General features: G+C 39.5%; 1 protein-coding gene across 4 annotated transcripts; it reads left to right on the top strand.

Annotated features, from left to right (window-relative positions):
* The first annotated feature begins 29,485 nt into the window (after window positions 1–29,485).
* Window positions 29,486–33,998, top strand: LOC147883298 (uncharacterized). 4 transcript variants are annotated; one of them, XM_087399863.1, is made up of 11 exons: window positions 29,486–29,756; window positions 30,262–30,928; window positions 31,006–31,166; window positions 31,278–31,477; window positions 31,584–31,862; window positions 31,975–32,033; window positions 32,133–32,175; window positions 32,298–32,369; window positions 32,810–32,960; window positions 33,082–33,204; window positions 33,355–33,998. In XM_087399863.1, the coding sequence occupies exons 2-11, from the start codon at window positions 30,715–30,717 to the stop codon at window positions 33,733–33,735; spliced, it is 1,683 nt and encodes a 560-aa protein (XP_087255989.1). In that variant the 5' UTR covers window positions 29,486–29,756; window positions 30,262–30,714; the 3' UTR covers window positions 33,736–33,998. The 4 variants fall into 4 exon arrangements, 3 of the variants coding, with proteins under 3 accessions (XP_087255989.1, XP_087255986.1, XP_087255988.1); XM_087399860.1 differs by having other exon boundaries at window positions 30,251–30,928; XM_087399862.1 differs by lacking the exon at window positions 29,486–29,756 and adding an exon at window positions 30,023–30,137 and having other exon boundaries at window positions 30,251–30,928.
* Window positions 33,999–72,089: the final 38,091 nt, after the last annotated feature.

The raw sequence follows: 72,089 nt of genomic DNA, 5'->3' as shown, positions 1-72,089 counted from the left end.
TGGATGAGTGCTCTTATATGACAATAGCCATCTCTTTTTATCGGATCCTTCAACATCGACATTTTCAAATATTCTCCATTTTAGAGAAACATGGTTGTCTTCCCTCATTTCATTTGGACAAACATGCAATGCCTTCTTCTTTAACTTCAGACTGCTATGCTTGCATGTGCCACGAATGCATTCAATGTAGTGGTACATCTATGTCCAATCTCTCAAGACCAATGAGTATCATAAACTAGTACATACCCTGTGGCAATGAATGGTCAAAGTAGGTTCTCTTTCCACTCATGGATCTCATCTAGATTCATGACTAGTATGCCATCAATTGTGTGACATCTGTGGATAATGCCATGCTAGAGGCAGACTGGTGCTCTGTGGTAGAGGCTTATCCATGTACCGATGGGAGTGTCTACCCATGAGAATACTGTGTGAGAGTTTCCACTGGGGTCTTATGCTCGAGCTGCCGCTAGCTTACACTAAACCTGTAAATTTGAACCAACTCATGTGATGGAAGAACAACTACGTGCTAAGGATCAAGCCTGTAATTAAGTGATGAAAACTACGTGTCGGGAGTAGCCAAGAGGCTATACAAGGCTGATGTATGTGTGCAAGAACCAATGACAAAAATAGTCAATAGATATGATTGCACATGGGTGGAATATGTGTGTGCAAATGTGCAACAATCCTGAATTTAAGAGGGATCATGTTGACAAGTGTCAGTCTAAAGTGCTGAACTGCCAAATACCAAAAGAATTGAACTGGTGTCCGATGTGTGAATGTGTACATCGATGATAGATCCGATGGGATTGATGCCACAGGGAACTAATTGGGTAGTATGGCAATGGCTTAGTTGGCTTGGTGGAGTTGGATCTCCTCTAAGATGGTGCTAGTCTACAGCTATACTACACATCAAAGCATCAAATGTAGCAAATGAATTTTATTTCATTTATTTTTATGTGCTGAATGCACTACAATGGATCAAGAGGTCGTTTTGATGATGAGGATTCAATGATGATAACATGTGGAAAAGTTAGAATATAGATATGAGGTGATCATCATGTAGACCAAGATCTAGCAATCATTTTTGCTTTTTGGATCACCTCGAAATTCCACCTGGATCAAAAGTTGTGGCTCTCGGAGATATGGCCAAACTTTGATCACCAAACTTTGATCCCAAGAGGGTGATAAAAGAGATGAGGTGGATGGAGGGTGAAGTGGCATGAGAGGTCTCATGCTGATTACAAGTGTGCGTGTGTGGCACTATGTGCTAAGGTGGCACATGGTGACATGGCATGCTAACTAAACCATTGATGTGGCATTGTTGAGATGGCATGTTGATGTGGACATGCTAACTTGGCACCGCCATGTGTCATGATGACATGGCAAGCCTATGTAGCTAATGATGTGGCCAATGATGTGGCAAGTGATGTGGGAAATGACCAACGTTGTTGTGTCACAGTAACATGTCATGGTAACGCATTAGGAAAAAAGGGAGCTCATTTTGGGGCCCTGTAAGATTTTCTCTTTTATCTCTCTTCTAAAATGTGGAGAAAGCAATAAAATATGGATATCTATTAGTTTAGGACTACAGGTTTATCACTCCAGGGAGAAATACAAAATTCCTTTCAAATAATTGAGAAGATGCTGCATTACTCCATATAGATTCCACATCTCTTTCGACAGCGTTTCGACGACCTCTCATAAAGAACCCATCACGCCATCACTATTCTTATTTTTTTCAAATATTTGAATGGTTATCGCGAAAGATTAGATGAGTTTTATAAAAAGCAAGCAAGATGAAGAACCAACCCTCACGAAATGGCTACATGCAACCATGCTGCTGAAGAAAAACCTCAAAATAAGCGACTACACAATTTGCACATTGATTTAGAAGAACAATATGCACCACTATAGAAAAGAGGAAAGGTTCCGCTTGTAAATGTTGAGCGAAAGGAAAACATAAGAAGAGTAGGCTCCCAACATATCGACTTATGGTGCGACGGACAAATTTACCCAAAATGTCCATTGAGAAATATGAGCCCTCCAATTTCTAATCCGGCAATGCTATTGAGGTTTGTGGGTGACGGGAACAATGGAATGTATGGATACATTTCAACTCAACATTGAACTGCGAAAATGTACAAGACATTGTATGTCCAAGAAAGAATGGAGAAGGTGCAAGAAATGTCGATAAATTCAGACTTGAAAGATCAGTTGCAAAGGGAAATCAAAGAGCATTCAAAGACGAAGAATGAGCTATGAAGAGCAAGAATGAAGAGAACGGTTCTTGGAGACGGACAACGAAGAAAGAGAATTTGAAACATTGTAGAGTTGAAAGCTGGCACTGGAGGATGTAAGCGCAGAGTACAGAAAGCAAGGTAAGAGTACATCTTGTTTAGCCATTGTATTTGTATATGTGTGAGACGTCTTGCAAGAAAATCTGTGATATTGCAAAGTGTACTTGTTGCAGGGAAATTTTGAGACCTCAAAAAGAAAACATTGATCCTAATTTAATTCCTGTCAAACAAATGAAGGGTTTAGTCTCTATTGTTGTTGTAAAGAACATGATGGAGAAAAATAAGTTTAAGAAGGTAAAAGGTGAAGTTTTTGAAGACTTTGTATCGGAAAGTTAAGATAATGTCACAAAAATTCAAGAGGCTCTTGATGTGAGTGGAGTGAGCATAAAGGATATGCTTTAATATTTAGAGTTGTGTCATCAACATTAAAAGATCAACGGATAAAACATGTGTGGTTACCTCGTGGTTACCAACACCAGCACAAGTGTGGAAGGAACGAGGTCATCTCAACCAAGAAATTGATAAGTTCATTGGACAATACTTTCATATTGAAAGTGTATATGAAAGTGAAAAGGGAATCATTACATATAATGCTTGGAATAATATTTTTGTAGATCTTGAACAATTGTAGAGACTAATGGTTGAGTTCTACAGTATCACATTTGAAGAATGTAAAGGAGTTTTGAAGTTTGTTGTGAAGTTCGATGAGTGTGAAATTGTCAAGGAAAAAAAGATAGAGTTTCTATCACTTTGATGAATTGAGCACTTGATCAATCGATCACAAAGTCCAGCTCAAAGTACTTCAGTGTCCAGTCGGAAAAGCACATATGGTGGTTGGGCTCATTTAAGGTATGTAAACTATCGCCTTCCAAATTAGTCTTTGCTCGAAATGTTATAAATTTATATCATATATCTTGCAAACTTATTGTTTTAAATTACAGGTGAAGACTGAGGACCATGCAGTACTTTATTGGGTATTTCATCAAACAAATATACCATCAACTATAAAAAGTCAAGTCCAAGGACAACATCTTTATGTTCCAGGGAAGGGTGATTTTCAAATTGAATGGCATATGGCAAGTGACCTAAAGACATTGAAGTGTATGTTCAATATAAGCAAAGGAGATAACTCAAAGTCTCCTTGCTTGTACTGCAATGAACCAACGCATGTCTTGGATTCTAAATGGTGGAAAAGAGCTCCCAACAGAGATAAAGTACATAAAAATTTCAAAGAAGTTCTTGAGAACCCATTATGCAATGTTCACATTTGTACATTGCACACTCTAATCATTAGAAGCAGTGCTATCAGAAATTGGTCTCCATGGAGGAGATATACATATTACGAAGGATCTCTAAAAATCTACAAATGGAAAAGATGTTCCTATCAAGCCATCTATTGGTGGAGTAAAGGCTAGAAGATTTTTGTCTCATCCAGAGAAAAGAAAAATAAATGGTAGTAAAACAACATACATATCAAGGATAAAGTATAACTTGTGGAGAAAAGTACCCAATGCTATCAAAGATCATCAGGTAGACGGATTGGCAAGAGATGTTAAGGCAGAAGTGTGGAAATGCTTAGATAAGATTTTTTTCTTTTGTGACCAAGCTACCTTTAGCAAAAATGATCAACATGCATTTGAAGAAGCGGTAAAGAGTTTAGGAAAGGCAATGAAAGCAGCTTGGACAACATGTAACATCACTCATTACATGGTAAGAACAACTGAGTGATATCCAAGCTTGCTGCTGTGAGGTTCATTCGTGCTTGGGTTTCCTAGAAGATTGTCTCATCCACCTATTCATACATTTTGGCTTGCTCAAAACAGATGAACAATGCTTCCGAAGGATTGAATTTGTCCTCTAGCTCTAACAAAGGATCATCATCAATGCTTACTTCCTTGTCAACCCTGCAAGATTGTGTAATAAGGGCAATTGCACAATCTTCTCTCAAATTAAACAGGCACTGTGTGTCATACAACAAGACATACTCTTTTCCCTCAGTATTGAACGAGGGAAGAATGGGCATAGTGAGGTCGGAGCTCTCAACCTCAACATCTTCCAGTAGGATAGCATCTCTTAGGATATCATTTTTTAAGGCCACTAGGTCCAATGTTGGAAGTGCAAGCTCCTCCTCTTTCGGGTCGATCTTCTCTTCCGATTCTGGTAGGTCTGACTTATCTTCTGTTTCCTCTTCCTCATCACTATCCTTTGTGTCCTCAATTGATTCATTAGCATCATGTACATACATGGCAAATATAAGTAACTCTTCAAGTATCCTGCAATTGCCCTTGTGTACAGTGCAAATTCCCTTGTGGCAGTCTACAAAACTATCAAATAGTTTGTGCATTTAATACCACATCCCGTCGTTTGCGGCAATCTCCTTGATATGTACAAAAGTCTTACTCTTGACAAATTTTGATCCTTCAACTATCAGCTTGTGGAAGGATTCATACACCTCTCCAAGAAAATCCTTGTGCTGTGTCAGAAGAGACTGCAAATCCATCTCCTTATTGAACATCTCATGGTATTTGTGATAGTACATTTGGCATTCTGACTTTTGTAGAAATTCAAAGAGCTATAGTTGGGGTGACTTCTTTTCCTCCTTCTCCTTTCCCTTAGCAAACTGACTATCCACATTTGTATGGACCCTTGTCATTGGGCTTTCTTCTCTTGACTGCATCATACAAAATTAAAATTGAGTCTTGCATATATAGCTAAAAAGAAACAGAAGCACTCATAAAGAAATTCTTACAAGGAGATTCCTCCTCCCTTACAGCATAAGCCGAAAGGTCAATGGTCTTCCTGACAAGTCTTGCTAGATCACTTGTATCGCCTGGATGGTTACTTCCTCCTCTTTGAAAGTTTGCGAAAAAATGCGATATGACTGTCTTTCTAGTTAAATACACTGAGATCATGTTTTCTAGCAAAAAACTCTATTTATGCAAATAAACTTCTAGCAATAGTAAGAAATTTGCTCATAAACGCGATATGGGGTAACCCAAGCTAAAGAAGGCTCAAATCGGGTTTTCAAGGAAACCCCTTGGCCACACAGTATTAATCTCCAGGCTCCATATAAAAGAATCAGGTCCATACAAATTCAGGTAAATCTTCAAGATAATAGTCTTGATCATTGAAAAGATGAAGCAAATGCCTAATAGCTAATACATAGAATTAGATAAATCAAGAAAACACTTGGAAAGGTAGATCAACATTGTGGTGTATTTAAGTGCCTGTATCCTCTCTCTCCATGGCTTTTGCACAAGTGTAGGTAGGTGAGGATGATGGTGGGAGACAAAGACAAGGTCTAAAGTATTGTCTAGATGAAGATGAGGAAGAAGGTGAGGATTCAAAACTATTGAATGGATGGAGAAAAGTAAAGATAAGAGGAAATGGCACAGATATCTATGCAAGTCACACTTGTCAACCACACATGCCAAAAACGGTCATCAAGGTACTAGTGAGTTAAGCGTCTAGTGATTGAATGCACCTATTTTTAGGCCAAGCCACCAGATTTAATCATCCCCCTTGTCATCTTCATCTCAAGTTTCATCCTCCCTACAGGCTTGTGCTATCCAACCTCAACAGCTCTATCACACTGACCCAATATAGCTCTATCTCAACCCATCACATCAAACTATCACCCAAATCCTCAATAGCTCTATCACACTGACCCACTACAGCTCAAGCTCAATCACCCAAACCCACTACAACTCTAGCTCAACCCATCAAGTTGACACTCATTAAACTGTCACCCACAACCTCACCAGCTCTATCACACTGACCCACTACAGCTCAAGATCCATCAAACTGACAACCATCAAGCTGTCACCCATGAAGCTCTTGTTATCTACATACTAATAAGGTTAGTACCTTTTGTAAATTGGTCTTTCTCAATGCATTCTATAGACTCTAACATAACACGATATTCAAGTTTGTTCAAGAAAACTGCTCCAAATCGCATATTTTATCAAATACTAGCACACATAGCATGTTTTGTGGATAAACACAATATAGGGTGTTTTTATGCAAAGGGGGCCTCAAATCGCGTTTTCTGGGAAATATTCCTGTCCTTTATGGAGCAAGGACTGGGATCTAAGGAAAAGTGAGGTCTAGACAATCACAGATCAATAAAACACTATTGCCCACAAATATAGCAGATTCCAAAGTGGGATATATGAATACCTGGATTTTTTCTATTCATGGCTAGCCATAGTGACTTGTCTGTGGCTCTTACGCAGGTGTAGTAAGGGGGGGGGGGATGATGGGAGTAAGGGGGGGGGGGGGGGGGATGATGGCAATGATGCAGATAAGGATGTGGTGTAGGGATGGAGAAAAGTGTAGATCAAAACTGCTAGAGGGATGGAGAAAAGTATAGATAAGAGGAAAGGGCACCAATACATGTCACATTGGTCTTGTCAGCCACACGTGCAAAAAACGGTCTTCTAGGTATGCGTGCATTTATTAGAGCGACAGACTGTTTCCTAGTGGCACGACCACGAAGACTATCCTTTCGCCATTGCTCCAGCTACCGTCCACATTCACAGTATTGGAAACTTCTACACATGAGATTAGTGAGGAAGGTCTTCGTGGCAAAGAGATACTTTGTACATCCACGTCTTCGCCAAGTAGAGCGACAGACCGTTTCCTAGTGGCACGACCAAAGTTTTTGGTTGCCATCTGAAATCCTCACTCTAATACCTGCGAAGTCAAAGAAACACACACTAAAATAGTAAGACATTAACAAAAATAAACGAAACTGAGAACAAGCAAATAAAAGTTGAAAGGAGCTTATTGTCTTAAAAGTTTGAGAGCATCACAACAATAGTGATGCAACGAGGAATGCTTATCGAAGAGAGAATCGAATGGCTCATGGTGGCGAAAGTAGAGGAATGCTTGTTGAAGAGAGAATGGCACCTGAGAACAAGAGAAAGTGGATGGTTGTTTTGGGTCACCACGTGGGAAGGTTTCAAAATGGAGCTCTGTTTCGATTTTCGGTCCACATCTCTTGATAGGATAGGTGAGCCGTAAAAGAATAAAAAAAAATCTTCTCATTAATGCCACACGCTTGTAACAACATAAAGTACTATTTTCTTTTTCATATTTTTGCCTTTTTTATGGAATTTCTACATTACGTTGGTCTTCTCCTCATTGGTTCACAGACATTTTTTCCAAACCCTAAAAGTCCCCAAAATGAGATCCATTTTTCCCTAATGTGGGCTGACATGGCACTCTGTTGATGTTGATGATGTGGTTGCCTATGTGGTAGATAAGATGATGTGGCACTTGTGGATTGGGTTACCATGTGGCACTATGTAGACCAAGCCTTGTGTGTGGTAACCCCGAGGTAGGGTTGTTGACACATGTCAACCCAACGTGGCTTGACAGAATCTAGTAAATCCCAACGGAATCAATAGATTCCGTTTGACGGATTTGAATTCCGTTGTTCTCCTTGGTGAAACTGGCTATGCATGTGTCGATGCTACGTAGAAGTTTGTAGCTTTTGTTGATGGAGAGTCCAATCATTTACGTTTGGACGGCTTGTTTAGCGTGGAGAGCTGCTTGCTCATTGGAGGTCATGTTTGCCTGGCTGCTCGAGGGCGTCTTCCTTGTTGCAGCTCATTAGTCACCAATTGGGGCTGGCATGAGCGTTAGTCGGTGTAGATGTTGAGAGCCGCTCCACTGGAATAGTGGCTGTTGGAGGGAGCAGCTCATAGCTGTCGTGCATGGAGCCTTGGAGGCTGCTGCATTTTGTTGGCTGTGTGTCGTAGGAGGAGCCATGTAGTCAAAATTGCCATGATGTTGAGTTGAGTCTTGGAGTCAACCTTGCTTCATGAAGCTGTTCGATGGAGGCGCTGTGTAGAGCTGTGAGATGGCAAAGCTTCCTGTGTGCATAGTCGCTAGAGAGTGGGCATGCAAGCACTGGTGTAGTCATGGGGCTGTTGGTCATTGAAGTTTGTGGAGCGTGGTTGCCTCGTCGTTGCTTCTGTAGTCTCATACTCGTCCCATATGCTACTGCTATGGTGCTGTTTGTAAGGCCCGTTGTGCAGAGCCTCTTGTGAGCTCATTGCAAGTGTCGTGAGATTGTGTTGCAGGTGCCAAGGGCATGGGACATCATTGTGCATGAAGGTGCGTAGGCACTTTGCCGTCGGTTAGTGCTGATTGTCACTTTGTTGTGTGTGTGGAGCCTGGCTCAATTGGTGCTAGAGTCACTGGAATGAGCGCAACTGGTTTTCTGAGCTTCTCTAGCCTAGCTGTCAGTGGGAGGCTCTGTTGAGCATCATTGGAGAGATCATGGAGGTCGCCTTGTAGATGAGCGTCATGTAGACGGCTCACTGTTTGCCCATTTGGAGCTCCTACACTGTGAAGGCGAGTGGAGGCTTTGGGATGTAGGCCGTTTGTCGTAGAGTCATTTGTAGTCCATGGAGCTTGGGATGTGCGTTGTTTTGGAGTAGGCAAAGGAGGGAGGAGGCCGTTGTGTGAGCCTTGGCTGGTGCCATTGAAGTTAAGTAGCGGATTACTGGTCTTGCATTGCTTGTTGTGAGTCTTGTGTGTTATCATCGCCAGGAGTCCCCGGTTTGGCTTGCTAGTCTCCAAGTCACTGCAGTGACTTTTTTGGTAAGAACATTGTAGAACATTGTAGATCGCTGCATGTTGAGTCACCTTAGCTTTATGTTATAGAATTGCTAAAGTCTGGTCCTTAGCTTATAGCATGCTTGTTTGTAGACATGATTTGGAATTTCTTTGGGTCTAGCCATGGCAAGGGTGAACATGATGGATGTGATGCTGTTAGTAAGCAAGCTCTATTTAAACACCAATTAACATGCCCTAAAAAAAAACTCAATGATGCCTATGATGCTGTAACATGGCTTACAACCAACCTCTCCAGAGGCATGCATTCAACATACAGTAAACAAAGCCTCAAGAATAGTGTAGTACGCAGAGTGTTCCATGAAGTAAGAGTGGATGAAGTGCAAAGGAGAAGCTGGCACAATTGTGAGAAAATTAAAGGAGTTTGTGGTCTAGACAGCATGTGGAGATTTTCAAACAACCAACTGATCAAAACAAGAAAAATTTCTTATTTCTGTAGTGTGTGCATCATAGGGAATCATGGGAGCGAGTTCAAGTTTTCCATTTATGTTCAGATGGAGTCACAAACAATGGAGAGAAAAATAACAAATCCCCACAGTTTGGGGAGAGTTTCGATGACCTCACTAGCTATTTGGAAGAGGGAGATAACTTTGCAATTGTCACTGCCTCTGGCCCATACTTTCTGTTGCAGTGCACAAAACCTAAACTCAAGGTTGAGGAAGCATTTAACGATAATTAGGGAACAACCTATGAGAAGTGGGATGTTGTAGTCAGAGCTTTTTGGTACAAAAAAACATCCAAGAGGCCCCAATTACGAAGTGCTACATAAGAGTCCTCAAACATTAGTGTACTCTCATCTAGAAAGAGCTATTAAGTTCCAGATGCAACCTGTGCCACAACAAAAGAAGGGCAAGAGCATCTTCAAATTGGATTTAGACACGCATGAGCACATCTTGGGGTGTCTTGGAGAGTGGTGGAGGAGGACGACTGAGACAGTACTAAGAAAATGTAGTCTCATTGCAAGGAAACAATATTTCACTTCTCCAAGAAAATGGAAAATGTATTTGAGGCTATGCTTCTTTTAGTAAATCCCAAACTATCCACCGCACTTGTTTTTGTAGATCCCAAACGATAAATCCCATGCTTGTTTTTAGTATATTCCAAACAACCACCATCCTAGTTTAATTGTTTTTGTAAATCCCAAACAATAAATCCCATGCTTGTTTTTAGTATATCTTAAATAGCCATCGTGCTGGTTTTATTAAATCCCATAGTTACTTGTTTTTAGTATATCCCAAACAACCACCATGTTGGTTTTGTTAAATTACTTTTGTAAATCCCAAATGATAAATCCCATGCTTGTTTTTAGTATATCCCGAACAACCACCCCTCTTGTTTTATTAAATCCCATAACGAATCCACACATCCACAAATCTATTTATTTATAATAATAGAAGCAAACCACCATGCTGGTGGCTGTTAATATCCTAGTGCAACCAACCATTATGCTAGCGACCACTTATCCTGCACTACTGCCGTGCTATCCTAAAAATTGTTGCACAGTGCTATACTAAAATAGTCCCCTTTAGATTGGTTATCTTTAACTGTCAGATTTCAACCATCGGGCTACTTAAAACATTTAAGTACTAACATGGAAGCAGGTCAACACAAAATCAAGTATTACGAGCACCATAGATCATGGGTGATGGCAATCTGAGAAAAGTCCACAACTCCAAGAAATGCCTACAAGATTTTTCCTTTTTCAAACATACGACGACATTTTATGGATCAAGGAAATTCCAAACTCCCAACTATTTTATCAACCTCTCTATAGCAAGTATCTCCCAGCTCTTTAGGCCAGTTTGATGAACTATTGTAGACCTCATTACACACTCAGACCACCAATTGCTTGATTGCCTTTGCCGACTTGTATGCCCATAGTAACTCCTCCTTTCGCTTGGGGTCCTCTTCATCTTGGTATTTGCACTCTAAAAAACTTCTTGCCTCCATCATCTCCTGCCAAAAGAAACCTACATCATGAGCTTGACAAGTACCTTAAAGGAGCAGGAAAAAAAAAGCCAGGGAAATTAATATTCATTGTCTTTGCTAACTCGCGAAGCATGTCCTCCTTGTAGCTATTTTCCTCCCTCTTTCTCGGGTTTTTTTGCGAGGAGGTCATCCAACATCATTCTCAGATAGAACAAAAGCATCCCAAAGGCTTCTTGATTTCTTCCTTCCTCATCTTAAGGTTGTGGATGTTCTCCCTCATCTCCTCCACTCTTTGCTCACTGTGTGCAACAGCTTCATTTGAATCCCTCAGCATCTGTTGAAGCTGCTTAAATTTCTCAAAACCATCAACATGGCCACTCTACTTTGGAAATCTCTCATGACAAAGGACTGCTTTTCAAAACTATCAAAAGCCACAGCAAGCTTATGCACAACCCTATCATAATCTTGTTGCAGGGTATAGCTTACTCTTTGAACTTCCAACAGTGTTTAAAAAAACAACCCCCATCATGGCTACTACAACTTGCTCCATTGTGGCTGCTCTCTACATCCTTCCTAGCCTAGAGAGATGCCTCATTGTCTTCTCCACCCCAGTTGCTCTCTGCCCCATCATTCCTAGCCTTGAAGCTCTCTCACAGTTCCCACATCACCGCTCTGGTTTATGCATTCTCCCTTTTCAGCTCCTCCATCATGTGGTCTTTTGCAATGTTCAATGCGTTTTGTATGTTGCAGAGCCGTTTGTAAAGACCCTCCTTTTTGGCTCTCTAATCTTCAAGCTTCTTTTGCATCATTGCTAGCTCCTTGTTCACGATGTCCCCATCACTTCCAACTTCTTCAAGCCGATCTCCGAGCTCCTTGATGCGCTTCTCTGCTTCTTCTCTTCTATGCTTTCCATGTTGACCATTTTTATAGTGGCCTCAGCTTGCTTTGGTGCCTACAAGGCCCTCGCTTGTGCCTCCTCTACCTTGGCTTCTACACCCTCCTTGAGAATTTTCTCAAGTTGCACTGCCTTTGCTACATCGGTGGCTTTCTCTTGTAGAAAAATTACCTTTTGAGACATCTTCTTATCGTATTGCTAAAAATCCCTTTGAGGGTAGATGTCATCAGGTGCATTGCAACTCCAGTGGATTGAGATGACAATTGGAATTTTCCATCCATGCAATTATTCAGGTTGGTTATCACACTCTTGGAGATCGCCCTTGAGAAAGATACATCATGTCCTTTTAGTTGCTCTACTATTGCTTGAACCTGCCAGAACTTCACAATTTCTCTAGTATTAGGAAAGAAGTGCATTGTCTTCTTCAGCACATCTTGGAGGTTTGTTGGCAAGCTACAAAGCTTGACTCCACCATCTTTATTACTAATTTGAGCATTGGGATATACATCTAGAATATCCGGTCTCTTCCACTGCTTCTCAAAGAAGCGTCTTGCAAATTTCCTCCAAGAATGCCTAGCACATTTTCAATCATGCTTAAATTAGTGATGGTAATCTTCTGACATTGACAGACTATTTGCCCCTCCTTCATGTTCACCTCCTGTATCAACTTGGTGAAGTTGTGGTTGGACTATAATTTCCTTGGTTGAGGAGCATAATAGTGCTAAAATAGCTCCAATGACCCACCGTTGTGGTTGCATGGAGATACATCTAGAAAAAGATAATTAAACTTTTAGAAAATGTGATTGACGATATGGCCCTTGAGGGGTCCCCTCTAGGGGCAAGGGCCATATCGACATGCATTATACAATATCCAAGATGCCACGGGATAGATATGGCATGTCGATATGGCCCTTGCCCCTAGAGGGGACCCCTCAAGGGTCATATCGTCAGTTGCATTTTGCTTGGTTGCAGAAGGAAATACATTTTCCTTGGTACAAAAATATATAACTCCAAGAACTAGTGTGGTGGCTATCATAGATATCCTTTTGTTTGCCAGCATGGCCCACCGTCATAGACCTCCCTTGTAACACATAAAAATAGGTGACAGAGCTATAACTCCAAGAACCATCGTTGTGGTCACTCCAAGCCAACCTATGATCTGCATGGGCGCACTGCCCAGTGGAAGGTGGAAAAGCTATAGCAAAAGGTTGTGCGATGACGTGTGGTCAAGCTAGAGACTGTGTTGCAATGGTGGTGTTCAGAATGATAGATTGCGTCTCATTATTACGCCAAGAGCCAGTGCGATGGTCTCTCTAAGCCAACCTATGATCTGCATGGGCTCAAAAACATTTAGTGTACCACGTGCACTCAAAAGGAGGGGTATTTTAATTCAACTTCTAGGTTTAATTGGCTACACCCAAGCAAATGTTGACCCACAAGCTGCAACATAGAATTCAAAAAATAATTCAGTGCCAGGTATGATAAAAAACTGAGCAAGCAATGACAATTAACAATGTAAGAAATTTCAAAAATGACCTAGGTATAACCTCTTAACTTAAATTCAACTCATGTAACATACTACAATAAATCAAATCACTAAAAATCTAGTTATTGTATGACACTGAGCGTATAATAATGACTAACCATTTCTTCACATCTAACACTAGGCTTCAACTGCAACACACAATTCTCTCAAGAGAGATGAGTGCTAGCCTGAGAATAAAAACAAATCTTTATATAGAAACTAAAACTGCAACACACAACTCTTGCAGGAGAGATGAGTGCCAGTCTCAAACACAAACAAAACAAACATTAATAAATAAAAAAACACTACAACACACAACTCTTGGAAGAGAGTTCAATTCCAGTGTCTAAAACACAAAATAAAATAAATATTAATAAGTAAAAAAAGACTGAAGCACACAACTCTTGCAAGAGAGATGAGTGCCTATCTAAAACACAATACAAAACAAACATTAATCAATAAAAAAAGTATGCAGCACACAACTCTCACAAGAGATGAGTGCCAATCTAAAACACAATGCAAAAAAAACATTAATTAATAAAAAATGTCTGCAACACACAACTCTTGCAAGAGAGATGAGTGCCAATCTAAAACACAAAACAAAATAAACATTAATTAATAAAAAAAGACTGCAACACACAACTCTTACAAGAGAGATGAGTGCCAGTCTCAGACAAAAGAGAGGTTACCTATGAAGGGAGGGTGAGCTAGTAGGTAACGTAAGCAAGTAGGAGGTAGGTAAGGTTAGCAAGCAGGTAGCTGAGGTGGCAAGGAAGGTGGGTGGTAGTATTCATATGAATACAAAAAATGGGTCCTATTTTTATACTACGTTTATTCGTATGAATACACTATTTATGAGTTTAAATTGCAAAAAATGCAAGTTTGAGCGTTTTTTTTAATTTAACAAAAAATGGTCGAATTAATGCAACTTGGATCGTGCATTCCTTCCGCTCTATGTTCAATCGCTGGAGCCATGTTGGTCCTTCTGATTGACAACATCTTTGACATTGTGTGCCCAATCCAAAATCTCCTTTGCTTTAAGGGACATCGACATAACTAATGTCGCCCTCTTTGTAGCTAGTTGATCTAATATGTGTACCCCTTTCACTTTCTATAGGCCATTCCTCAGGTTAGAGAGCATTGCCTCTTGGGTGTGCATCTCCTGAGGTATTGGTAGGGTTGTTACTCTATGAGATTTAGGGTGCAGGCTAAAGCTTGTGAAGACACAAGATTGGTATTCTCCTGAATGGCCTGATGTTGCTTCCTCGAATGCTCCCACCAATTGTGACACTACAGCTCATGTTCTTTGCTCTGATGGTAATGATCAAATGCATGCATCTGCAACTACTTCCTGCTGGCTACCTTGCAAGGAGTCTTATTTATTCTCGTTTCTTCCTTTGCAAACGTTGGAACAATGTCTTCCGTTGCCGTTTCGATGCCTTGCCATTGCTTTCCTCAACTTGCAATCTGTTCCTTATGCCTTGAGCAAGCTTTTTAGTTTTCCTGTTTCGCTGCCTCTGTCTGCTTCTCTTGCAAGCCACGACAAGCTACATGTTTCCATTGATGCCATGGCAATGATTAGTGAACTGCCAGAATAGACCCTCCAAAATAAAGAGAAGCTAGCTTGTGAGGTGAGCAAAGAATAGAAGATAACTTACCAAAAAGATGACAATGCCAAACCAAAGTCTGCGCAAGAACACGTCGAGGTGTGTGCGGGTTGTAAGGAATTTGTAGGGTGAGGGTAGATTGCAGGTACTTAATATTCCAAGATTCGATGGGCGGTGTGTGAAAATGTGAAATTCATGGGAGTAGAAAATTTTTCAGCTGTTGGGTTTCCCCCCATTGGCAATACACGTCAACAGAACCTAAAATTCTTCAAAACACAAATAGGCCAAAGGGCATGTTATCAGGTTTGATGCTATGTATTATGAAATGCAATGAACTTTGGCATGCTTATGAGCCATATAGCAAGCAAGTTCATGGAAAAAGAAACAATTCAAAATTATAAATAGTGTTGGATCTTTGCACATTCACAAATTGCACATTTTCAACTTCTTCCATTTTAGGGCATGAATCTAGATACCAATATCAACAATTATCAATGTTTTAAGACCACTATGCAGTAGTCACACTAGTTTGGATTCCAAATTTTCAATTCGTTTTGGTTTTCAACAAATTAAAAAAAGCTATGGAGCGTGCCCTCAAATGGCTGTGCGTAACTTTAGCACAGCATTGGAAGCCCGTTAACCCATACCTAATTTTCTCATTTAGGTGTGTCGTTGGGTTGAGAAGAAGCTCACATAGTGTGCTTTTGAATGATTACTTTTTTGTATGTATGTACATAGCAAAATTTTGATGTTTTTGAATAAATTTCTGTTTCTGATACTCTTCAGGATGCATGCTTCACATGTAGCATAACACTTGTAATGCTTTAATGATCTTATTCCAAATCATTATTCCATACTTTCTTGGCTCCATGTTTAAGTTGGAATGTGTACTACAACTTGAAGACAAAGTTTGTTGAATTCCATTGATCAATGCATAAGTTATGGGTCATGCAAGATACCTATATAGTACAGAAAATTCCCTGAGCCTCACCAAAAATGGCTACACCCAAGCAAACAATGATGCACTTGACCTCTATAGTGATTGAGCTAGTATGGCCCTACCTTTGACATATATCTAAAGGCAATGTAACGTCTTCCTTTCTAGTTCTAGTAAGCCTAATTTCGGCTACATAGAATTTCCTTTGATGAATTTTCAATGCCTTTGAGGCTCCAAGAAGATTGATTTGAGGTAGGTCGTGCATCCATTAACATCACCATGGTAGACCAGTTGAGAAAAATCTTGTCAAAATATTTTGGTTATTTTGCCATGCTCAAGCTATCCTAAACTTGCACAATTGCATCTTTGGGCTTGAGCTTTATATAAATCCATCTTTTATCTTGCAAATGTCTAAGATGGCAAACAATTAAATAAGTCGTTTATAGGGTAAAAGTATGCATCGTGAATGTCTCTATCAAAAGATATATTTCCACTTTATTAATTAACACAAAATCAATACGGCACTTTGTGCATATCGAAGGGTCCACAAGGTCACAAAGACTAACTAGGCACCCTTTAGCCTTGCATTTGAGGTTAAGTGGTTATGCCTATGTAATTTATAGTCCCAAGCCTCAAAGTTGCCATAAAAGATAGACTATCAAATGAGGCTATTTTAGAATGGCTAATAGAGCTTGAAAAGCCAATGAGATAAGATTGAGGGAGGCATATGGCATCAAGGTCGAGAAACTCTGTCGTGTAAGAAGTGGTTTGATCGTAATCTCTAAGACAAGGACCTCAATGAAAGCGGTTACTCTATGAATCTTTTAGCTTGTATGCACTTGGCAAAGCAACCCCTATTAAAGGAAAAGTGGGTCCTGACAAATCAGAATGACAAATCAGAATACACAATTTTGATAGAATAAATTGGGAGACTGATCCAACTCAAAATCTCGGGGGGTCCACCTTACATAAGCCAGCTATACAACGTGCATTCAAAAGGCATTTAAAAACCCCCTCTGTAACCACATTTTGTCTATTTATATACCCCTACTGTGAATTTTTGGATTAATAATTATATCCCTTCAATAAATTAAAATTTTGAGAGGACTATATTTTTTGCCCTCCTCTTGTACATTTCAGTGTAAGTTGAAACAGATGCTACTTATGAGAAATTGTATTGTATAATTGAATAAAACCCTTTAATTTGTATGTCACGGAGATACATGCTTTACACCCATACTAGTACCTAATAGAACGTATTTTCAACTTTTGATCTTTTCAATTCCCAAAATCTCATGTATTTACTCCACCTTATCCAATTTTGTTTCCCTTGCATGCTCCCAAATTGTCACTACATACTAGAGATTTGCATGAAGTAACTTGAATTGAACTATGAATAAAAAGGCACAAACTTATAAGAAGATGGTCCAAACTTTAACCTTATGTTGATCTAATGGGAGTTTTTATATTAAATATGATGAATGTAGTAGCATTATGTTAATTTAGTGCAAGTGTTTATATTCAATATGATGCATGCACTAGCATCATGTTGCCTATATGCCACTTTCTATATTAGGAAAAGATATTGTTTATCATGTCATCATAAATGCATCCAACTTAATCATGTTAAGTGCACAAAGTTATTAAGCTTATTATCACTCAATTCGTACCTTTTTCTCAATTTATGTCACTTTACTTTTCTTTAAGTTACATGCTTTCATATTTATGTATTTGCATCACTTTTTTCTAAAATTTTGAATATCCTAACTTCCAAACCATATGCTAGATGAATATTATATAAAAGTAAAATTTGTAGAACGATGAAATATTATAGCTTCTTTATTGAATCCAGATCTTAATTATTAATGCATCTGACAATTTTTCAGTCTAGAAAGTACCCTTTATTCCATTTCTACTATGTTTCAATTCAAACTTTTGAAGAACCCATGTTTCCCCTCACAATTTTGAGACCATATGTAAATAAAATGATGAGCTATTTTGGTAGATAGAATTGGAATGTGTGGATCTTTAAGGGAAGCCATACACTACCTGTACATTGGATGCATAGTTTCTTGGATATAGTATATTCTTCCTTTAGTAGTCCTTTAGAGTTTTACAATCCATCTTTTGCTGCACAATATGGAATTTCACACAAAGGTTCAGTTAGAGGTTTGTGATGTTTCAAGGTTCGATGAGATCCATATCACACTTGCATTGATTGCACAATTTGGTAGATAAACTCTATTTTGTAGATGCTCAATTTGATATTTAGACTCTAGCACACACAACTGAGGGTCACAAGCTATAGCCAAATTTCATCAAAAGTACCAAATGAAAAGGTAGAGTTGGATTCAAAGTACAAGCATATTGATATAATATAAAAATAGATACAAGTTACAACCAAGACTTGTCATCAAGAGTATAATCAAAACCTTAGACTTAGACGTGGTAAAAAATCAGCTAGAGATAGCTAGACTAAAGGTTGCTATGCAGACTTCTCCTCCTCATTGATGGGTCCTTGAATGACCTCAGCTCGATAACATGGAGGATATGGAATTGTCTTGTTTATAGTTTAAAGATTATAGCCAAGGGAGGGACCTAAAACAGGCCACTTGGCTTCCAAATTTGACCCTCCATCCAGTATTGCCCTGTTTATTCACCAACAAGAATCAAGAATTTTGCATGATTAATGTAAGTAGATAAAGCTAGAAAACGTTTCACCTCAAGTTTATCTAAATTACTTGACTTACAAAAAATATAGAATTATATCTCAAGAAAAGGTTGTAATCAAGTTTACCGTAAGGTATTTGACTTAACAAAAATGTAGAATTTTGCCTCAAGAACTAGCACAACTCCTTATGCGATACATGTGACATATCATTATCTGAAACCAAATTAGCCAAGGATGATCCTTAGATGATCTAGCTCATTATAAGACATTTTGGAAAGTTTCACCTTGCATGAAAAATGAAAAGTAAACTTACCTAGCACTTTTCAAGAAGTCATTAAAAACTTTGTAGTCATTCTCATCTAGTTGGTACTTGTCTGTTCTTACATTATATGTCAAATTTGCTAATGCAATAATTGTTTCAATGTCCACCATGTTTAAGTCTTTTAGATCATACGTGAACATTTGTGCTCCTTTTTCCCTTTGATACCATCCAAGCTAAACTTCCAAACCTTGGGGCCTATCTACTAAATCAAAGCCACGCTTATAATCCATGTACCTCCATTCGACTTTCTTCCTCATCTTTTTGAACTCTTCCTAAGTTCCATGTACCATGAGTTGCATCCATCTTCCTCGTGATTGTAGCTTTGCCATTTCTTTTCATGTGTTGATTTCCTTGTCCTTTTGTGTCATCATGAAAGTATATAGCATAGTCACAACCTATGTCAAATAAATTTCCATTTGATGATTGTGCTTTTGCTTCATGGTTGAAGTAGACACCTTGCTTTACCCTTGTGAGTCTATCTTTTGACAAGGTTGGACATCCATTGAGTTGGCTCACCAATGTTGACTTGAAAATAAACTTTCCATCCACCGAGTCTACAATGGGGCTAATGTTTTTCTTAGGAGGCATGTTTCTTGTTTCCTTCAAAATGTCATCAATTTCATGTCTAATCTCACTAAGTGCAATAACCTCTTCGCTTTCATTGCTATTCTCGTCCATAGATTCTTCTTCACCACATGGCTCCACAAAGTCATCATTCTCATTAGCTTCTCCCATTTCAACATCTAGCTTAGACCACGTAGACCCTGCATCCAGCCAAGGTTGAAATCACCATTTCAAGTCTTCAGCCTTGCTAGGTTTCACATCCAAAGACTTGCATAGTATGTGAGCTTGTTGTAAGCCCTCCTTCAATGCATCAATTATCTTTTCATCACAAGAAACACTCTCATAGTCACCTAGATTTGCTTCAATCATCCCTTCTTGTTTGTTCAAATGTTTCCATATATGCTCTTGCTTTTTATGAGCCCTAGAGAAAGTTAGACCATTTTGATCACACTCATGCATGGCAATTTTATTCAAGCTACCAATGCTATGTAGAAGATCTCCAAGATCAAATGCTCTTTCTTGCCCAATCATGCCTCCAACTTTACTAAAATAGATTTCAATAGCATCAGAACCGGTAAGATGTACTGGACACTTCAGATTAGGATAAAAATCTCGAAACATCTTTATGAGCAATACAACAAAATCACAAGAAAGTATGCAGTCCATATAAGCCTCCTTACTAATGAAAATTTTCTTCAAGGTGTAGGTTGGATGGTGATGAATCCATAGTCGCCAAATTTTGAAAAAGAAAACTACCTTGGTTGAAGCACCACACGCTCCTTCAAGATCAAATATGGTGACAATAAAATATCAATATAATCAGTAACAATCATCAAATAGGCCTCAGTCCCCTTCATACTTATTTCTTTTTTTGGAAGTTTTCTCAAACATTTCTGTACTTGTGTACTTGCAATCCTTTGAGTTGCTCCCCAATTTTGTCAATCATTCCTTTAAATATCTCCATCTTGTAGCTTGTGCTCCTCAATTGAAAAAGAATTGTAAATAATAGATACATGATTTAGTGTGATCCAAACACATCCAATTGCTAGTTGTCGAGTAGGACTATCAAGTGGGCTTGTAAGTTTCTTTCCACAGTGTACAAAGTCTTGATCATGAAGACCATACACATTTCCTCCTACAATTTTTGCTCTCAAATTCCATCCACACCAATTGATAGTAGCAAAAGGTTGTTCGCTTTTCTCAATATAGTCTTCAAGCATCAACTTTCATGTTCTACTATCTCCATCTAAAGCATGTCCAATTATGGGTTCAACTTTATCTTTCAGGTTTGCATAATTCCACATGATCTCCAAAAGATTCCATTGGTTCCTTACAAAATCACTATCAAAACGATTGCATGTGCAATGCACAATCAAAGCCAGCCATGGGAGAAGATCATGAAGAGGATTAACAATAAAAAGTATAGCATAATGACCTATGATATGATTTTGAAAGGCATCTATAATATTTGAGTATCCTTGTGAGCCTTCACCAACAATAATGGAGTCATTTGATGAGCATTGATGATATTCTCCTTTCTTTCCACAAAACCCATTAAGAGTGCCATCTTTTGCATTCCATCTACACAACACGATTATAGAGTTTAATAACTTTCTCATCTTTTTGAGAGATTTCCAAACATAGAAATTATAAATATCTTGATGATATAGATAAAAGTAGAATGCATAGAGAGCTAAAATTACCTTATTCGATTCTTAATGGTTGTCTCATCTTCCACTATGATAACTGGAACTATAGAAATGACTCCATATCTTTTTTTTGCATCCATATAGATCTTCCCAATAGCATCAAATATGTATTCATGCTCACCACAAATAAATTCAATTGCTTTTCTTCCTTGCCTTCTAGTGGTAGACAAAGATGGACCTCTAAGGTTTATACTCAAGAAGTCATGTAGACATGGACCATCCCATAGCTTAATAACTTCATATATGGTTTTTGTAGACTCACTAAACCTGTGTGCTTGCTTTAACCATAACATGTTTTGTGCCACCTCTTGAAAAAACTCCCACAAGGCTGATTTTCCACCAAGCTTTCCTTGTCTATGGGCTTCCATTATGTTGTTAGAAAAGCTTCAAACATCTTTCCTATTTATACATTCTACTTTTTAGTGTTAAGTTATTTTAAATATTACATATATGTCTTTTACATTTTATCATATATTACTAATTTTCAAAGTCCCTAGGCAATCTTAATCAGTATTCTAAAGGAAACTTTAATTGTAGTCTAGATTTTAAAGCTGAATATTTCAAATACCTTTAAAATACATTTTGCCATAAAATTTAGCCCTTATAAATAACCTCCTTGGCACAACTTATACCGGTTTTTTTCAATTTTAACTAGTGCAAAATACACTAAAGGGAGGTTTTTTTCTAGCACTCACATGAAAGACCTAACATCAACACTCTCAATGGTGTACATCATACAAAGAAAGTTTCAATATTCTCATAAGGCAAGGCTTTTAGGATACGTCTACTGTGTTCTCCAAGAAATAGTTAACAATCCCAGTTCCATAATGTTTTGATGTTGAATACTTGGGTTCTTTCCAATGTAATGGAATTTGATCATCAAAAAATATCATCACGGGATCATCCTTAGACTACTCTAAGATCTAGCATCGAATCTGCATACTCCAAGATATGTCACAAACCATCTCATCCATGTAGCCTCACATCCAATTTCAAAAATCTTGAATACTACACTATCACCTTCAACAACCTCCATCATAAACTTTATAGCATTAAATGCCATTGATTTGAGTATCTAGGTCCTTTAGGATTTTGATCGAGCAATTTGAACATCAAATCTCTTAGCTCTTGGTAGTATAACCCTTTCTCAAAGAGTGAATTTCGTTCAATAACATTATTCCATCCATTTTTCAAAGTATGATTAGTCATATGCTTGATAGCAGTGCACTTGAGATGGAGAAGAACTAGCATGCTCATCAATATTTTGAACCTTAGCATTCACCATAAAAACTTGTCTCCTATATCAAGAGCACTGCTCAATGTATTATGGTGAACTTCATATGCTACATCTTTGCTTGAACTTTGAAGGATCACCAACATCACAATCACTTGAAGCATCACAACAACATCACAAATTTCAAGAGCATCGCTCAACACAGGTGAACTTGATATGTTGCATCTTTGATTCAAGGATCATAAACATGACAATCACTTGATGGAACTAGTGTGATATGTTCCCAACATGAAAGGGGTGCTTTGTTAGAACACATCTTCCATATACCTTGAAAGCATGCATTATAGTAGCATGATCTAAGTGGTGCTAAGTGTTGAGGAGTACCCATTAACAAAATGAAGGGAAAGAGTGTCAATAATGGAATCATAGCTCCATAAGACATCTCTTTTCACATTTTGTTCTTTAACTTCCTAGAAAAAGCATTCAAAATTTTTACCTTTTAGGAGATATAAAGTGTGAGCCTCCATTTTATGCTAGCCTATAGGAATGTCACAACATCACTAACATGTTAAAGCTTTGCACCACCTTGCTTTATATTTTTATGAGTCAGCATTCTATTTACAATGGCCCTTGCACTATTGTGCTCTCCCTTGCCATGTCTAGGTCTAAGAAAGTTCCAAATCATCCACAAGCTAGTGAGACTGATAGACATGGACATGAATAGTGAACTACAAAGGTCTACATGCTTTGAACTGGGAGGCTATGCCATCAAACCAAACTCAATGTTTCTTTACAAGTAATTAGAATCATTCATGGTGTAACATAAAGCAATGTTATATGAACAAATTTTTGTGCTTATTATTTGAAATGTAGAAGGTTATAAATATAGGGAAAGGTTATGTAAAAGGTTATTTATAGGGTAAGGTGGTACTCTTTTTCCACTTTAAAGTGGTCAAGTTTTGTCGTGCCCAAAAGGTACACAAGTGAGAAAACTTTTGGAGATTCAAACTGTACATGCTCGGGACCAATGTAGTAGAAGCTTGCAATAACATCCTATAGTAGAATTGTCCTTAAGCCCATTCCACATTCAAATGTTCTTTCAAACACACTAGGTTACTAAATTTCCACTATCTCAAAACATGGCTTAAAAGATACAATTTGAGTCCTCTCTCTCTATGTGTGTGTGTGTAGAGAGGGAGGGAAAGAAAAAACGTATTTATATATAGAAAGAAAATTTAAAAATTAATAAGGGACATGTAGCCAATTACTTAGCCAATTTTAATGTAAGGAACCAACATTTATAACTAAAAAGAGGGGGGGTATTATAGATAGAGAGGGGAAGGAATAGCTAATCATATAGGGGGGGAAATAGGTAACTACAAAAGAGCGGGGCGAAAAAACCAAAACATAGAGAGTGGGTTTAAACCACAAAAGAACGGGGGGGGGGGGGGGGGGGGGGGGGGAAGTGAAAATTTTGAAAAATAAATGATACAAGACCTGAGAGTCTTGTAGTGTAAAGGCGCCGACGGCGAAGGAAGCTACACATCCTAGGTTGCGCCTTAGAAATGTGCCAATGGGACAGTAGTCGTCAGTATCTTCTATAGAGGCATAGGAGAAGATTGTGCGCAGTCGGATAGCCGACAGCAGCGCAGTAGCAAAGGCCAAGAGCTTGGACCATTGGAGGTAGCAGCATAGTGGCTCAGTTCACTATTGACGGGTCACAGATCATGGGTAGACCTACGAGACACAGCAGCGCAGCATGAGGATGGGACTTTCGGGGCAGTGGAAGCCATTATGGGCAATACTCTCAGCATGTAGTTAAGGTCCGTGGATTTAGAGAAGGGTAGCCTAGTTTATATATATAGGGGTAGCAAGGTTTAGTCGGGAGAGTCGGCTAGTTGGGGGCTATCTAGGGAGGCGGGGCCATCTATACCTCTGTACTAAAGTGCATGAAAATGCAGGATGGGCAGGTGACTTAGTGGTTGTTAAAAAATGCAGCGATGGGGATTTTATTAAGGGTAGGTTTACTAAGTTAGGCCATTAGAATTAGAAGCAAAAAGATCTAGGAGTGAGGAGAACTTAATTTACCAAAGTTTTATATGGGTAGGGAATTAGTTAATTAGGTATAGCTAATAAAAAAAATGGATAATTAGAACATACGACTTAAGAGTAATTTTATATATTAAGAACGTAGAATAGGACATAAACTGACGTAATTAAAAACAACAACATTAGATAGATAATCGTGACTAAGAGAAATAACATTGTTTATTCATAGTGGTTCATTAAGAGTGAATAATAATAAAATTAATTAAGGATAAATTATAGAAATAGAGAATAACTTGAGTAAAAGGATTTAAAAAATTAAGAGAAATAACGAAAAATTAGGGGAAGGTAGCAAGACAAGGAAATAGTAGGGGGGTGGGGGGTTCATAAGAAAAATTAGGGGGAATGGGAAAAATGACAAGAAGAAATTTCATAGGAGGGAAAAACAAGATAAAATAATTTCATAGGAAGGAAAAACAAAATTAATGAGAAATTAAGGACAAACATAAGAAAACCAGAGAGAGAGAGAGAGAGAGAGAGAGAGAGAGAGAGAGAAGTGTGTGTGTATGTGTGTGTGTGTGTGTGTGTGTGTGTGTCTCGCTGAATCCAACACCAATATCTACTTGTCATGACTTTGAGTGCTAGTCAGCACATTAAAACTTTGAGCTACCCATCAACAAATTGTGACTTCTCTTACACATCATCCTAGATCAGACAATATTTTAAAAATAACTTTTAATTTGGATCTGAGAATTAACACACCCTCCCTGTTAATTTAAAAACTGTGTATAAAGTTACCCCTGCTATAATTATATTTCTGTAAGTTGAGAATTAAAATACCCCTCATTTTGAACTCTCGTAGTATACTTACATTTCCCAGATGGACCCCTCGAGCTCAAAATTCATATCCGAGAGAGGCCAAGCAAACAATGTGAGTCCTGAAAAACCAGACAAAGTGAGTGGTGAAGAACTACAATGCACAATTTTGATAGAATGAATTGGGAGACTAATCTAATCTGAGTTCAAAATAGAGAGACATGACGAACCAAAACGAATAGTCCCAATAGAATGAATCAAGATACTAACTCGAGGGATTCACCTCACAAAAGTTTAGTGTACCACATGCATTCAAAAGGAGGGCTTTTTTAATTAAACTTTTTGAAAAGATTTAATAGGATTATTTTTAATTCAAATTAAGAAAAAAATCACTTAGTTCATAAGTAAAGAGGGGTGTTTTTATTGGAGGGAAAATTTTAGCCGAGGAGTTTTTGAAATACCCCTTGAACGCACGTGATACATAGGGTTTCTTAGTAGTGCACCCCCTGAGGAGACTAATCCAACACTTTTTTTTTTTGAGAGAGGGGATTGGTGAGAGATTCTAGATCCAAAGTATAGGCAGAGAGAGAGAGAGAGAGAAAGAGAGAGAGAGAGAGAGATGTTGGTGGCAAAGATAGTTATGATGAGCAAGTAGAAATTGTTTAGGAGAGATTTAGGAGATTGGGAGTTCTTTGATTTTTCAGTTCTTTGATTTTTTAATATAATTTCAAAATTTTCATGGTGTTTACATGACAAACCTTTTTCAAGATTTTACAAGATCAAAATGGAGCTAAAATTTTGGTGCCACCATGCTTCCACCCATGTATAACTGAAGTTCCATTGATTGCAAATGTGTTGATAGACATCCTTCATAAACATCAAAATTTGTTAGACAACAGCATTACCATGGAAAAATATGATTACAGATACTGAATATACTAGCTTGTAGGCCTAATTTACTACCAACCAGATCTTTGAGACATTCAACCAAAGCAACTATACATGTAGCTTTCCATAGATTTGTCATATATATGAGTAAGGCACAAGCTCAAACAAACTCATGCTAAAACATAAAGAAGTCTTGTAATATATGATCAAATTTGTATTGTATTAACAAAGAATCTAGTAATCCATGCCCATACAAAGCATACTAGAATCCAAAATTACTAGTTTTCTCTAATGAAAAACTAAATAAGGCTAAATAGATTTTGGTTGACCTTGTGGTCAGATTTGCTAGAGATTTCACAATTGACAAGTGGATTGCTGCCCCATTTAAGTTGCGAAGCCAAATAATTTTTTAATGAGACTATTGTTGAAAGGCACAATTAGCACAAGAAAATGACTAAGCTTCATTTGCAGGCACATGACTAAGTAGATAATGCATGCATTTATTTTGTGGGAAGTTGAACTTGTGCTAGGAAAGATGAAAACATTTTGCAAGAAGAAAGAAAGGCGAAGCAAGAACCTAGGTATTGAAGGTAATGAAGAAGGAACCACGGTGGTAGTGTGAAAAGAAGGGGGAGATTGGAGGAGGATGGAGGGAGTTGGGAAGTAGGACGGGGAGAAACCATTGCCATATCCAAGATTGGATAGCTTGGAGCTTCTCCAACAACTACTTCCACAATAGCTTGAAACAAAATGAGGAGCAAAAAATGATAGAACTCCTTGGAATTGAAACGGCCATGACATCAAAATGAATGACAATAGTACTCACCACTCGAATAAAAGACACATGCAAGCCAAACACAATTTAAAAAACCCATATATATATATAATAATATTTTTAAAAGATTAAATTATCTTTAACCCTATATGTAAATATAAAAACCATGAATGAATTGTAGTCAAAAAATACCTCACGTGAATGCGCATTGTAAACTTACATACGTAGCAATGACCCAGTCGTGAGGCAATATGCAAGCTCATTTTGACCTAGAATAAGACTTCTCACTTACTTGCCTTGTCATGGAGCATATTATCCCAAGAACAAAGAAACTATAGACTAGAATAGTGGTCGAGAACAATCAATGGTAATCTACATCCTATCACTAAACACTCACTTAACAAGTAGAGTGCAACAAAGGAGTCTATAGAAAAACATAAATATTCATGCCTAAGTTAAAAATGATACTACATAAAAGAAATTAGAGTACAAACTAAAGACTTTATGTACAAAAGGTAGAATGAAACAAAACAATGTAATTTTAGAAAGCATTATATTACTTTTGGGGGTAGGTACAAGGGTAAATTTGCTTTATATAATTTCCAATGGTTTCTTTACTTTTTATAACAAGGGATCAAAATGATTGCTCATGGTACAACGTGACACATGTAAAAAGCCCATGATGAAATTCTAGTGTTGAAAAAACAAACATGTTTTAAAGATGAGTTGATGATGGCTTGGTGGAGAGAAAGGAGATGATATTGACTTATTTTAGCATGGATCAAGGCAATGAAAGACTTTGTGTCATTCATAGAGGTAATTGATGTAGCTTGTTGGACTTCTTATGTGGAAGTTTCAAAAGAGATTTTTTCTGTGGAAGAGTATTGGCAGAGATACTTAAGGTGGAATAGTAAAAGAGCCTAAAGCTCATGTTGGCAGGATGTTGGCCATATGGAGGATGTTGTGATGTTAAAATATGTGGGCTTGCCACCACTAAAACACAAGACTATGTCATAAAGAAAATCTCCTTAGCAATGGTGGGAAGCTATTAGCCTTGCTCTTTCAAGGTCCTATTGTGCAGATGAATTGCTAGTGGCTCTTGAGTGTCCCAAAGGCCGAGAAATTAAACAAGCCAGGTGTTGCTTGTGATCGTGTTCGTTAGTGATGGTTGAGCTTGTAGTATTTGAAGTTGAAAACTAGATGTCGTAAGAACATATGGAGAGGGGGTTCAAAATTAGTGATTTGGGGGCTACGCTACTAGAAAATCTTAGATAACATGTGTGTTCAAGGGTAATATTTAAATTGCTACATTGCTTTGCCTTTATAAAAGTTTGAATTTTTTGACTTTGAGAGCTTAAAGACCTCTCCATATGTATACTCTTGTAGGGGGGGAGAGGGGGGAGGGGGACCTCTCCATATGTATACTTTTGTGAAATTGCTTGATTAAAAATAAGTTTATGGTCCCAGCATGAAAGAGAAAATTTCCATGGAAAACGTTGGCAAATTAGTAGCCATAAGCATTTTTTTGGGGTGGGGGCAGGGGACCATGGGGCTTTTATGAGCATTAAGGGCTTGTGAAAGACTTTGGGATGCTCCAGTTTAGCTTTCCCTCTTGTTATGAGACCAAAGAGCCATTTTCTTGGGTTTGTGAGAGAGTGATGGTGGTGAATTGCAAGAGGGGGAGATGGACCTTCTTTAAAACAACTCTTTTGATTAGACGGCTAGTGTTTGAGTGCGTTGGCCATCTGCAGACCTTAAAGTTCGAAATGCATGTACTATGGTTACATGTTTTTTACGTGCACCATGTAGGAGTGGCCTTGTTTTCATGTAATAAGTCAAAGGGAGGGCTTTGCTGGTGGAAAGGTTCTCCTGGAGAATGCAAGGAAGAAGGGGGGGAGGGGGAAGCAAAGGCGGCTCAAGCAAAGGTTGACTATGAAGGTGTGTTTCTAGAAGAAAAACCGGGGAAGTTTCAAAGGAAGAAGAAGAAGAAGAAGAAGCACCAAGAGTTAGAGTTTAAGAGATTCACAAGTTTTGTTGATTGAGGGCCCAATTAGATATTATATGCTTTCTTGGGTTGCTTGATTGGACCCCTCCATTACCCATGACTTTTCCATTGCATTGCTAAATCAGAGCTTACGTGAATTCACAATTGCCCAATTAGATATTATATGCTTTCATTGGTTGGTTGATTGGACCCCTCCATCACCCATGACTTTCCATTGCATTGCTAAATCAGAGCGTATGTGAATTCACAATTGAAATATAAAGCATGAAGGGATAATATGGTGCCTTGAATTTGAACAAAAAGTGCCACATTTGAAATAGAGAGTGCCTTCATTTTGAAAAAGTGCGTAATTAAATAAATTTGGCAATGGGTCTCCATCTCACCGTCTTATACGCCACTTCAAATATTTTTTTTCAAAGTCTTTGTTGTTACAACAATCTCCGGCTCCCCACGCCATCGCTACTTCGACTTTCTGCATTAATTTCCTGCTTTCGTATAACATCGTACATCAAATCCCAAAAAAACCCATCTGCAACAAAGATTTATTCTCTTTGCCACTGTTTTCCTCTCCCCTCTCAATATATCCAGCTTCCTTCTCTTTTTCATCCTTTCATCACCCATAGATTTGGTGAAGCCGGAGCTGCCAGAGATTTTGTGAAGGAACTGCGGACAGATTTTGTCAAAGAACTGCACAATCTCAATATTATATCCAGCTTCCTTCTGTACTTCATCCTTTGATCACCGATAGATTCGGTGAAGCAACTGCGAGAGATTTTGTGAAGGAACTGCGGACAAATTTCGTCAAAGAACTGCGAGAGATTTTGTGAGGGCAGTACTGCGCGTCAGTCTCGGCGCATAGACTTTTCCCTCACTAGCGTGCGAGTTGCGACTGTAAGTTCTGAAGTTTGCAGTGATTACAATGTGCTGATTTAATTTGCACGTTATTCCACATTGTTATCATCCTCTATTTGTTAAACGCGTCGCCGAATTCGAGCACATACTTACAGTCGGAAGTTTGGCTTTGATTATTCGGTGTTCACTTTCATGCAAATGGGATGCCGCATTTTTTATTTAGCGGTCCGAGGATGGCATTTTGTTACTAGGCTATTGCCGACTCCTTTGTTTGATTTATTTGATTTACGTTAATGTGAGCATCACGATTTTCGTTCACTCGGTTAGCATAAGGCTAACGCGGCGCTTGTCTTAATGGAAACGTATCGAATTCTGCAATGAATAGCTTCTCCCTATTGAAAACGTATCAACTTTTAACAAGTAAATAGCTTCTTCCTCGATTGCAGTATACGCAATTTCTCGCAGCATATGCTTTGCTTGTCTTGTTTTCATCAATTAAACTAGTGCGCCTTTGCCTCAAACAATATATGCAGCTTTTTTGCAGATGCGTGTGAGTGCGTAAGGCGTGTTATGGTCGACGATATTTTGGAAGGGAGAACCGACGTAGTCTAAAGCAATCGGCCAGAATTCATTCAGCTCATGTGCTGCTGCCAAAGCTTCGTCGAGTCACTCAATCTGCACGACGATTGAATGTCCGTGATACGACCGTGAATCAGGCTATGCAAGAGGAAGCAACAGTTGCTGGATGGGATTGAAGGCTGATTGATGCAGGGAAAAAATCTGCAAAACGGAAACAAATTAAGCAGTTGGATACAACATATATGTATTGAACTGTTGAATATAGATTTCAGCTTCGCCTGGTCGCGCTCTGGCCGTTATCCAACGATCCAAGTTCCGCTCCAGCCAAAGATTCTCAAGAGTCTGCCCTTATATATCATCATCATCATCATCATTCGATCGAGCGTACTCAGTTGTTGAATTTGAAAGTACCCAAACGATGCCAGGCATATCAAGCGCCAGGATTAGCGCCTCGCCCAGAAGCTGCATTACGCTCGCTGCTTCTTGTAAAGAGCTCTCCATCTTTGCCCTTTGTTTGGCCTTCACGGTCCTCCATTCATCTCAATCCTCTTTCGCAGAATTGCAAAACTCCCGCAATATTGGGTTGCATCGCCTTCCCTTGGGCCAATTCGCTCATAAATCGATTGATCCAGGTAAGCGTCTTTGGACCAAATTCTCGGAATTGCTCTATACAGGGATGACTTAAATCATTGGCCTTTCCTAATTGCAGACATCCGATTTTCGGAACAAGTTGCTAGAAGTCGCCGTCTGCAGAGCACATCAGGCCAGAACTCAGAGCCGATTGTCGTCAAGAATCATCGTTACGATCCTCTCGACCATTTCCGAAAATACAAAGGAGGGTATGATATCAGAAACAAGCATTACTGGGCGGTAAGGTCTTTCTCAAACTTGTTGCCGCGCTGCGGGAATGATGTATATTTTCACCTGAAAGATGGCAATTCTAAACGGAATTCGATTTATCTGGGTGCATGTCTTATGCAGTCCGCATTGTTCACAGGGGTGTATGGCTATGTCATTGGGGCGGCCTGGCTTCTCGCTGGATTTTTTGCGATATTTGTTGGATGCGGTATATATTGCTGCCGCAAGAAGTTTAGGCCAGTGGGAAGGCAACCTGGCGAGTATTTCCCAAGGCGTAGGCTTGTGTCGTTACTCTCGGCCACACTTGTGACTGCTCTCGCAATGTACGCTCGTATATCTTGACGCTCTGTTGCACCCGAATTGGGGTAATATTAACCACAGGAAGGAATCTCTTGTGTGGAATTGAGACGTCTTATATTCGTTTTGCAGAGTATGCTGCGGAGTAATTCTGGCAGGAAATCAACGATTGCACACGCGGGCGAAGAATGTAGAGAAGACGATTATCGTTCGAGGGGCTCAAAATGCAACGCAAATGATTCACAATGTGACCTCGGTAATGGGGATCATGAAGATCCAGATAGAACCCTATGATGAGACTGTAGCCAACCGATTGGATACCACAACTGTGACTTTAAACAAAGCAGCCATCACGCTATTGGAAACGGTTCAGAGTCATAAAAACACAGTCGACACCGCGTTGAAAGTCCTGTGAGTAGAAACTCAACTGGAAAATTGAACAAGTTTTGTCTGTTCATCGTCAAACATGGAAGTTTTGGCTAAGCTGCATGGTTTAGATCTTAAGAAATTCCATCTTGTTCAGGGACATCTGCGTGGCTGCAATTGTATCGACGAATTTGGTGGTCTTTGTAGTTGGCCTTGGTAAGTATCCTTAAACGTTTGCATCTTCACAGGAAAGATTAGTGCAGTCAGTTACAGTTGCAAATGCTGATTGTGGATTACTTTTGTGCTGATCCGTAGCGTTCGTGTTCGCGTTGCCGAAGATGAAACGATTTTTCTATTTGTAAGTTGGAAACCAAACCTTGGCCGCTTCTGAAAGATTTCAGGAGTCTGTTGTAATCAAAGAACTATCACGCATGAATCCAACAAATTTGTTAAACTATTGCGGACATTCATGGGATACAGGCTCGTTGGCGTTGCGTGGGTTCTTATTGTCCTGAATTGGATACTATTCGGGCTCACATTTGCCGTAAGCAAGTAAGTCTTTCGGAATTCCGCAGTTTGAACTCCACGCATGATTGACGTAGGACGTGAGCAAAGCATTGACATTGTTGTAAATATCTATTTGAGGCCCTACGCTCGCTGCTTAATTATGCGCTAATGGGAGGTTATATAAAGACTAATTTAGTTCATCGTATAAGCATAATCAACTAAAACTCGATAGAAATCTTTGGACACTAATTTTGAATCAATTTTCAACCACGATTCTTATCGAATCAGTCCAAAACTCGACAGTAATCTTTTGACAGTATTGGGACAATTTTCAAACATGACATCTGAATTACAAACTCTTAATAAGGAAAGCAAAAGATTCGCTGTCGGTTTAGTTTCACATTCCGAGATTGCATAACACACTTAGATTTTCTTACTGTATGGGAGATTTCATGACAGATTTAGAACATCTTAGTGTCTTTTAGTTTTGCAGACGATACATGCGAGGCACTTAAGGAATATCAACAGAGTAATCGAAATACCACATTGGACAGTCTCCTGCCTTGCGATGATCTGGCAACAGGAAATAAAACGGTCTTCAAAATCAAAGAGAAAGTTTACAACTACATTGTCCAGGTCAACCAAGTCGATTAGTCTCTTGTTCTTAAAATTGCTGTTCTCTAGCTTAAACTATGTCCCCTAAGATTTTTGCAACCGCTAGTTCAAATCCAATGCTTGTGTTCTCCTCTGCAAACAGGCAAATCACAACGTTTCAAAGCGTGCTGGGGTGACAATATGCAACCCCTTTTCAGGGCCTCCAACTTATCAATCTGTGAGCAATTGCTCGGCCGGAACGATAAATATTACCGAACTCCCAGGGGTACGTTAAATTCTAAATTTTCAGCTTCAACTCATCTAGTCTTAAAGAGGATTGATTTTTTCAAAAATCAACCTCAACTCATGTAGTCTTTGAAAAGGATTGATTTTGAGGTGGAACATTGATACTAAAATTGTGTCGATCCGAGGGCAGTTACTATCTTTTTTCAAGTGTTCAAACGGCAGTGCAACAAACGCTACTGCCCAATGCATTTCCAATATTACCTACAACACTGCTCTGGCATACATAGGTGCCGCCCAGAATCTATTGACTGTGATTCCCGAAATGGAGACCCTCACCAATTGCTCCTTCGTGGTGGACACCTTCTCAATTATCGTCAAACAACAGTGCAAGCCGCTCAAATCCTCCATCAGAATGGTGTGGATACCTCTAGTGACCTTGTCGACACTGATCATCATCGACATGGTCGCCTGGCTTGCGCAAATACATTATATGAGGCAGAAAATGAATCTACGGCATGGCGGAGCCATTACCCCTCACGATCAACCCATCTTCTATCCGGAGAAGTTGTGAATTCTGATTCAAATTTAAGATTCTCCCTTCATTCACAGATAAATTGCCTGCCTCACAAACAATTCGTCAATTCTTTCATTCTGATTTGAGGCACCCAACTCTCAGAAACGGGTGCGACAAGCTCACATTTAGGCTACAAAATGCATTCATCACAATGTTCAAATGTGCTCTCATCGAGCTCTCATCACACTGTGGGTCGGATGGGAGCGCATCGAAATGGCATGCTTTTCCCCCCGCTCCCCTAAAAGGCCTTTGAAGACATTGCCTCCTTTCTATAGTGGAGAGTTAGGATTCTCCTTTTTGGAATTTTCACTTGTAATTAATTATTTTTTGAGTACATGAAAAGTTATGTTACCCTCGATGAAACCATAAGCTCTAAATAAGACTCAAGCGATGCTCTATTTGAAAACAAGAGTGCACAAGCCATTGCCTCCTACTATAGTGGTAAAGAAAGTGCTTTTGGATAAGAAAGAGAGAGAAAATGACTTTATTAAATCGAGTTGGGCTATTAAAAGGCAAGTTTTGTAGGAAAATTCACAAAAGAAATTCTATCCTCCAAGTATGGCACTACCTCTAATGAGGCAATGCTAGAAAGAGAGAGAGAAAGAGAGAGAGAGAGAGAGAGAGAGAGAGAGAGAGAGAGAGAGAGAGAGAGAGAACAAAAGCACATTATATAGAATACCTATAAGATACTCTTTATATAGTATCCAAAAAGAAGTCAAAGTATATAAAAGCAACCAAAGAGTAGGCAAACATCAATATCTTTATTCCAAATTTTTTTTAAAAGGGCACTCAAAAACCACCTTTTGACCTATATAGCTTGTCCATGCAAACTAAAGGATAAAAATAAAGGAAATAGGGGGGCTAGCAAGATTTTAGTCTTTTGACAAAATTACCCTAAGGCCACCTAAGGACAAACAAAGGCATTGTTTCCACCCATGCCATTACTAATGCCAAGCCCCTGTAAGGATATGTGTCGTCTCTAAGCTATTTGTAAAATAAAATGTTGTAATTGCTAATTTTCCTTGTTCACACATAGTAGGATGTAGCAAGCAATTATGCATGGTTTTTACTTATTCTCTAGTGCAATTACTCTTTTCTTAGGGGAAGGGAGGGGGGATAACACGTCCATTCAATCAGGTTTTATTTTCTTGTGGAGCTACATAAAATGTACATACTTAAGGGGTATATAGATAGCCCTTGAGTGCACGCACATACTATATGGGGTTTTTACATAATGAACCAAGCGAGAATTACTCATGATGAAAATTTTCAAATAACTAACTGCTTCAAATTTCTCGAGTAAGAATCTTCATTTCTCTTTGCTATGGCATCGCCTTGCCATTTGCTAGGTGATGCTATCACCTTGATTGCTTGCACCAATCAATATTGTAATATGTACAATCCATGATAGTGAAAGATAAACTATGATAGCCCTTCATAAGTTGCATCCTCTATGTTGTAGAAGTAAGAAGAAAACAATAACAACAATAATTACAATAACCAAGTTCCCACATCCCCTCTTATGGTGCTACATATTTTGACATATCCTAGCACATCACTAAGAATAAAAAGGATTGTCATCGCTAAAATATATTTCCTCTTTCATCACGTGTGGGATGCTAGATCATATTTGCATCCCAAGTCTATAAATTATTTTTAGGGCAAAGATAATAATTTGCCTCAATGTGCTTTGACAATGCACAATAGATTGGATTTAGGTCATAAGGTGTATGATATCCATGTTGTCCACACAAAAGCCTATGGGATTCCTAAAGGACTTTAAGTTTTAATTAAATCATTTGTTAATAGGGTAAAGCTTCCCTCTCACTTCCGTTAACCAAACGTATCAAAAAGTTGGGGGAAGAAGAATCAGAAAGAGACAAGCTTGCATACCGAACATGGGGAGAGGAGCCATGCTCAACTTAATCCTCGTGAACCTTCATTCATTCCTCCATAATCCCCAAAAGATGGGCATACAGTAAAATAAGAAGAGTCCAACATCCATCTCCAACGTGTCTCTTTCTTCTCTGACATCTACTTGCATAACACTTGGGTTACCACCCTATACTAAGGTACCCTCCCCCATGTGAGTGACTAATTCCACCTCTAGCTCTATGCCTAATCAAATGGTGAAGGCATGTTTTGGTGCGATGTCTAGATGCGAGAATATTATCACAGACAGCTCTACCAGAGTTAGGTGGGCCAGACCGATAACATTTGGCACACCTAGGCTCATGGTGTTCACCTCACAAAATTTTAGTGTACCACGTGCATTCAGAAAAGGAGGGGTATTTTAATTTAGCTTTTTGAAAAAAATTAACAAGATTACAATAACATGAGGGGTTTTTCAATTCAACTTTAGAAAAAATTCACTTACTTCATAAGTAAAGAGGGGTGTTTTTATTAGGGGGAAAATTTTAGTTGGGGGGTTTTCAAATACCCCTTGAACGCACATGGTATGTAGGGTTTCTTAGTAGTACACCCCCCGAGCACCCAAGGAATCAGATGCCTCATCCATGAACCATCACAAGGGCTGAGGAGAAGTCAGAGAGGAGCTACTCAGGGCATACATCACTATAGGTAACGACCAAGGCTGAGAACCCATAAGTGAAAAGTGGTAGATAAGGAGACCATCGGTGTGCATGAGAAAGTCCATCATCCAAGTATATATCAATAAAGCTCCCTGCAGATTTACAAAAAAATGACACAACAATGGGGGGTTTTCAGAACAATTGGTCACATGTTGATTTTTTTTTGAAATTAACAACAAAAAATGGGGGTTTCTATAAAAAATCCTATAGAATTTGCTTTTTTCCTAATTTCATGCCATTAAATTGGGGTTTAGTGTTTAGATATTAAACAAAGGAGCTTATTTTACATTTTAGGGTTTAGCTTTTAAGATTTAGGGTTTAGCATTTAGGATTTTGGATTTTGGATTTTGGGTTTAGGATTTAGGTAAGAAAACAAGAAAATATGCATGTCCAACCATGAAAATGATATCCAAAGGATATGATGCTTTGCACAAGCCTTAACCTTACTTAGATTAAGGCTTGATTTAGAGGCATAAGAGAAGATATCTTATGCATCGTTTTGCAAAAAAAGGTGTATATTTACACCACCTCTATGTTGATAACAACAACTCATGGATAATCATGTATAGGTTATCTAATTTATTTGTTATTCAATTAATAAATAATAAGAAATTAATTAGTAAATGATTAAGAAATTATTTGATAAATAATTAAGGAGCTATTTAGCAATTAAAATTATATAAATAGTTTGACGATTATTTAAAAATTCATATATTTTTTTAAAGAAGTTAATTAGTAAATATTGTTAACTAGAAAATTAATTAATAATTAATTACAAAATTAATGAGAAAATAAAATTGATTCAAAATTATGCTTGTCTCTTTGAGCTCATGTACTTTGTGATTTTGGTTATACATTAGTAATAACCCCCAATTTTTCACCTTCCTCTGTCTCCATCATAACTTTTACTAGAAATATGACAATGTAGTCATGCTTGTTGTCAAAATGATTGGAAAAGGGACAATGAGTTCATTTATGACATCAAATGTGCAAAATGCTATATGAAAAATGAATTTTCCTTCCCCTCACATTCTCTTCCCTACCCACTATGCCTCTACTCTTGTTTTGTAGGCCATAGTTGTGTGCATGTGAATATATGTAGTGCTCTAAAAATACCCATTTTTGAGTGCACTAGGTGAATCTGATGTGGAGGTGACTGGTTTGGAAAAAAAGTCCAAAATAAGAGAAAGTCCAATTTTTTTGAATATAATGTTGTAGTTTTTTATTCTCTTGAGGCTTTGAGTGCCAGCCGTTCACAGGTGGGCGATAGGAGGATTCTTTTAGCTTCTTCACACTGGGCTTCAACCCAGTAGAAGATGATAGGCATGGCACCTCCCTCTTCATCAGGTTCCCTGGACCTCCTCAAGTTTATCATCACCTAGTTGCATTGATTGGAGAGCAGTTTGGAATTGTCATAGAGATCCGGTTGTCTTCATTCGGAGTAGAGGCAATCAAATCAGATGGGGTACCTAGAGTTAAGGTCATAATAGATGATCCTAACATATCTGATGACCATATCATGCTCTAGCTCCCGAATGGTTCCTTCTTTTGATAGAGAGTCAAAATTATGGGCAGACACAGTCAATGCAGAATCTATAGGATCTTTGGGCACTTTGCCAAGTATTGCCTTAGAAATAAGAAGAGGGCCCCCAAAAAGTCATCTAGTATAGCTCCTCCTCGACCTCTACAAAGTGCTCCTCCATGACATAGTGGTTGTTCCTCCATGACAGAGTGCTTCTTTAGCACCTCTTTACACCCGATAATGGGCTACATGACAAGCACCTGTGGCACTTTTTGTTCTTTGATGGGATCCAATGGCCTAACCTCCACCCCCTACACATCAAATGGCTGCTATTCAAGATGCTGCTCCCCTCGAGGTCATGGACATTCCTGTTCTAGTGGATGCAGGCCATGGACCCTCATTTTCATGTTGCAACAACCATTGCTTCTTCTTGTGCAATTCAAGAAACTACTACTAAGGAGCCTTCCCCAATTGTAGCCCTCATTCTTAACCCAGTGGAGGCTCCTCACCTTGAGGCCCTTGTTGATGATTCACAAGATAGAGCAACCACTACAGGCATTCGAGGTCATGACACCTTCATGCAGCCCCATGTTTCATTTGCCTCCCCCCTCATAGACAAAGGGAAAGGTTTAGTAACATCCACCTCTCCAACTTTATCTATAGGGATTCTACATAGCCATTGCTAGTCCTGATTCACAAGAACTCCTTTTCATCCCTGGCTAATCTCTCAGAGTTTCTTGAGGAGGAATTCATGCATTCTACCTTTGATGAGGTAGTGATTGGTATTCCTTTTAACAAAGATGTTTCATCCTCAGGTGGACAGTTTCTTTCACCCAATGCTACATCCTCATGGCGATGAGGATTGTTAGCTGGAACATACATGGCATTAACGGTGCACCACATCGCCATCGCAACAAGTAGCTGATTTGGAATAAACTTCATCCCGATGTCACTATTGCTTCCATTGATGTTCTTTTTATTCAAGAGCACATTGAAATGGATGTCAGATTGCACAAGTCAAGTAAATTGTTGTTTGGCCACTTACTTTGGGCACTAGGGGAGGCAATCACATTTCTATTTCAAATTCTATTTTCCCCCTAGTTGTTGGTCATGGAGTCATCTTACCCTCTAGAGCTTAGTGGATATTGCTTTTGATTAGGGGATGTAAGTTTGGAATTCTCAACATTTATGCACCCAACAATAGAAGGGATCGTGTCCTCTTTGGAAGGAGTTGGTCTCTTTGGCTCCTTTGCAAATTTATGGGTCATTGAAGCTAACTTCAACATGAAGGAGTTTCTTTTTGATTGGAAAGGGGGTAGAGAGGGTGGCATCCACTCATTGGAGAGAGCTGGTCAAAGTGGTAGTGATTGATGATGCCTGTCACACTCAATTTGAATCACTCTTATTTATGTGGTCAAACAAGAGGCCATAGATGCCCATCTAGGAATAGATTGACATCTTTTATGTTGATGATTCGGCTCTATATAGAGGTAGATAAGTATACATTTCTCTTGGAGTTTCCACCTTAGATCATTCTCTGGTTGTGCTGATGATTTTTTAGCCTCATTTGAGATGATGTTATTCTAGTATCAAGATTCCAGATGCTTTTTATGCAGAGGAGGAATTGATAGAGACAGCTTTGCATATCTATGTATCCCATGTGCACAATGGAGTGCCCTCACCCTAAAAGTGGTTGTGGCCTTATTTGGCATTAGTGACTTTTATCATTTTTGTGCTAGTACCCTTGCACCCAAACAGTCGTCAACCATCAAGCTCCTAACGAATTCACCTAGAAGGTCACAACAATGAAATAACTAGATAGCAGTGCATCTCACGAGTTCCTAGCCAAAGCAATGATCAACGCTTCTCCTTAGTGGCTCACCAACTAGCTTCGACTAGTTAAGACAAACTAGCTCTCTGGGCTCAGCACACCTCCAACAACAATTCGACGGTGGCTTCAATAATTGCAACACCCAGACGGATCATATCCAACACCACAGAACCGACCACACATGTAATCAATCGACTCAACAATTATTCACAAGCCGTCTGTGCAATCATCATTGTCGTCACATCGCCCTGCAGCTTCAAAGCTCTAAGGTCACCATTGACTGGCACATGGAAAACTTGACCATGGTTATGCATTGGTTCAGTTATCTGACCCTCAGCTTCCACATCATCCATGACACTTGTCAAGATTGGATGTGACCATGGTTAAGTTTGTTTAACCTTGGGTTAACTAGAATTGGTTAAAAGATTGCCATGTGGGACAGTGCCACCTAAGCACATAGTCCCTTTCTAAGCACAATTTTGAATGTTACATGTGAATCTGTGTGCCACATCATCAAGGGCCATTTCTGGATAAAAAATTCAACAAGCCATAACTCGCAATTCAAAAAGAATTTGCACTCGCTCCAAAAAGAAAAAGTGATCACCTTTTCGAGTTCTATGCGCTTATTAAGTTAGTTTTGTTGTATGCAATTAGACACTACCAGATTTGAAAGTTTCTTCAACTGGTATGACCTTTGAAATGGCAATACGCACCCCAACTGTTGAGAAGTTCATTGGGGAAGGATTTCACACCTGGTCTGCACAAATGAGGTATCTCTTCATGCATAAGATTTTGAAAATAGTAAAAGAAGACATACCCAATGCACAAAATGAAGCCTGGAAAGAGAAAGAGGAAGCAACATTATCACTCATTGGCTTAGTCCAAACATAATTCATCATATAGACTCTAAGGATCATGCCAAAGATGCATGGGATGAGTTGAACATAGTGTTTGGTGCAAAAGCAAAGAACCAAGAAATTCTTGGATTCTATGGTTTGCACATGAGCTTCAATGAATCAATGGCACAATTTGTCACCAAGATCAAAAGCATTATGACCCAATAGAAGGCATAAGTGCAAATGTAGGAGAAAAGGATGCACTTGGAATCCTCCTTAAAATCAAGCCTAAAGAGTACAATGCACTGACAACCACCTTGAAGAATCTTCCAGATCCAAAGATTGAGGAATGTGTACCATCTCTTCTTGAGAAAGAAATAGAGTTGAATTCATCTCGACATCAACATCTACATCAACACGTAGTAGCAATAATGAAGAACAAGAATTGTTCAGCAAAGCATCAACGAAGTGTTACCATAGCGAAAGGATGGGTCACTATTAAAGTTACTATAGACTAAAAAACAAACAAAGTGTCACCATTGCAAGAAGCTGGGACACAAAGAAGAAGACTATAGATTGGAGAACCAATAGGTCCACTATGTGGAATCATCATCAAGCCCTGACTAGAATGACAAGAACAACATGTATTGAGAAGAAAAAGCCTTTCCACCTTTAGCCTATATTCTTGTAATCAAACCTGACCACATGCAAGTAGCCATGCAAGCACTCACGGGAGGTATTAACATGTAAAAACCATGCTTGACCATCGTAAGTGGCAAGTTATGCACTAAGGAAAGGAGGTGATGGATTTTTAACTCACATCTTACCACCTTGCGATAGCCAATGGATCATGGCACGAAGGGGAGGTGTTGAGGAATATGCCATATGGTGCCATGAGCACATAATTAGAGACTAAGGTACGGTGTAGGAATGTATTAAAGTAGCCACCCTAGGATGTGGACTACTTGATGTGAAGATGTGGAGCAAGGAAATCCATTAGGAGAGATGTGGATCAAAGGACACCACAAGTGTTGACTATTCTAAAGGTTCTCTCTATATAAGAAGCCTATCTTTGTATTGTTCAAGTACACACATATTGCAATAGACTAAGTGTTTCCCATCTTATGTATCTCTCATGGTGCTTTGATCCCCCCTCTTCATGTATCTAGGATAGACTAGGATTAGATCGATCCCACTTTCTTGATAGCTTGGACTTAATGTGATTGTCCTAAACCAGCCCGATGCTAGCTGTCAAGTCAAATAGCAGGTACTGATTAAAATTGTGGTTGAACAAAAATAAAGAAATGAAAGAAATATATTGGTATTGTCTAATTTTGAAATTCTTATTTTCTAATTGTGAAATTCAAAAATGAAAAGAAATATACTTGTTATTATCTTATATGTGAAGTTGAGACCGTCAGGCTAAACTAGCTTGGTAATTAAAATTGTGACTATCCTAAACCAGCATAGTGGTTGAAATTGTGATCGTGTTCTAAACCAACCCGGTGATTGAAATTGTGACGGTCCTAAACCAACCTGATGGCTGAAATTATGATTGTCCTAAACTAGCACGGCGGTTGAAATTATTTTGTTTTGCTAGTAGCTTGATTAGTTTAATTATTTGATGTAAGCATGTTAACATGCTATGTTATTTATGCTTGTAAGCACATTTTAAGAGATCTTGTAACAAACATACAAGTTGACCCTTTAGTTATCTTACACGTATTTTTATTTTCCAATAACAAGTCATTTGAATGATGATGAGTGGCATGTGAATTATAACAAAAGATGAGTCATGGGTTGTGGAATGAGTACTTCGACTACTGCTTCTGTCAACATTTTCGTGTGAAGAAACCATGAACCGAGTGAGAAATAGAGAACAGCTAGAGCACAAGAGGAAAAGAGTAGACCTGCTATCTTCAAGACTGTTTACATAAAGAGGAGATGAATATGCAAATGAAGTGAGACTCCTCAGGAAGTATCTTTTGGCACTCAGTCTCAGTCTCTCTCTTTAGTTCTCAAGCACTCGCTCTTCTCTCTCTCTCTCTCTCTCTCTCTCTCTCTCTCTCTCTCTCTCTCTCACTCCTTGGATTTGGATCTCTCTCTTTGATGTTTGTATTTCCATGGGTCTCTTTCTTGGTTGTTGTTGATATTATGTTTCTGCACAATAAGGTGGAAGGCACAAAACGTGGATTATCCACAAAAAAGGAATTTTGTCTCACAAAAGAGGATTGTCATGCACAATACGGGATGGACATAGAAGGCCAAGACCCAAAGCTGTTAAAGGGAAGTGATATCTTTGAGCACAAATGGTTCTATGTCTTCGATCACACAAAGGAAAACCAAGCATATTGGATTAAGTGCAATGGTAGTCGGCCAGAACTTTTTGAGCACGTGATGACTTTTTCAACAAGGTATACCAGAAGCATCCTACCAACATGGAAGTTGGAGTTACTTTTGCAAGAGCATACTTGCTCTAGTCTGGTCCTACGGTTTTGAATATAGCCAAGGCCATGCATTTTGCTTGGGTGCTGTTGCTAAGAAGTACAACAACAAAGTGAAAAAAGGGGGTACTTTGAAATCCATTATATGCGTTGGAAGCTGAACAATGGCACCCTAGGCAAGGCCCCAAAGGATGGCATACAGGGGCACCTCCAAATTGAAAAAACTCCTCAGTCAACAACAATACCAAACAATGGCAATTTGAGTGTAGTTTGCATGCCACAAGGTGAGGCCTTGAAGTTTAAAGCATTAATTGAAGACATAGAAATAAGAAAGGACACTACGAAGAATGCAATTGCAATTGTGCAAAATGGAGGAAGAAATGATTAAGAAGATGAGCAATGAGAAAGTTGGTGCAGCCCTTGGTATTTTAAAAGCACAGGCTCTATCAGTAGAAGCCAAGCTGGATTCCTTGCCTCTTGAAAATTCCATTGAGAGATCAACTTGAGGTGTAGATAGCAACAAATCAGTCAATGTTGGAGTTTCTTGGAGGAGCATCAGATGACTTTGATACACTGCCCCTTATTGAGATATTTTTATCAATTTTTGGGTTTATTTATTTCAATTGTAATATGTATGTGTATATAAATTAATTGCCTTTGCATGTTTTTTGTATTACACGCTGGTGTGGAACTATAGTGTCACCTAGTTAAGGACTTGTAAGGGCAACATGCATTGCTTCTGGAGATAATCCACCAACTATTGCACTGCTACAGTAGTGCGATCTCTTCCCCTCCTCCCTGTCACCCACCTCTCTCCTCTTATCTAATTAAATTTGTTTTAAAATTGTAAATACCATATGTATGAATGATAAATACCTTGGTATGGGGTGAGAGTTATATGTGTATGGGATATTATGGGGTTTTTAGAAAATAGGAAGAGTGAGTCATATAAAGAGGCAGGTCTCATGTCCATGTGTTCCAATAATATAAGAGAGATCACATGCCAAGCATGTGGAAGGCATGTGGAGGAGTGTGGAAGAGTGAGGGAGTCAAGATGAATCCTTGGACATATGGAAAAGAGAGGGTCCCTACGGGCTCCATGTGGGGAGACTCTTGCATTTCTCAATATTTTAAGAGTCTTGAGCATCTTTTGATAGAACACATGGCAAGAGTAGACAAAAAGGACATGGATGGTGATTGTGATTGATGGGGAAAGGAATCTAGAGGTAGCAATTGTAAATAGGTGAAGGAGGGTGACAAAATCTCTATAAAAGGAGCCCTCGTCTCCCTTGTTCAACATATCTTCCTCCATTAGGCCTCATGCCGCTGTGGGTCTAGTCTTCTCAAGCCTCTTCTATGAGCCTTCTCTTCCCTCTTGTAGGTGTTCTCTTATGTAGACTCTTGAGTCCATCTCTCTCTAGTTCATTCTCTCTCTATGAGTAGTCTTGGAGCTCGTGCTCCCTCTTGTATATATGAAACCTCTTTTTCTACCTTGTGTGTATAGCATATGGAGTTGCATTTGAGTAGAGTCTCACTCTATTGAAAATGAAGGTCACTTCAGATTACCTCCCTTGAGTCTTGTCTGCTTTCATTGTTCTCTTCTTCCTTTCAAAGTCTTCAAAGTGCTTCTTACTCGGCTGCTCATTGTACGCACATGGTCCACCCATTTCCTGATCCATGAAGGGAATTATTTCCTCTCTCTTAGGAGTGCTCTATGGGTTTTGGATCATTAATATACTATAAGCATGGAGGGAGTACTCTATCAAGTCGGCACCAGTAGAACGAGTGTGTGTTTTCCATGATTGTTTGATCCCTTATTAGTGTTTTGCTCATAACTTTTTGCTCGGTGGTCCAATTCATACAAAACTTATATCATTGCAAAGCTATCTTTAAGGCCCATTTTATTATGTGGTTATATCTTTTATTTGATACAAAAACAAAAAGTTATGAGTCTTTGTATCAGATAGTCTATGTTTATGATACTTTTTACCCTTGTCCTGTGAACTACCCATATCTTTCCAGCCGCTTCTCTCTTTCTTATGAAACTTATATCAGTGCGAAGCCAATTTCAAGATGCAAGGCTAAATGTTATTGAATATTTGATATCATGTCTTTGCTAGAAGTTATAAGCCTCTGTGTTTGATGATAGTTTGTAGAGTGTTTTGAGCTACTTGTAGAGGTATTTATAAAGGAAGTGCAATGTTTCCTTAGAACCTACCCATCCGATCGAATCTGCCCTTTCAAGATGCAAGATCTTCTTTCAACAAAGTATCACTCTTCTCTATGGTGCAAACTGGCTTGCTGAGATTATGGCCTCCGTTGACCCTTTCTTCTCTATGCTAGAGTAGTACATCACTTGGGAGGTTACCATCTTCATTATCATCTAAGGGAGGAAAGTATGGTGTGGTCTCTTGGCATGAAAGCTTTATTTTATTTCCCCTTTCCCAGTGATAAATATCTTTGCCACTCAATTTGAAAGTAGTAGGACGTGAAGAGGTGCGTAAAGTTTATTACCCCCAACTTCATGAATCATGTTACACCATCAACAGAGCATGCAGTTGCAAATCCAATGGTGTGGTACGTGTGTCTGCATGGTAGCATTACCATCATCAAGGTCTTCTCTACATTGAAAGCCATTCCACAACTAATACAATTTCCTAAATGACTTAGGTTGTCTGCATGGCTAGTAACCATAGGATGTGTGATTGGCAAATATGATCTAGATCATCTTTGTTATATGATGTTGTTATATGTTTTCTATTCTTGCCTCCACTAGCTGATAGATTGACACTCGATAGTGACTTTATAGAACTCGCTCTATAATAGTAGGAGATTGTGTAGTGATTGCTATACTAGTGGATTATGTTGTGAGATCACAACTTACTTGAAGTAATATACCATTACCTTGAAAAGTTAGTAGTTTATTTCTAAGGATCAGAAGTTATTCAAAAACATTAATGGTGTTGCATGTTGCACATTTCTTTTGAGTGGAATTCAATTTACACCAGCATTGCAATTTTGCATGTGTATTTTGGATGTTCTTTACTTTGAAGTTTGAGCACTTACAAAACAATTATTGCATGCGCTAGATCATTACATCGTCTACACACCCATCTTTGATGGCAACGCAAGGTAATTAAAGACTAAGATTTAGATGCTTGCTCGTAAGAAAATGATCGAGCACTTGATAGGATTGGTGACCAAAAAATCGGAGCCCATGCAAGCTCAAAATTTCTATGCGATCAAATGATATCCCAAACACTTGACCTTATTTACATGAGCTGGACTTCACGCTGGACTTCACGATGGATCACCTATCTATCAGAGTTGGGATTATTGATTGGGGAGAAATTTTAACAAAAATGCATAGTTTTAATGTAAACGAGGATGTGGCAATGTGGCCCATTGAGGAAATGAAGACATGTTGTTGAATATAAGCTACATCTTTTTTTAGATTTACCCGTATGATTGCACTATGATTGCCAAATTTGTAATGTCTTTGAAAAATGTAAATGTGAATTTAAAAATGTAACTATTTGTCAGAGTTCGCCCTTTCTATTTGTACAATTTAATCAACCGTGGTCAATCCACAATCTTCTTTATTGGATAAATTCTTATATGGTGTGGTTGGCATGAGCATGTTATAATTAAATGTTTCAATAACAGGTCGCTTACTCGATTTCACATGCTTGTCAGATATTCTCTTTCTCTCTCACTCACCATGGCATCCGCATCGCAACAATCAACACAAGCTACATACGCATCTTAGTATCCAAACGTGAGAGGAAAGCAGCGTCTTTCATGATCTGAATGCTTGGAAATACAACCGCATCAATGTAGTGGTCTCCAACGATGACATTGCAGTGGTATGGGATTGCGCCGATGCCGCAAATGGATGGTGGCCCATCAAGAATTATTGCGAAGCCTCATAGCGGTGCCATGCCACTTTACTTTGCAAAGATGCTATATGCAAAGCTTGTGCTGGACATGAGGCAAAAGGCTAGTGCAACCACAACACTCGACACCACCATTATCCCTGTCCTTGCAACACCACCTCCTAATGTGGGTAGCCCGACTTTAGGTAAGTAAAGTACATGCCATTTTGTTACATGTTGATTGTTATAGTTGTTATATCATACATAGTGTACTCATTAGCCATATTGTGTGCTTGTGTATTTTCTATGATGACGATCTCTAAATTTTTTGTGAACGTGCATGAAGTTGCAAAAAATGAAGCCGTAGAGGGTCCACATGCTATAATGGTGATGAGCAAGAACAAGCACGGTGCAACTTGGATCACGTACCACCATCTTGGATCAGAACGATCCGGATGAAAAACCACCTATATTGAATATGGGTGTCAAATGCCATCAATTAGATGAATTTATGCTTAAGCAGATACGAACATGGACAAATTGATCTTAAAAAATGAAAGCATTTGATTAATTAAATCATTAGTACACACCTTCTCACAATGCTCGAGAAGAACAAAAATATCTTAGTGTACGTTGCATTAGCTAGTCATCACTACAAGGGTCTACTTTGAACTAAATTTTACCAATTTGATCATCACATGATGAGTCATCCACTCGGTGTTCACCACCCACCCTAGAACCACTAAATTAAAACTCAACTATTGTAAAGAGGGGTAAAATTTTATTCGTTGAAGTCAATGAAAGATCATAAAATTGAGAGCTTTGAAGGTTGCTAGCATCCTGATAATCTCCCAACAGGGCACAAGCACTATAAATTATCATTTGGACCCCTAAAATTGCTAAGAAATATAATCAAGTTGAATTAAGGTCTAACTCGGCACACACTAGATTGTTATTTTAGCACACGCTAAAATAGCTAATTGATTGTCAGGGCCATTTGTTGACCTAACTTCTAGTGGTTGCCCAAGTTTCCACCTACATCGATTCACCTACATGAATCTGAGGTCTATAAGGGTGCTTGCAACTGAGTCTAAACTAGAAGATAGTGCTTCCAACATCTTGTCTAGCCAAGCATGTAGCTTAACATCAATCAAGGAATTCAGCACTGAGCTCATCACAATTGGTGATTACCAATGAAGCTATGAGGATCCTAGTGCAAGCACTAAGAAGGGGGGCCATGCCACTAGCCGTTACTAAAAGGGATACTCACCCTTCAAGGAGTAAGCTGGTCATGATCTCCAAGCTTATCATGAAATTATTAGGAGAAGAAGACCCATTGTACCATGTTGAGAGGTTTGAGAAGATTTTTGAACTTTTGGGTGGACTTTGGGATGCATTGTAAGAGGTTGTAGGCTATGTAGGTATTGTGTTAGCTAGTCCTATCCTAACTAAAACGTCAGCCACCATAATCTCGGAGTTTGACACTACAGCAATGGTGGATGTAATTAAGTGTGGCTAGGCATAAGCAGGGCCTAGCATTACAGAGGGATGCCAAGAAGAGGTAAAGACTAAGGTCCCCTAGAAGGACACTTGGCATCTAGAAGTCCACATGGCATAGAGTGGGCTAGGAGGGAGGATTCTAGAGGGAGCTAAAAGAAAAGGAGCTTTGGGAACATACACCTCACAACAGAGGGGGAGCTCCGGAGAGAATCCATGGCTAGGAGGACTAGCAAAGAAGAAGCCCTCGAAGTTTGTGGACCTATAACACTTGTATCAGAGCTGTTTTGAGAGACTCTCGAGAATGCTATGGAGACCGCAACCCCAATGATCTTGTGGCGTGATCATAGCGCAGCGTGAGTAGCCCATGTTAACTTGTTCAATAGCAGTGGGATTTGTTGTTAAGAGAAGCAGATCGTTTGTACGAGGATGAGACCTGGCTCAATTGAGCACTAGTGTATTACTCTTGGAGGGCGAGTAGGATACGAAAGGTGCAATTATGAGAAGCTTTGCGTGGAGGGGTGTGGCCCGTTGAGCTTTATGGGAGTCTTGCTGCTAATGAACGCCTGACCAAGGCTGGCTTTTGCCTTATGCCCCATAGTTGTAGGCGTCATCTCTGAGATTGTGATTATCAACCTTCACGCAACGGTGCAACTTCTACTATTCAGACAGTTAGGACTCAGGGGTAGCATAGGCTTATGGAATGTAGTGGTGTAGCTTCTATTATTCAGATAGTCAGGGGCAGCGTAGGCTTAGGGAATGATCACTAGTGAATGCATCGAATTTCTTCATGATTAAACTGATTGAATTCCTTCTTGGAAGTGGAATTTGAAATTCGATGCATTCATTCATTCATCTACCTGTAGGCTGCATAGACAGAAAGGATCTGTAAAGCCATGTCATCTAAGGTCTACAATACCTTAGTAAAATCCAACCCATCACTACCTTTTCTATCCCTCTTCTTCCTAAGGTTTTTAAACCCTTTTTACCCCCTTGTTCTTCCCAATCTTCCTAACCTCGTCATTTTCAAAGAAGAAGATTGGAGATCGGTGCGAGGAGTTCAAAATGTAAAAGAAGAGAAAACTATAAGCGGGATTTCAGAGTTTGAGATCGAGGAAAGAAAAAGAGTGGGATCGGGAAGCGAGATCATGAATTAAAAGAGTGCGAGGACGACTCGATTTCAAAGACAAATCCAAAACCTCGAACAAATACCAGGGAAGTAGGCATTGCATTTTTCTCTCTGACATAAAGCGCTTTGCTTTATAATTTTTGGAAAATACACGTCTTTAAATGACAACTCCAAAAAGGGATGATATGATTAGGGAGGCCGAGGAAAGGGCTAGAAATGGAAAAACAAGAGTTGGAGAAGAAACACATGAGGAGGTACAAACTGAAACTCAAGAGGATAATGTGGAAATGGGGGATATAGATTACAGTGATTATGGAATTTCGTATACGGAATTCACTAAACTTGAAACTTGAATGCAAAATATAGGAACACAGCTAGGAGTTATCAGTGAAACACTAAAAATCCTAGCTGAAGCTATACCTAAGATAGCCGATTCTCAATCAGTATCTATAACTGAAAAATCACCGATTCCTCCTAATCAAGTTGAGAGGTCCACCTCTCGACTTAGAGAAACCTCGAACATCCTTAAGGAATTGAAACCGCTTGTTTTCAATGGGGAAGAAAAGGAGCATAATAAAGATGCGATTAATATGTTCTTGCCAAAGTGGCAAGACTTCCACCGACTCAAGAATACACCTCTTAAAAATCAAGTCGTGGAAGCAAGTCTTTCCACCGACTCAAGAATACACCTCCTGAAAATCAAGTCATGGAAGCAAGTCTTTCCCTTGGAAATAAAGCCTATAAATGATGGACGAGCCTCAAGGAGAGTGATAAAATTACTAGGTATTGGACTGAGTTTGAATAAGCCTTCCTAAAAGAGTTTTTACCAAAAAATGAATTAGAAAGAGCGTGGGAGTCTTGGGACAATTGCACTATGGGTAAAAACACTCTAGTCTAGTACATAGCAAACTATACGGAGACAATCCTTAAGCTGAAGGGAATTGGTGACTTCCAAAAGATAAGGGGTTTCGTGAGAGCTCTCAGAGACACTTATAAGATTGAGGTGAAAAGAAATTCTTCTAAAACCTTTGAGGAAGCCATTAAGTATGCCCAAATATACGATGATACGACGGGGAAATTCAGAGTTGGAACTTTAAAGCAAACAGGTTTTGTTCCAAAGTTCAATAAATTTCCCAATTTAAAAAGGAAGGAGCACTTTAAGAAGGAGGTTCGTCAGGCACCACCTAAGAAACCTCAAACACAAAATTATCCTCTCTTGAAGAAAGAGGATTATGAAAGGGCCAGGCAAGAAAATCTTTGCTTCAAATGTTTGGGCAAAGACCATGCTGCTTGGAACTACCCTAAAAATAAACCAGCAGGAGCTAAAGCCCCAAATAGACCTCCACAAAAACAAGTGCATGTGGTGCAAGTGTTGTTGCTTAATGGTACTGAAAAGTACACTGAGGTAGAGGTCTATCATGAGGATAGCACCCACATGTGTTGTCTATCATTGGTAATGTGGCAGCCCACACCTTTGGTCCTCATGATTTAATGAGGATGCATGGAAAAATTAAGGGGCAAAGAGTAAGAGTGATGGTTGATGATAGTGCAACACATAATTTCTTAAGCTACTCATTAGTTAAGAAATTAAAATTGCCTGAGAGTCCCAATGCCCATAAATATGTGGTCTCTTTGGCAAAGGGCAGTGATAAAAAAGTTTGGGACACCATGATACATGGTGTGGAAGTGGATATTCAAGGTTATCAGGATTCCTTGGATTTCCAAATCATGCATCTCGATCAAACTGATGTACTGCTTGGTGGAGAATGGCTATATAGTCTTGGGCATAGCTTACAGCGGAGTTATCTTAATAACTCCGTTATGTTTGAAAAAGAGGGTAGAGTCTTCCAGATTCAAGGAGAACATGATGTGCATAACTCTCCTCTTATTTGTTCGATGGAATTGGAACGACTACTGCACCAAGAAGAATACAAGGTATATCTTTGTGAACTTACTTTTATTGGTGAATTTATGTCTTCTACATAAGAAAGAAGTAATGTTGTTTTTTAGAATGTTAAAAAGTATAAATCTTCTTTCAATGATTTAATATAAAGATGTTTTTTCGTTTGATTTACCTGATAGGTGTTTACCTCCTGAGAGAGAAGTAGATCATAAAATAAATTTAATTCCTGGGATCTACTTATGTTTGTAAACCCCCATATAAGCTTAGTCAAACGGAGGAACGTGAGATCGAAAGACAGCTAACCGAATATCTTAGAAAGGACCAAATTCAATCAAGTAGCTCACCTTGCTCTATACTAGTTTTACTAGTAAAGAAAAAGGATGGTACTATGCATTTATACATAGATTACCGAGCACTAAATAATATCACCATAAAAAATAAGTACCCTATGCCTCGCATTGATGAGCTCTTTGATCAATTGCATGTGGGGGTTAAAGGTCACTGTGCCCCAGTTATGTACAATACTCAAACACATATATAAATGAATGAAAAAGAAGATTAGGGTGGTTCTGCACCCACCAAACTTGTGTGGCTCTCTGTCTCTCTCTCCTTCTTCCATTCTTGCTTCCGTTGAGAGCACTCTCAACTGGTATCAGAGCTCGGGTGATCTAGCTGAGCGTGCGTGAATGCTTGGAAGCTCAGCAGCTCTGTGGGAGGAAGGAGAAGCTTTGTGGGAAGCTTTGTGGGTGACTTTACTTACATCCGAGTGTGCAGAGACCTTGGAGGAACCTTTGGAAAAGTCACTTTGGCTTTACGAAGTGGTTTTGAGAGCCTGTTAAGAGCTTTCAAAGAAAAAGTCGTTTTTTGAGCTTTTCCCTGTTCTGTTCGATGACAGAGACTCCGTATTGACTTGTGGAGGCAACTATTGCTTACTTTTGGTGTCCACATTACTTCAGGAGCTTGGAAACACCTTCATTCTTGAATCTGAGATCATTTCAGTGGATTTCTGACTCACTGTGTCAATTCCTGCGTTTTTTGCACGGGTGTTGGAACTCAAGTTTGGAGCAACCATTTGCAGATCTGTCAGTTCCGGTGGACTCAGGAGGTCCTAAAACTTCTATGTTGCTCATCATTCGCACTCCGGTGGAGTTTACAGATAGCTCTGTTTCCAAAAACGTTTTTCAGTCCGTGTGTTGGACCCAGTGATTGAGGCCACGGTTTCCAAAACCGTCTGTCCCATTGCATTCCGGATGCCCAAAAACCCCTACCTATCAGTTCTTGCGTGATTCGGTGGAGGATTTTCAGAGTTATAAATCTCTGTGTATTCGATTTCGTCTCTCTGTTATGCATTTTTCATGCTAAAGTTTTGAAACCTTAGATTTATGCCACATGGCAGTGGATAAGTGTTAACTCCCATTTCTCATTCATCGGTGGGGATTTTGGAGTTCTGGCAGAAGAGAGATATTTGCAGATTTTCTTGCTGAGTCCGATTACGCAATGGCGCCCATGTTTTGAAGCATCTCAGGTTCTATTTTCAGTAGCGCTCATTACCGTGGGACTATGATTTCTTGAGCATACCTTATGCAAATCACTCTGGTTGCAGTTTGAGCAGTGTACGCTCATTCGTGGTATGCATTGGGTTGCAGTGGATGATTTATAGGCCATTTGGATGCATTGCGGTCCTTGTTGGATGCGCTGATAGGCCCAAATTGCCTTGTGGGATGCTATTTATATGGACGCTTTGCACATGGATGCTATTTTATGCTGAGGGACAGCTTTGACACATTGCAGGTGATGCATTGATAGTGCTATGCTCTCTTGGATGAGACATTATTGATGCATATGCCAGTGGACAGTTTTATGCTTGAGTCATTTGGCACTTATTGGCATTTTCTTTTGGGCCAGATTTGCTCATATGGATGCATAGTATATGCACATGAGTCAGATGCTTTGAGCTTTTGGTAATATTTCACTCTATTGTGGCATACACATTTGGGTGCACCTGGTATTTGGTGTGATTCTCTCTTGCAGGCACTAGCATTTGGGATTTTGTTTCATTTGCATCATGGCATCCTCTTCCACGTCTGAAAAGGAGTTTTTCAGCATTAAAAAGTTTGATGGGACAAACTTTTCTTTGTGGAAAGAACAAATAAGGGATGTGCTTATTCAAAAGAAGCAGATTAAACCCTTGGCAGGGATTGAAGCTAAGCCTGCAAATATGTCTGAGGATGATTGGAATGAGTTGGATGCATTAGCAAAGTCTACTATTAGACTTCATCTTGCAAAGTCAGTTTATTTCACAGTAGTGAATGAGCAGACTACTGAAGATTTGTGGAAGAAACTGTGTGCCACTTATGAGAAGGAAACTGCCTCTAATAAAGTTTACCTCATGAAGAGGTTGTTTGAGTTGCAGATGAGGAAGGGGTCTCCATTGCTTCTCACTTGAATGAATTCAATATTATTTTCAGCCAGCTTCAGGCTCAGAAAATGAATTTTGATGCGGAGACTAAGGCAATATTTCTCTTATGTTCATTGCCATCCTCATGGGATACCTTCCGTACAGCTGTCAGTAACTCTGCACCTGGTGGAGTACTGAAATTTGATGATGTTGTGGGTAGCTTGTTGGCCGAGGAGATTAGACGGAAGTCTATGGATGGCAACAAGCAGGATGCAGCCTTAAATGTGCAAAGGGGTAGATCACAGTTCAGGGGGAAGTCCCAAGAAAGAGGGAAGTCTCGTAGCAAATCCAGGGCACGGAACATTGAGTGTTACCATTGTGGCAAGAAGGGCCATATGAAAAAGGATTGCTACAAGCTGAAAAGAGAGCAAAAGGATAAGAAAAAGAATGCAAATTGGGGTGCAAATCAAAAGGAAGAGAGTCCAAGGGAGGACAAAGGAAAAGTGAAGATCGAGGAGATCAATGCAGTCACACATGATAGTGACAATGATGTTCTCTTCATGTCTAGTTTATCTGCAGAGTTGCTTACCACTTCAGATGATGCATATTCCCAGGATTGGATTTTGGATTCTGGTGCTTCATTCCATGTTACTCCCCATAGGGAATGGTTCTCCACTTATGATAGTGGAAAGACAAGTTGTGTGCATCTTGGAAATGACTATGCATGTGACATAGTGGGAGCAGGTGACATAAAGTTTTCTTTTGCAAATGGGTCTGCATTTGTTTTGAAACATGTGAGACATGTGCCTAAGCTGACCAAGAGTCTTATTTCAGTGGGTCAGCTAGATGATGCTGGTTTTCACACCACTTTTGGCTTTCAGAGTTGGAAAATTCAGAAGGGCTCTATGCTTTTGGCCAGGGGTGCCAAGTGTGGGACTTTGTATCCCTTACATGTATCAGGGGTATTTGATCATGTTGTTGCAATAACCGAGCAGCCAAGCACTTCTTTGTGGCATTGCAGGTTGGGGCACATGAGCCAGAATGGAATGAAACTCTTATGCCGTTTGGGTTATGTACCGCATTTGAGTTTCTCTGATTTTGAATTTTGTGAGCACTGTCTCTATGGGAAGCAGACTAAATCAACCCATAAAAGAAGGGGAAAGAAAGAGTTTGAAATGCTTGATTTGGTGCATTCAGACGTATGTGGTCCCATGCCTACACGGTCATTAGGCGGGGCTGAATACTATGTGACATTCATTGATGATGCAACTAGGAAAGTGTGGGCTTATGCTATAGCTCGGAAGAGTGATGTGTTCTAGGTATTTCAGAAATGGCTGGCCTTGGTTGAGAATCAGTCAGCTAGAACGCTTAAATGCCTACGGACTGACAATGGTGGAGAGTATCTCTCTCATGACTTTCAGCATTTCTGTGATACACGTGGGATTAAGAGGGAGCTCACATCCCCTCGTACTCCAGAGCAAAATCCAGTTGCAGAAAAGATGAACCGTACCATTCAAGAAAGGTTGCAATGCATGCTTTCCAATGCAAGTCTTTCTGGTGGTTTTTGGGCTGAGGCAATGAAGACTGCAGTGCATGTGATCAATAGATCACCTAGTAAGAGTTTGGATGGTGGTATTCCTGAAGAGGCATGGAGTGGCAAGAAGCCCTCTTACTCTCATTTGCGTATATTTGGGTGTGAGGCATATGCACATGTGCCAAAAGAGCTTCGAAAGAAGCTAGATCCTAAGTCTAGGAAATGCATCTTTCTAGGTTATGGTGAAAGTGGAGAGATGGGCTATCGTCTCTGGGATCCAGAAGCAAAGAAGATCATACGCAGCCATGATGTGGTCTTCAATGAGAAGAAGATGCATAAGGCACCCATGAGGGATGTGGAAATGAGGAGAATCACTTTCCAGGATGTGAATCCACCTGCATATGTTGATAGACAGCAAGCTGTCCATGCACCAAATGTGCAAGAAATGGTACAACCAAGTACTCCCACAGGTATACAATCAAGGGTAGATGATGGATCATCTATTAGTGGAAATGATGAGCCAAATGTGGCTGATATGCAAGTGGGACAGCAAGCTGAAATGCCATTGAGAAGATCATCTAGAGTGTCTAGACCGCCTGATAGGTTTGTTCCAGGGGTAGACTATGTGATGCTTACTGATTGCGGGGAGCCTTCTTGCTACAAAGAGGCTATGATGCGTGAGGATCAATGCAAGTGGGAGTATGCTATGCAATCAGAGATGAGTTCACTTATGAAGAATAAGACTTGGGACTTGGTTTCTTTGCCACATGGAAAGAAAGCATTGCCATGTAAATGGGTCTACAAAATGAAGGTCACAGGTGATGATGTGCCTAGGTACAAGGCCCGTTTGGTTGCTAAAGGGTTCAAGCAAGAGAAGGGTGTGGACTTTGATGAGATATTCTCTCCGGTTGTGAAGATGACCACACTTAGATGCATGCTTGGACTAGTGGCAGTAGAGGATATGGAGCTTATGCAAATGGATGTCAAGACAGCTTTCTTGCATGGGGATTTGCATGAGGACATCTACATGGTGCAGCCGGAAGGCTTTGAAGAAAAGGGCAAAGAGCATTTAGTTTGCAAGCTGAAAAAGAGTCTCTATGGTCTTAAGCAAGCACCTAGAGAATGGTATCAGAAGTTTGATGCTTTCATTCGGTCCCAGGGTTTTAGAAGGAGTGAAATTGATCACTGCCTCTACACTAAAAGGGCTAAGGATAGTAGCCTGATAATCCTGGCACTATATGTGGATGATATGCTATTGGCTAGCAAGAATACTTATGAGCTAGATGCATTAAAGGCCAAGTTGCATGAGGCCTTTGATATGAAGGATTTGGGATTTGCAGGTCATATTCTTGGTATGCGCATCACGCGTGATCGGAGTAGGAAACTCCTTTGGCTTTCACAAAAAGAGTATGTTACAAAAGTATTACAGCGTTTCAATATGGAGGGGGGGAAGGCAGTGAGTACTCCATTGCCTCCATATGTGAAACTGAGTCATACAGATAGTCCCAAATCAGATGAGGAGAGGGCCATGATGGCCAAGGTTCCTTATGCATCAGCAGTTGGGAGTCTTATGTATGCTATGATAGCTACTAGACCAGACATTGCATTTGCAGTGGGAGTTGTTAGCCGGTATATGGCTAATCCAGGAAAGAGGCATTGGGAGGCAGTTAAGTGCATCATGAGGTACATGAAGGGTACCAAGGAGATGTGCATTTGCTTTGGTAAAGGAGACATGCGTGTCCTTGGGTACACAGATTCAGACTATGCAGGGCATGTGGATAGTAGGAGATCCACTTCTGGTTATGTGTTCACCTTTGCAGGTGGTGCAGTGTCGTGGATGTCTCGTGCACAGAAGTGCGTTGCTTTGTCTACCACAGAGGCTGAGTATGTTGCAGCCACAGAGGGTTGCAAGGAGGCTATATGGCTTGATCGGCTAGTGGGAGATTTGGGGATTCATACAGGTGTACCGACATTGCATAGTGATTCCATGAGTGCTATTCAGCTAGCACGGAATCCAGTCTTTCATGCAAAGACCAAACACATTGAGGTCAGGTACCATTTCATCAGGGAGGTACTTGAGGACAAGCGCATAGAGCTTGTCAAGGTTCATACAGATGATAACCCTGCAGATATGCTGACGAAGAGTCTACCTAGTCAGCGGTTTGAGTATTGTCGTGTATTGATGGGCATTGGATAGTATGCTCACTGGTTGTTCTCCCTTAAAGGCACATTGTCCTTTAAGTGGGAGGTTGTGGGGGTTAAAGGTCACTGTGCCTTAACCCCAGTTATGTACAATACTCAAACACATATATAAATGAATGAAAAAGAAGATTAGGGTGGTTCTGCACCCACCAAACTTGTGTGGCTCTCTGTCTCTCTCTCCTTCTTCCATTCTTGCTTCCGTTGAGAGCACTCTCATTGCAAGGGGCAAAATACTTTACTAAAATTGATTTAAGATTAAGATATCACCAAGTACAAATTAGGGAAGAGGATGTCCCTAGGACATCATTTCGTACTAGGTATGGGCATTATCAATTTAAAGTAATGCCATTTGGGCTAACAAATGCTCCAGCAACTTTCATGACACTGATGAACAGTGTCTTAAGGCCATATCCACGGAAATTTGCTGCAGTATTTTTAGATATCCTTATTTATAGTAAAACTAGAAAAAAGAATTTGGAACATTTTGCAGAAAGTGTTCCAGCTGCTTAGGGATAATTCACTCTTTGCTAAAGAATCCAAATGTGAATTCTTTGCAAAAGAAGTGAAATACTTGGGACATATAATATCCAAAGAAGGGGTTCGTATGGACCCTGACAAAGTAAGGGCCATATTGGAATGGCCACATCCTACAAATCTAGAAGAATTACATATATTCTTAGGTTTGTCAGGATTCTATAGGAGATTCATCCAGGATTACCCTAGGATTGCTATTATGATGTGACGGTGGACCCAGCTTAAGGGGAAGGGAAGCACCTTCATATGGGATGAATCTCAAAAGAGAAGTTTTAAAAAATTAAAGGTAGCTATAGTGGCAGCTCCTGTATTAAAAGTAATGGATCCCAATGAACCATTCATGGTTGAGACAGATGCCAGTGATTTTGCTGTTGGGGCGGTACTTATACAAAAAGGTCGACCAGTGGCTTTTGAAAGAAAAAAGTTAGATCATGCCCAACAGAATTACTCAGCATATGAGAAGGAACTATATGCTATAGTCTATGCTTTAAAAAAGTGGAGGCACTACTTATATGGTGCAAAATTTGAGATCATCTTTGATTAAGAGAGCATTAAGTGGATTGTAATCAGCCAGAGCTTAAAGGTAGAAAAGCTAGATGGGCTGAGTTTATGCAAGAGTTTGATCTAAAATTGACATATAGGAAAGGGAAGCTCAATGTTGTAGTAGACTCTCTTAGCCAAATGCCAATTGTTAATGAATTGAGTTTTACTCAATTTCACAATGATTTCCTAGAGTCCTTAAAAAGGACATGTGAGTTTGATCCTGACTTCTCTGAAATATGGAAAGCGATTAGAAATAGGGATCCAACTAATCGAGAGGCTATCATTGAGGAGTCGCATGGAAATGGTGACACACCATAGGTTGGTGATAAAGGACTTAAGTGGAAAAAATATACTATTGAAGATGGCTACCTACTCTACAAGGGTAGAGTATGTGTCCTAGATAATAATGACATTAGGCACCAAATTCTTTTTGAATGTCATGATAGTCCGAGTGCTGGACACCTGGGAATTCAAAAGACATATGTACTTCCGAAAAGACAATTCTTTTGGCCTGGAATAGGTGAGGATGTCCAAGATTATGTATTGAAGTGCCAAAAATGCTAGGTCAATAAGGCTGAACGCCTTAAGGTAGGAGGTCTCCTCCACCCATTGGAGATTCCATATGGCAAATGGGAAAGCAAATTTCATTGTAGGATTACCTAGGACACAAAGGGGGCACAAGTCAGTGTGGGTAATTGTGGATCGGTTGACCAAGATGGCTCATTTTATTCCCATTAGTGAAGATGTTAAAACTCCAAAATTTGCTAGGCTATTTGTGGAGCATATCTATAGACTGTATGGGCTACCAACCCGTATTGTTAGTGACCGAGATAACAAATTTAATAGCCATTTTTGGACAGTTGTGTTCAAGAGGTTAGAAACTTCATTGAATATGAGCACCGTGGATCATCCACAGAGTGATGGTCAAACTGAAAGGGTCAATCAGATCATTGAGGATATGCTTCGAGCATATGTAAGTAAACGGAAAACTAATTGTATCTACCCATATTAGAATTTGCATATAACAATGCCAAAGATTCAGCTATGGGTTTTAGTCCATTCATGATAATGTATGGATTTCAACCAAGAGCCCCAATGACATTAGGACTCAAAAAAGAGAAGGTTCAAGTGGCCAAAGACTTTCTTGAAGATATGAATCAAACGCTTAGCTTAAGATAGCATAAGAAGAGCTCATGATAGAGCACGAAGTTATGCAAACCCCCATCTTAGAAAGTTGGAGTTTGAAGTAAATGAGAAAGTCTACCTTAAGGTAAATGATAAAGTCTAGCATTAGAGAGGCTAAAGACTAAGGTCCCCTAGAAGGACACTTGGCATCTAGAAGTCCACATGGCATGCAGCAATGGGCTAGGAGGGAGGATTCTAAAGGGAGTTCAAAGAAAAGGAGGTTTGGGAATAGACACCTCACGACTGAGGGGGAGCTCCAAAGAGAATCTGTGGCTGGGAGGACTAGCAAAGAAGAAGCCCTCAAAGTTTGTGGACCCATAACAAGGCCTGGAGCTAGCATACATGGTGGGCTTGATTGTACTGGTTGCACCAGTGTGGGCATTGGCATGGGAATATTCACATTAGCTACCAGGAAATAGGGTGCAACCATAGGGAAAGGAGTGCCTTATAGGGCTCCTAGCCAAGTTCACAAATTGGGATGAGGGGCCATCATGGGTGGAAGAGTATTTTCCCCAAAATCTATATGTTCATTTCCCTTCCCTTCAGGACTCGGTGGCCAAAAAATGGGTACCTAGGGCTCAAAGGTTCTAGTAAAGGATGGCTCACCTTCATAGAATTGAACATGGGGCTTTGTAGGATTTCTAATCGAGATGGTCATTGGGTTACTTTGAGCACTATCTAATGTAGATGTTAAAGGACCCTACTATTCCTTAGGCACTCTAATTTGCCTACTGAAAGGGTTGACCAAATCTTGGTCAAACATGTCGAATTGACCCATGAAATTAGAGAATGATTCCCTCAATCACGAGGTTGTGGTTGAAGGTGTGGGGGATTGGGAGCTAGAGTTAGCATCCATGGTGGCTCTAGGATTTGATTTTTTCCCCATTTCAACATCGAAGCTCATCCGAGTCCTCCGAGCTTGAGGATTCCTCGTGTACGGGATTTTGTAATGAATAAGAGTTTACGGTCAAGATCCTAGATGGAACTGACAATGCAGTGTATGATGGTCTGGCTAGAATGTTATTTAAAGCATTATCTTCTAGCTCTAGGTCTACTAGACCTCAGGTGCATGTGTTGGTCACTCAATCTTGCAGCTCCAGTTAGAATCAGCCACCATCGACTGAGTCTTCCTAGCCTTAAAGCAGTAGTCGCTACGTTAGCCTTAAAGCAACAACTATCTGATTCATTGCATTATTAGGTTGCTACATTGCGTTATAATGCACAGCGACTCCTTAACATCATAGTTTCTTATAACAATGACTCTTAGCACAGCCACTTCAATAACATGATGACTGGTAAAGCAACAACCTCTTAACGCAATGGGTTCATAATGCAATGGTTGAATATAGCAGTGACTCCTTATCGAAGTGACTTTAAAGTTGCTGCGTTAATCGGGTTGACTTTCGGTGTGATAGCAACTATGAGTTCATTTAATGCCATGAGTCAATTAGGTGAGGTAGGTGGGGGTGGTTCACTAATTGTCAAATAACATGGGCAATCGTCATTGCATTATAATGCAACGACTTCTATAGTCACTATGTCAAGCTTAATGCAGTAGTGACACATAGTCAGACTATGTTGCCAACTAGTTTTTGGTGCTCCTTGTAAATTTTTGAGTTTTTGTTCAGGGTTTGTGAGTATTGAGGGGTGCTATCCTACCTAATCTGCCTGCTCAAACCCAAAAACCACAAAAAACAATAACTTAAAAGCGACAAATGAGAGATTTTCCAAGGGGTGGCTGGGAACTCACTCACAACATGGATGATTTTTTCCTATTAGTTTAGTTAAGAAGTGAAACTTTTATATTGGTGTCGAAAGTTTGTATGCTCTAATAAAAATAAGGGTTTTAAAAATTCTCCAAGATTTGAAACTTTTATGAGAAAAAAAATAAAGTTTTGCCAAGATTTACAACTTTTTCTTTAAAATTCAAAAGAAAATATATAAAATTGTAATATGTTCTACAAATATTGTGAAACCAAAAAACTAACTTGATAAACTTTCGCCAAGAATTTATATTAAAGTATAGCTTCGATAAAAACATCCTTGACTCACACCTCTTCCAAATCTAATTTGAACTCCATTTCTTAGTGTTTTTAGTGAGATTTGACATTATCATACCTTAGCAACCACTCAAACTAACTACTCCTATGATTTGACAACAAAAAACACTCCAAAACAAGCTCAAATGAATCAAAATCACTCTATGGTTATAAAATGACAATTTTCACTTTTTCTACTCCAAACACACTCTCAAACCAATCCTATTGTCCACTAACAACATTCCTAGTTAAGCTAGAAAGCATTGTGTAATGGGTGATTACTGAGAATGACATCCTTCTAATGTCCATCTTAATGGGACAATGCTGCATCTCTTTCATTCACACAATAGAGTCGTCCATTCATAAGGGAAAGGATCCTGCTGTTGTGGTGTCTATTTTATCAAAATAGAATGTTAAGATGTATCTTGGACGACTAAGAAGAGTGCCAAAAAAAGAAAGAGATACATATAAAGTGATTATGATTATTGTACCTGCAATGGCATTGGTTTTTAAATTTGGATCACGGAGGTCAAGTGCATTCATTAGTCTTTTCAAGCAGCTACAATGGGAATGAAGGTTATGGGAATGCATACTATTAAATTAAATTGGGCAACAACATCTAAAATTAATACTTTTGCATGTAAAGGCGATATGGCTGACTTTTCAGGAGAAAAAATAAAAAATGTGTTTTGTAGCAAAAACATGTGGAAGACTGACTTACAATTCTTCTTGGTGGGTACCTTTTAAGGAGTTGAAGGTATAACATATATTTTGTCGTATGTCTATATGCACCAAACTCCAGTGATTGCCACAAGAAAAACAACAAGCATGAGGGGATTAGACCAAGAGAGTGTCAATAGAGTTTGAATATACCAAGAGTTTGCCAATAGAGGGTATTAATGGAAGAGGTTAGGGAACATACTTTGAACAATATGGGAGGAGAAGCATATCAACCACATCGAGATTGCAAAAATGAAACCACTTGGAAATGCTTTATGTTGATGTCTTGTTATCATTCAACTATATTGAAATCGCTGGATCAACTTATGTATAGTGTGCACTGAAGGCTCTGTTGGATTTGACTTTTCAAAAACAGCAAAAAACCACTTCACTTAGCCTATGAAAAAGTGAATGCTACAAAGATGTAAACACAATTTGCCTCGAAAGATATACTTATTGTAGAGCTACAAGCATGATTGAGAGTGAACCTTGGTCCAAGTTGTAGAAGTTTCTTCTGAATTTGCAACTCCCTCAGTAATGTATGGGATTCCAAGGCAAACAATGTTACTTTTACTTGCTTCCTCATGGAGTCTTCATATGCAACCTTGCCTCTGGTCTCATGTGAGTGAGTGACCTCTTGTATCTTTACTGCATCTGCTTTAGGTTTCTTGGATGGAGGTATAAGCAATATATTTATCATTCTAAGATCGTCCCAATCCTCTACATAAGGATCTTGTCATATCTCCACTTGAACCTTATAAGTGTTTGGATATCTTTTCTCATTATAGTCACCCTGTGTGCATGTGCTGTTACTAGCATTGTGTCTTGGAAAAACTCTACAAGCCAGTCTTCAGCAACTTCTTGGAGAGCAACCACTGCAGCTTCTCTCCCACCATCATCCCCGCCTACCTACACATGTGTAAGAGCCATAGACAACTCAAGAAGTAGCCATGAAGAGAAAAAATCCACATATTTATATATGCCACAGTCTTGGTTTGGAAGTTGCTATATTTGTGGGCCGTATTGTTTTCTATCATGAAGTTGTCAGGAGCTCGTGAGTCGTTAAGTATTGGTGGAGGTGAGCTACAAGGAGCTTGCAGTTCTGCCAATGTGTGGAGCTTCAACAACGACGACAAAGGAGGCTATGATAATGAGCTTTGAGGCAATGCCGGTGAGAGAGGCTGGAGTTGAAGCTGCTCACACTGGAGCAGATGGGGAGACTAGATGTAGATAGGCCTTCACTGAGGGGCCCCGTTTGGGAGCTGTCGATGATGGAGGGCTGATAGTTGAAGGTGCAACAGTCCATTGAGCAGCCATCTGTCATAACCAGTGGCAGGTGCTATGTCCCCAAAGCCTTGCTCATGGATCTAGAGATGGCTATGTTGAAGGAAGCCGCTTAGTTGGCTAGGTGGCTGCTCGTGCCTATGAGTTGCTGTGAAGGATCTCTATTGTTGGAGACTATTTGGCTTGATATCCCCGTCACTTGAGCTGGCTCTAGACTGGAAAGAGGTGATGCTGTTGCTTTACAATTGGCAAATATCGAGTCTATTTTTGGGGCTGTTTTGCCAGAGCAGATGAGTGCTGTAAAGGGCAGCAAGCATACAAGGAAGTTGCTGTAACAGTTGCTATTTTTAATGACAAAATAGTCATTTTCAGGACTGAATATCTCTTTCTTGGTGTGGAATTGCACTTTGTACCAAACTGGAAAGTTGTAGTTCGTAGAATAGACTACAAGATTGCTTTTGGAAGCAAGTTGATCTGGTATACGCTGCAGAAGTTACAGCCTCTGCAAAACCACAAAAAGTTGTAATCTACTGTCTATTTGTGACCAATGTGCAGGAAGCTATTTTCAAGTGAGAGAATTCATAAGTATTTGGCTCTTGAGGTCAACTAACAAGTTGTACATCTTTTTACAAACTACAACTTTGCTGTTTATAGCTTTGGCATCCGGTCTTTTGGTCAAAAGATATCGCTGTTCAAAAATAGGGACAACGTGTTATCTTGCCCAAAGTGGATGTGAGGTATTGTTGTAGGAATTTCTCTTGCACATTGGGGCAAGAAAGTTTCAAATTGGGACGCATTGTAAAAGGAAAATTTTGAAAAATCAGAATATTCCAAGAATATTCCTCAAGGGTGATGCTAGAGGTTATGCCTTTGTGTTGAGAAAAACAATAATATTGTTTGCTGCAGATTTATGACTGTTTTTACTATCATTTTGGGACAGTTTCTCTGAGTTTTGGATGCCTCTACCTTTCTCACATGTTGGGACAGAATTTTGAGTGAGTTACACTCAGTTTTGCAAGCATATTTCACTTAGTTTTGGAGTTATATTGGTGCAGAAAATTAATTACAGTTTTGGTATTGTTTATGCATTCAAAGTTGGAATATATATTGGCTGCAAGTTCTCTCCAGTAGAGGACAGATTTTACAAGCTTTTTTAATTTCCTTTGCTGATTTTTTATTTGCTGAGATATGGCTTCAAGTGGGAGTGAAGGTGGTTCACTTCTTAACATCAAGAAGTTGGAAGGAGCACACAATTTTGCCATTTGGCAAAAGCAGTGCTATAATGTGCTTCTTCAAAAGCATCAAGCCCGTCCTATCAAGGAAAAGGGAGTGAAGCCGGCAAATATATCAAATGATGATTGGGAAAGTGTTGATGAATTGGCACATTCTATAATCATGCTTTCTATTTCAGATGTGCTTCTATTTAATGTTGAAAATGAGAACACTGCATGGGATATGTGGAAAAGGTTGGAAGATTTGTATGCTCAACAAAGTGCAGCAAGCAAGGTTTATTGGCTCAAGAAGCTCATGGATCTTAGGATGAAGGAGGGCACAACTATAAGTGTGCACCTCAATGAGTTCAACTCTATCATCAAGCAGTTGGCAAATCAGAACTTCAACATTGATGATAAGTTTAAAGCAACATTCTTGCTTTGTACTCTTCCTGAGAGTTGGGATATTTCAGAACAGCTTTGAGCAATTCAAATCCTATTCTTATTTATGCAGATGTTGAGAGTCAGCTTCTCATGGAGGAGATGAATAGAAAGAACAATTCTTCAAGTAAGTCTTCCACTACCCTCAACACAAGAGCAACTTCACGTTTTACTGTCTTAATCTTTTTTCCCTCAATCATATACTTTGCAACAACATTGGCTCGACTAAACCCTTCATTTGTTTGACAGGAATTAAATTAGGATCAACGTTTTCTTTTTTAGGTCTCAAAATTTCCTGGCAACAAGTACACTTTGCAATATCACAGATTTGCTTGCAAGAAAGATACATATATACAATTACAATGGCTAAACAATATGTGCTCTGACCTTTCAGTACTCTGCACTTACATCCTCCAATGCCAACTTTCGATTCCGCAATGTTTCGAATTCTCTTGCTTCGTTTTCCATCTCCAAGATTGTTCTCTTCATTCTTGCCCTTTGTAGCTCATTCCTTATCTTTGAATGCTCTTCGATTTCCCTCTATAGCTGCTCTTTCAAGTCTAAATTTATCGACATTTCTTGCACCTTTTCCAATCTTTCTTGGACATACAATGTCTTGTACATTTTTGCATTTGAATGTTGAGTCGAAATGTATCCATACAATCCATTGTTCTCGTCACCCCACAAACCTCAATTGTATTCTGGGATTGGAAAATGAAGGGCTCAAATTTCTCAATGGGCATTTTAGGAAAATTTGTCCATCGCACCATACGTCTGTATGATGGGAGCCTACTCTTTTCATGTTTTCCTTTTGCTCAGCATTTACAAGCGGATGCTTTCCTCTTTTTTGAAGTGGTGCATATTGTTCTTCTATAGTGGTGCATATTGTTCTTCGAAATCAATGTGCAAATGGCATAGTTTCTTCTTTTGAGGTTCTTCTTCAGCAGTATGGTTGCACGCAACCATTTCTTGAGGTTTGGTTCTTCATCTCATCTACTTTTTTTAAAACTCTTTTGTGGTAACCATTCAAGTGTTTGAAAACATAGATTAGTTATGGGTTCTTTATGAGAGGCCATCGGCACATCATCTACAGAGATGCAGAACCTATATGGAGAGTTTGATGCAGTGTCTTCTTAGTTATTTAAGAGGACTTTTTTGTTTTGCCTTGAACTAACACACTTGTAGTCTTGAGTTGACATATATACATATTTTATTGCTTTTTCCACATTTTAGAGGAGAGATAAAAGAGAAAATAGTGAATTTCTTACAGGACCCCAAAATGAGCTCCCTTTTTTCCTAATGATTTGACCAAATCCCAATTTTTATGCTGTACTAAAGCATCCATCTCTTCACCCATAGCCGCATTCCATTCTAGCTTACCAACTGCTTTATAGAATTGTGTAGGTTCCTTATGTTGTACTCAAGAAACCATATATGCATAGTGCATCTTCATAAACCTGTTGTATGTGATCCTATCAATGGGGTACCACACCCTTTCTTACCTTCTTGGTTGCGATACATTTCTCTCCTTAATTCTTGTATGCCGTAGCACATACTTTTTCAGTTTGCCTTGTACCTAGTGTTCTCACATATGGTAACCCATACTCTTCATCAACACTTTCCTCTCCTGAGATTTCTTCAAGATACATCTTACCCTTTCCTTTATCACCACTTTTCTGGTCTTGAAGCCTTCCACTCACACATTGCCTGTACTTTCCTCAATTTCACACGGACTGATGTAGTCCTACTAGATGGCTCTGCCTCTTGCACATCTATTCATACATCATGTCATTCCTCATATATATCTTCTATTGTCAATGGCTTAGGTTTGTACCATGGGTCATGCTCACTTAACCTCACATCCTGACTTACATACACTTTCCATGTAGTTGGATCATAACATTTATAGCCTTTCTTCTCAATCGGTTATCCCAAGAAAATGCATTTTATTGATTTTTGCTTCATCTTCATTGGAATTCTCCTAGTACTACATGTACATAGCATACGTAGCCAAATACCTTCATGTAAGCAACTATTGGCTTTATCCCATAAAGCTTCTCATAAGCTCATGTATTGTTGTGGTAGGTGTCATGTTCATAATATGGAAAATGGTGTGCACTGCTTCTGCAAGTATGTTAACAACATATTCATCTCATTCATTATGGCTCTAGCAACCTTAGCAATGACTTTGTTCTTCCTGTCCACAACACCATTTTTTTGTGGCATATATCTACGTGTAGTGCCATGCTCTCTGAGGTATGCATTGAATTTATGTGAGAGTTACTCTCCCCCTCCATCTATACATAGACATTTAATCTAACAACAAAGCTCCTTTTCTACCATGGCCTTGAATTCCAGGAGGACTTGAAATGCTTCACTTTTAGCTTTCAAGAAAGACACCCAAGTCATGTGGCTGAAATGATCAATGAATGTAATGTAACAATGGACCTTAAAAGTGTTCCATTCTCACATAGTCCCCATATATATGAATGAACAATTTCCAAAGGCTATATGTTGACTCTCCCCCTCTTTGGAAATAGAAGCCACCAATGCTAACCAAATTGGCAAGCCTCACATACATGGTTAAAGTTATTCATGCCAATCCAACATGAGTAATCTGATGCAAAGTGTCATCTCTAGGAGCAACAAATGCATCCTCCTACAATTCCTCTACGATGAGAAGACTCATGGGGCTCACAATATTGAAAACTCACAGCAAATAATCAATCCAAAAATTCAAAGGAGCATCAACACAAGTATAACACAACAAATGATGAAGGTGAGACAAGCCTACAATCTCCCCGAGCACAATGAAACCATATGTTAATCTAATTTCCTATTTTAAATTTACTTCACGTGTTCTCATTGCCATGCGGATGTCCTCAAGCAGTTAATCAGTCTGCAAATGCAATAGTCCCAAAAACCATGTACAAATCCCGCCTGTGTATCATGAATAAGATTTGGAAGCATGGGCTGCAAAAGCACGCTGATTGCTCTAGCCAGGATTTTGTAGCAACAAGTTCCCAAAAGAGTAATAGGCCTTCACTAAGACAATAAATTTTTGCTACCCCCCTTTGGAATAAGATGAATGAGACCATTTGTTATTGATTCCGGCATTTCACAAGAGTCTTATTGAGGGAATGTGATCCCTAATCATATCCCCAAAAACTAATAAGAAGAGGTTGTAAGTCCATCCGAACTTGGGCACTTGCCCTTATGAAGGACAAGAAGCGTACTCTTGAACTCTATGTTGATAAAATGTGCATTAAGTGAGACCCGCATACGTGGTTTCACCAACATAAGAATACGCCACCATATAGCATATCCGGCATCATCTCTGGCCTACGTGTCAGGATTGGCTCTGAGAAGGGAGGCATAAAGATCTGTAGCTATGCACATGACCGCATTAGGATCTGTCTGCAAAACCCCTCCCGAGTCAATAAGTAGTGAGACACTTTTTCTACTATGTCTGAGGCCAGGGGTAGTGAAAAAGTGTTTATTGACTCTACCTCCCATCTGCGTCCAAAATGACTCGCGTGCATGAAAGGCATACTCTGCTTTTTGATCCAGCAATATCTGCTTATGAGCCCTTGCTGCAGTAGGGGCTCTTGAATCCAAGCAGACAGTGATCACTACATAGAAAATGCACATGTTAGTTTAATGGTCTCAGTGTCATTATGTATTTGCCAGCATGAGATTGGCATCACTGCCATTCTCCACCAGTGGTAATCTAGATAAACTAAACCTATAGGTTGACATTCCACTATATTTATTGGCTGTTATAGGATTATTTATTGGCTGTAGTGTGAGTTTGATGATCTCAGTGTCATCATGTAGTTGCAAGCATGAGATTGGCACCACTGCCATTCTCCGCTAGTAGTAGTCTAGACAGACTCCACTTGTAGAAGAATGCACATGTGAGTCTGATGATCTCAGAGATTGACACAATTCCATATGAACTCTACACAGCGGAGACAGTGATCACTACATAGAAGAATGCACATGTGAGATTGGCACCAGTGCCATTCTCCGCTAGTAGTAGTCTAGACAGACTCCAATTGTAGAAGAATCCACATGTGAGTCTGATGATCTCAGAGATTGACACAATTCCATATGGTCTCTACACAGCGGAGACAGTGATCACTACATAGAAGAATGCACATGTGAGTTTAGGATTCCTTGTGCATGTTTTCAGGTCATGGTATGAGATTGGCACCACTGCCATTCTCCACTGGTGGCATTCTCCACAGAGATTGACACAATTCCATATGATCTCTGCACAGCGGAGACAAAAATCACTACATAGAAGAATGCACATGTGAGTTTAGGCTTCTCAATGCCATTTCTTAGGGCCTAACAAGAGATTGGCACCACTGCCATTCTCCACTTGTACAAATGTCTACCCTACTATTCTAGGAGGGGTATTCCAGTGATCATAGGAGAGTGGTGTCCTATTCCATTCCACATGTGAGTTTGATGAACTCAGAGATTGACACAATTCCATATGATCTCTACACAGCGGAGACAGTGATCACTCCATAGAAGAATGCACATGTGAGTATAGGATTCCTTGTGCATGTTTGCAGGTCATGGTATGAGATTGGCTAGGATTACAACCTCCAATTGTTCAGCAATGTATTCACCTATCTTGGCATTACCACTTTTGTTGATGGATTGATGAAAATCCTACCCCTTAAATGTCACTACCATGATATTGATAAGAGGACTCTTGGTGAAATTTTTCCATGCATCACTAACAATGGTACATCCTATTCTCTCAATACCATCGTCTACTACTAACTCCATCTCTAGTTTCATCCTCTCATAGTATGCATCCAGGTAATTGTTGTGGACATCATTGTAATTGAGCAATGTAAAGCCTAGACCTGCCTTTGCTATAGATGCCATAGCTCTCTTCCAATGCGAGTTCTGAACGATGCCTAGTGGGTAATCGGTGTGACAAATGACCTCAAAAACATCTTGTTGTGCTATCTCTATATGTTATTGAATAAATGACTCTTCGAAAGATCTTTGTTGTGGATGCGCAAGGGATTGCGAATGAGAAATGTCTCTACATTGTCCACTATCCATATACTCATAGAGCAGCTTGCCATCTGTGTGAACGAGGCTACACTGCCATTCTCCACTGGTGGCATTCTCCACAGACATTGACACAATTCCATATGATCTCTGCACAGAGGAGATAGTGATCACTACATAGAAGAATGCACATGTGAGTTTAGGCTTCTCAATGCCATTTCTTAGGGCCTAACAAGAGATTGGCACCACTGCCATTCTCCACTTGTACAAATGTCTACCCTGCTATTCTAGGAGGGGCATTCCAGTGATCATAGGAGAGTGGTGTCCGATTCCAATCCACATGTGAGTGATGATGAACTCAGAGATTGACACAATTCCATATGATCTCTACACAGCAGAGACAGTGATCACTCCATAGAAGAATGCACATGTGAGTATAGGATTCCTTGTGCATGTTTGCAGGTCATGGTATGAGATTGGCACCACTGACATTCTCCACTGGTGGCATTCTCCACAGACATTGACACAATTCCATATGATCTCTGCACAGCAGAGAAAGTGATCACTACATAGAAGAATGCACATGTGAGTTTAGGCTTCTCAATGCCATTTATTAGGGTCTAACAAGAGATTGTCACCACTGCCATTCTCCACTTGTACAAATGTCTATCCTACTATTCTAGGAGGGGCATTCCAGTGATCATAGGAGAGTGCTGTCCTATTCCATTCCACATGTGAGTGATGATGATCTCAGAGATTCCATTTGATCTCTAAACAGCGGAGACAATGATCACTCCATAGAAGAATGCACATGTGAGTTTAGGATTCCTTGTGCATGTTTTCAGGTCATGGTATGAGATTGGCACCACTACCATTCTCCACTGGTGGCATTCCCCACAGAGATTGGCACAATTCCATATGATCTCTACACATGTGAGTTTAGGCTTCTCAATGCCATTTCTTCAGGCCTAATAAGAGACTGGCACTACTGCCATTCTCCACTTGTACAAATGTTTAGCCTACTATTCTAGGAGGGGTATTCCAGTGATCATAGGAGAGTGGTGTCCTATTCCATTCCACATGTGAGTTTGATGATCTCAGTGTCATCATGTAGTTGCAAGCATGAGATTGGCACCACTGCCATTCTCCACTAGTAGTAGTCTAGACAGACTGAACCTATAGATTGACATTCAACTAATTTTATTGGCTGCAGTAGGATAATGGCAAAAGTGCCAATGCAGATGTGAGTTTAGGATTCCTTGTGCATGTTTTCAGGTCATGGTATGAGATTGGCACCACTGCCATTCTCAACTGGTGGCATTCTCCAAAGAGATTGACAAAATTCCATATGATCTCTACACAGCGGAGACAGTGATGACTACATAGAAGGATGCACATGTGATTTTAGGCTTCTCAATGCCATTTCTTAGGCCCTAATAAGAGATTGGCACCACTGCCATTCTCCACTTGCACAAATGTTTACCCTACTATTCTAGGAGGGTATTCCAATCATCATAGGAGAGTGGTGTCCGTTTCCAACCCACATGTGAGTCTGATGATCTCAGTGTCATTATGTAGGTGCCACCATGAGT

The sequence above is a fragment of the Dipteris shenzhenensis genome, chromosome 28, assembly GCF_047967505.1.
Source record: "Dipteris shenzhenensis isolate YYH24624 ecotype China chromosome 28, Dip_SZ_1.0, whole genome shotgun sequence".
NCBI lineage: Eukaryota > Viridiplantae > Streptophyta > Polypodiopsida > Gleicheniales > Dipteridaceae > Dipteris > Dipteris shenzhenensis.
The sequence above is the reverse complement of the archived record's forward strand: the minus strand, read 5'-3'. Positions and strand labels throughout refer to the sequence as shown.

What these genes read in the sequence shown, in the direction of transcription:
- LOC147883298 (XM_087399863.1), top strand. Translation starts at nt 30,715, where the DNA reads ATGCCAGGCATATCAAGCGCCAGGATTAGCGCCTCGCCCAGAAGCTGC. An exon ending in CTCACATTTGCCGTAAGCAA is followed by an intron (nt 32,370 to 32,809) that starts GTAAGTCTTTCG and finishes AGTGTCTTTTAG; the next exon opens with TTTTGCAGACGATACATGCG. An exon ending in ATATTACCGAACTCCCAGGG is followed by an intron (nt 33,205 to 33,354) that starts GTACGTTAAATT and finishes ATCCGAGGGCAG; the next exon opens with TTACTATCTTTTTTCAAGTG.